The 72089-nt window shown below is 41.5% G+C and overlaps 2 protein-coding genes across 3 annotated transcripts; both read left to right on the forward strand.

Annotated features, from left to right (window-relative positions):
- Positions 1 to 16148: 16148 nt before the first annotated feature.
- LOC128689049 (HSPB1-associated protein 1-like) lies at positions 16149 to 27794 on the forward strand. Its single transcript, XM_053777117.2, has 2 exons — positions 16149 to 16520; positions 25940 to 27794. Exon 2 carries the CDS (start codon positions 25986 to 25988, stop codon positions 27417 to 27419), a length of 1434 nt encoding a protein of 477 aa, XP_053633092.2. The 5' UTR covers positions 16149 to 16520; positions 25940 to 25985; the 3' UTR covers positions 27420 to 27794.
- LOC128689059 (uncharacterized) lies at positions 26463 to 48802 on the forward strand. Of its 2 annotated transcripts, XM_070085493.1 has the most exons (5): positions 26463 to 26583; positions 28567 to 30122; positions 40018 to 40116; positions 45376 to 45572; positions 47812 to 48802. In XM_070085493.1, exons 2-5 carry the CDS (start codon positions 28830 to 28832, stop codon positions 47906 to 47908), a joined length of 1686 nt encoding a protein of 561 aa, XP_069941594.1. In that variant the 5' UTR covers positions 26463 to 26583; positions 28567 to 28829; the 3' UTR covers positions 47909 to 48802. The 2 variants fall into 2 exon arrangements, with proteins under 2 accessions (XP_069941594.1, XP_069941587.1); XM_070085486.1 differs by lacking the exon at positions 26463 to 26583 and having other exon boundaries at positions 27920 to 30122.
- Positions 48803 to 72089: the final 23287 nt, after the last annotated feature.

Below are 72089 nucleotides of genomic sequence, written 5' to 3' on the forward strand. Positions count from 1 at the left end.
ACAGATACTGTGAGGCTCCTGGGCTACAGGTACCTGGAGTTTACCTGGAGAGAGTTCCGGGGGTCAACGCCCCCGCGGCCCGGTCTGAGACCAGGCCTCCTGGTGGATCAGAGCCTGATCAACCAGGCTGTTGCTGCTGGCTGCACGCAAACCAACATACGAGCTACAGCCCGGCTGATCAGGAACTGACTTTAGGTGCTTGTCCAGTGCCAGCTTGAAGACTGCCAGGGGTCTGTTGGTAATCCCCCTTATGTGTGCTGGGAGGCAGTTGAACAGTCTCGGGCCCCTGACACTTATTGTATGGTCTCTTAACGTGCTAGTGACACCCCTGCTTTTCATTGGGGGGATGGTGCATCGTCTGCCAAGTCTTTTGCTTTCGTAATGAGTGATTTTCGTGTGCAAGTTCGGTACTAGTCCCTCTAGGATTTTCCAGGTGTATATAATCATGTATCTCTCCCTCCTGCGTTCCAGGGAATACAGGTTTAGGAACCTCAAGCGCTCCCAATAATTGAGGTGTTTTATCTCCGTTATGCGCGCCGTGAAAGTTCTCTGTACATTTTCTAGGTCGGCAATTTCACCTGCCTTGAAAGGTGCTGTTAGTGTGCAGCAATATTCCAGCCTAGATAGAACAAGTGACCTGAAGAGTGTCATCATGGGCTTGGCCTCCCTAGTTTTGAAGGTTCTCATTATCCATCCTGTCATTTTTCTAGCAGATGCGATTGATACAATGTTATGGTCCTTGAAGGTGAGATCCTCCGACATGATCACTCCCAGGTCTTTGACGTTGGTGTTTCGCTCTATTTTGTGGCCAGAATTTGTTTTGTACTCTGATGACGATTTAATTTCCTCATGTTTACCATATCTGAGTAATTGAAATTTCTCATCGTTGAACTTCATATTGTTTTCTGCAGCCCACTGAAAGATTTGGTTGATGTCTGCCTGGAGCTTTGCAGTGTCTGCAATGGAAGACACTGTCATGCAGATTCGGGTGTCATCTGCAAAGGAAGACACGGTGCTGTGGCTGACATCCTTGTCTATGTCGGATATAAGGATGAGGAACAAGATGGGAGCGAGTACTGTGCCTTGTGGAACAGAGCTTTTCACCGTAGCTGCCTCGGACTTTACTCTGTTGACGACTACTCTCTGTGTTCTGTTAGTGAGGAAATTATAGATCCATCGACCGACTTTTCCTGTTATTCCTTTAGCACGCATTTTGTGCGCTATTACGCCATGGTCACACTTGTCGAAGGCTTTTGCAAAGTCTGTATATATTACATCTGCATTCTTTTTGTCTTCTAGTGCATTTAGGACCTTGTCGTAGTGGTCCAATAGTTGAGACAGACAGGAGCGACCTGTTCTAAACCCATGTTGCCCTGGGTTGTGTAACTGATGGGTTTCTAGATGCGTGGTGATCTTGCTTCTTAGGACCCTTTCAAAGATTTTTATGATATGGGATGTTAGTGCTATTGGTCTGTAGTTCTTTGCTGTTGCTTTACTGCCCCCTTTGTGGAGTGGGGCTATGTCTGTTGTTTTTAGTAACTGTGGGACGACCCCCGTGTCCATGCTCCCTCTCCATAGGATGGAAAAGGCTCGTGATAGGGGCTTCTTGCAGTTCTTGATGAACACAGAGTTCCATGAGTCTGGCCCTGGGGCAGAGTGCATGGGCATGTCATTTATCGCCTGTTCGAAGTCATTTGGCGTCAGGATAACATCGGATAGGCTTGTGTTAATCAAATTTTGTGGCTCTCTCATAAAAAATTCATTTTGATCTTCGACTCTCAGTCTGGTTAGCGGCTTGCTAAAAACTGAGTCATATTGGGACTTGAGTAGCTCACTCATTTCCTTGCTGTCATCTGTGTAGGACCCATCTTGTTTAAGTAGGGGCCCAATACTGGACGTTGTTCTCGATTTTGATTTGGCATAGGAGAAGAAATACTTTGGGTTTCTTTCGATTTCATTTATGGCTTTTAGTTCTTCCCGCGATTCCTGACTCCTAAAGGATTCTTTTAGCTTAAGTTCGATGCTTGCTATTTCTCTGACCAGTGTCTCCCTGCGCATTTCAGATATATTGACCTCTTTTAGCCGCTCTGTTATTCTTTTCCGTCGCCTGTAAAGGGAGCGCCTGTCTCTTTCTATTTTACATCTACTCCTCCTTTTTCTTAGAGGAATAAGCCTTGTGCATACATCGAGTGCCACCGAGTTAATCTGTTCTAGGCATAAGTTTGGGTCTGTGTTGCTTAGTATATCTTCCCAGCTTATATCGGTTAGGACTTGGTTTACTTGGTCCCACTTTATGTTTTTGTTATTGAAGTTGAATTTGGTGAATGCTCCCTCGTGACTAGTCTCATTTTGTCGGTCTGGGGCTCCACGCATACATGTCTGAACCTCAATTATGTTGTGATCTGAGTATATTGTTTTTGATATGGTGACATTTCTTATCAGATCATCATTGTTAGTGAATATGAGGTCTAGTGTATTCTCCAGTCTAGTAGGCTCTATTATTTGCTGGTTTAAATTGAATTTTGTGCAGAGATTTAAAAGCTCGTGTGAGTGTGAGTTTTCATCAGAGCTGCCTCCTGGTGTTATTTCTGCAACAATATTATTTGCTATATTCCTCCATTTTAGGTGCCTTAAGTTGAAATCCCCCAGGAGCAAGATGTTGGGTGCAGGAGCTGGAAGATTTTCCAGACAGTGGTCAATTTTTAACAGCTGTTCCTGGAATTGCTGGGAAGTTGCATCCGGAGGCTTGTAGACTACCACAATGACTAGGTTTTGGTTCTCGACCTTTACTGCTAAAACTTCCACTACATCATTTGAGGCATTAAGCAGTTCTGTGCAAACAAGTGACTCTGCAATGTACAGGCCAACCCCCCCCCTTTTGCCTGTTCACTCTGTCACATCTGTATAGGTTGTAACCTGGGATCCATATTTCGTTGTCCAAGTGATCCTTTATGTGGGTCTCAGTGAAAGCCGCGAACATTGCCTTTGCCTCTGCAAGCAGTCCACGGATGAAAGGTATTTTGTTGTTTGTTGCTGGCTTTAGACCCTGTATATTTGCAAAGAAGAATGTTATCGGACTGGTGGTATTGTTGGTACTGGGGGGGGATTTTTTTTCCGGCATTAGTATCTGTATCTGTTGGTTTGGAGTGGAGGCCATCGACTGTGAGGCTCCTGGGCTACAGGTACTCTGAGGCTCCTGGGCTACAGGTACTGTGAGGCTCCTGGGCTACAGGTACTGTGAGGCTCCTGGGCTACAGGTACTGTGAGGCTCCTGGGCTACAGATACTGTGCGGCTCCTGGGCTACAGGTACTGTGAGGCTCCTGGGCTACAGGTACTGTGAGGCTCCTGGGCTACAGGTACTGTGAGGCTCCTGGGCTACAGATACTCTGCGGCTCCTGGGCTACAGGTACTGTGAGGCTCCTGGGCTACAGGTACTCTGAGGCTCCTGGGCTACAGGTACTGTGAGGCTCCTGGGCTACAGATACTGTGAGGCTCCTGGGCTACAGATACTGTGAGGCTCCTGGGCTACAGGTACTGTGAGGCTCCTGGGCTACAGGTACTCTGAGGCTCCTGGGCTACAGGTACTGTGAGGCTCCTGGGCTACAGGTACTGTGAGGCTCCTGGGCTACAGATACTGTGAGGCCCCTGGGCTACAGGTACTGTGAGGCTCCTGGGCTACAGGTACTCTGAGGCCCCAGTGATATTTTCAAAAGGAAAAAAAAATAATCACAACAGTCAACAATTCATCATATACGTGATGTAAAAACACACTATAATTATAAACTTACAACAGTAACTCGAAACACTTTTCTCTTAATCTCTGGAGACCCTCCAGCTGGTGGAGGCCCCTGGGATGCAACCCACAATTAATGTTTTTAGTATAATCACGGAGAAATGATAAACCCATAGGCACCACATTGAGTCTGGAGAATGAGACAACCAGGTTTGATTCAGGGAAGAAAATACCTCTAATTCCTTGTATTAATGAGTTCTTCATCGGCGTGGTCAGCTATCAAAACTTTGGGGGCCCAGTCCCTGGACCCATTACGTACCTCTGTAATCTGTAAATACCTTCGTAACTTGTCATGATTGTGACCAGACCTACCTGGAGTTCATTACCTTTGTAAATTGTGAGTTCATTACCTTTGTAAATTGTGAGTTCATTACCTCTGTAACTTGCTCACCTATCAAAACTTTGGAGTCCAGTCCCTGGACCAATTATGTACCTCTGTAATCTTTTGACTACCGCCCACAGGATGGGTATAGGGTGCATAATAAACATATTAAACTAACTAAGGCACTTAGAATAAGTCATACAAATATGATCAAGTAGTGGCAGGCAGATATTAGAGAAGCTGAGACATGAGTCCAGTGTTGCTCAAGCCAACATAATTCATGTTAAGTAACTTGAGCCACCAATATATTACATAATACCATAGTTTATGCCATAATACATACATGCACCAACATAATGCATATTGATACATAAGAGCAAGTAAGCTTACTGGCCCTTGCTAGACAAGTCTAACTCACACTCACCCATACTAGGTCATGTGTCCGTCTGACCTACATTTAAAGCTACCCAAAGTTCTCGCCTCATTAACGCTACCAGGAAGTTTGTTCTACTCATCTACAACTCCATTGCCAAACCAGTGCTTCCCAATATCATTTGTAAGTCTAAATTTCTTCATCTTGATCTTTTGCTGCGAATCCTGTCTTGGATATTTTTAACGCCCTGTTTATTTTTTTTTTTTACATCGGTACACTTCAGTCATATCTCCACTAATTCAATATCTTTCCAGAGAGTGCAAATTCGGTGCCTCCAATCTGTCTTCATAAGAAAGTCTTTTATATACATGGAATCATCATCATCATCCTCTGTATATTTTCCCACTCAGAATAACCCAACAAAGTCAGTGCGGGAGATTGCAACTCAATTACTATAGATTTTTTAAATGGTAAAAAGATATAAATTTTTTTATATCGTACTCCATACTGTATTGTGTATATTAACTATATGATGTAATTGAAAAATATAAAATGACCAATATTTCTTTCTAGTGATGTAACAATGCTCATTGGGGTCTGACAGACCCATTGCAATCAATTAGTTATTGCCTTATTAATCTTAAAATAGGCTTAAGTTTGCCCGAAATACTCTGCATGTTAAGGGGCTATTTGCACGCACAACTAAATGTCATTCACCCTTGTACAAACGTTGTATCATGTTGAAATGAAGAATCTCTAGATGACCTCTAGATGAGCTGCGGGCGCACAATATAGTCGCTCAGGCGACGCAACTAACTTGTCATTCCGACACCGGAGACTCTCTATTATATTACCTGGAGTTTAGCTGGAGAGAGTTTCGGGGGTCAACGCCCCCGCGGCCCGGTCTGTGACCAGGCCTCCTGGTGGATCAGCCCCTGATCAACCAGGCTGTTGCTGCTGGCTGCACGCAAACCAACGTATGAGCCACAGCCCGGCTGATCAGGAACTGACTTTAGGTGCTTGTCCAGTGCCAGCTTGAAGACTGCCAGGGGTCTGTTGGTAATCCCCCTTATGTGTGCTGGGAGGCAGTTGAACAGTCTCGGGCCCCTGACACTTATTGTATGGTCTCTTAACGTGCTAGTGACACCCCTGCTTTTCATTGGGGGGATGGTGCATCGTCTGCCAAGTCTTTTGCTTTCGTAGTGAGTGATTTTCGTGTGCAAGTTCGGTACTAGTCCCTCTAGGATTTTCCAGGTGTATATAATCATGTATCTCTCCCGCCTGCGTTCCATGGAATACAGGTTTAGAAACCTCAAGCGCTCCCAGTAATTGAGGTGTTTTATCTCCGTTATGCGCGCCGTGAAAGTTCTCTGTACATTTTCTAGGTCGGCAATTTCACCTGCCTTGAAAGGTGCTGTTAGAGTGCAGCAATATTCCAGCCTAGATAGAACAAGTGACCTGAAGAGTGTCATCATGGGCTTGGCCTCCCTAGTTTTGAAGGTTCTCATTATCCATCCTGTCATTTTTCTAGCAGATGTGATTGATACAATGTTATGGTCCTTGAAGGTGAGATCCTCCGACATAATCACTCCCAGGTCTTTGACGTTGGTGTTTCGCTCTATTTTGTGGCCAGAATTTGTTTTGTACTCTGATGAAGATTTAATTTCCTCATGTTTACCATATCTGAGTAATTGAAATTTCTCATCGTTGAACTTCATATTGTTTTCTGCAGCCCACTGAAAGATTTGGTTGATGTCCGCCTGGAGCCTTGCAGTGTCTGCAATGGAAGACACTGTCATGCAGATTCGGGTGTCATCTGCAAAGGAAGACACGGTGCTGTGGCTGACATCCTTGTCTATGTCGGATATGAGGATGAGGAACAAGATGGGAGCTAGTACTGTGCCTTGTGGAACAGAGCTTTTCACCGTAGCTGCCTCGGACTTTACTCTGTTGACGACTACTCTCTGTGTTCTGTTAGTGAGGAAATTATAGATCCATCGACCGACTTTTCCTGTTATTCCTTTAGCACGCATTTTGTGCGCTATTACGCCATGGTCACACTTGTCGAAGGCTTTTGCAAAGTCTGTATATATTACATCTGCATTCTTTTTGTCTTCTAGTGCATTTAGGACCTTGTCGTAGTGATCCAATAGTTGAGACAGACAGGAGCGACCTGTTCTAAACTCATGTTGCCCTGGGTTGTGTAACTGATGGGTTTCTAGATGGATGGTGATCTTGCTTCTTAGGACCCTTTCAAAGATTTTTATGATATGGGATGTTAGTGCTATTGGTCTGTAGTTCTTTGCTGTTGCTTTACTGCCCCCTTTGTGGAGTGGGGCTATGTCTGTTGTTTTTAGTAACTGAGGGACGACCCCCGTGTCCATGCTCCCTCTCCATAGGATGAAAAAGGCTCGTGATAGGGGCTTCTTGCAGTTCTTGATGAACACAGAGTTCCATGAGTCTGGCCCTGGGGCAGAGTGCATGGGCATGTCATTTATCGCCTGTTCGAAGTCATTTGGCGTCAGGATAACATCGGATAGGCTTGTGTTAATCAAATTTTGTGGCTCTCTCATAAAAAATTCATTTTGATCTTCGACTCTCAGTCTGGTTAGCGGCTTGCTAAAAACTGAGTCATATTGGGACTTGAGTAGCTCACTTATTTCCTTGCTGTCATCTGTGTAGGACCCATCTTGTTTAAGTAGGGGCCCAATACTGGACGTTGTTCTCGCTTTTGATTTGGCATAGGAGAAGAAATACTTTGGGTTTCTTTCGATTTCATTTATGGCTTTTAGTTCTTCCCGCGATTCCTGACTCCTAAAGGATTCTTTTAGCTTAAGTTCGATGCTTGCTATTTAGGTTATGTAAGGTTCGTCAGGAAACAGGACAAGATCTGTCTTACTTCCATTGGGGTTCTTTAATCTTCTCCCCCAGGATGCTTACCTGGAGTTTACCTGGAGAGAGTTCCGGGGGTCAACGCCCCCGCGGCCCGGTCTATGACCAGGTCAATTATTTAATTAGGTTAGTTTACTAACATGCTAGAGTTTGCAGTCTGACTTTTTATATAACAATCTGGTTTATGATTTATTACATTTGGAGCTTTTATGTAACAATATGTTATAACACTGAAGCGGAACATATGTTTAGTTATTACATATGTTGAAATATAGGTCATAACGAGGATGTCATTATAAATGCTAATATCATTCGGCTCATCAGACCTGTTATTGATAAATTGGGCCTTAAAATAAATAATCCTAGCAGGGTTTATGTCAGATTTAAAAAATGCTTTTTATCTTTATTTTTGAAGCAGGTGGCTGATGGGAAACTTTTTGCATCGTTTGGAAGTAAGTTCCAAATTTTAGGGTCCTTTATTTGATTGAGTGTCCATGTAAGTTGAGCCGCACAGATGGTGCTGGCAAGATTGGACCATATAGTTGAGAAGTCACTATATGGTTCAGCTATATGGTTCAGTATAATCTCTCTTGTCTTAGTAATCCTACATGAGCCTAGTATTTGAGAAAGTGTTTTCTAGGTCTTTTTGATATTGCCATCTATTTCTTAGCATAACACAGCTGTTCAGATTTCTTTATAAGCATATTGGGTGTTGATGTATATGTTTTTTGCTAATTCTTTGGGAATTAAACCCAGAGGTAATGTTTTTTGTCAACAGAGCTGATGATAGTGTTGTTTAGCTAAGGGCTACTTAGTTTTCCTGTTGTTACCTGTTTGGTCTTTTAAGGGACGAGGTTTACTGAGAAGCATTGATTTTTTTTTAAGGAAAACTTGAGAACGTTAGTGAATATCTTGATAATTATCGAGTTCTGTTTGCCAGTCACTGATATGTATTGACATGATAAAATTATTCACTGAAATGTCGTCGTGGAGCCTAAAGAGGTATTACAGGTGTCAGTTGGTGATCTGGCTTTGTTGAAAACAAGGAAGGTTGCGTAAAGACTAGTTGTATACTCGTCAGTGATTGTGTCAGCTTATTTTACGATGTTTAAGTCTGCTGGGGTTTAGTCAAGGGAGATCCACCTAACTGGGAATTTATTGTTCCCGTTGCTCTTTCAGGAGGAAACTTTATTTCCTTTATAATTCTCGTCTATATCTGGTTTTACCTGGAGTTTACCTGGAGAGAGTTTCGGGGGTCAACGCCCCCGCGGCCCGGTCTGTGACCAGGCCTCCTGGTGGATCAGCGCCTGATCAACCAGGCTGTTGCTGCTGGCTGCACGCAAACCAACGTACGAGCCACAGCCCGGCTGATCAGGAACTGACTTTAGGTGCTTGTCCAGTGCCAGCTTGAAGACTGCCAGGGGTCTGTTGGTAATCCCCCTTATGTGTGCTGGGAGGCAGTTGAACAGTCTCGGGCCCCTGACACTTATTGTATGGTCTCTTAACGTGCTAGTGACACCCCTGCTTTTCATTGGGGGGATGGTGCATCGTCTGCCAAGTCTTTTGCTTTCGTAGTGAGTGATTTTCGTGTGCAAGTTCGGTACTAGTCCCTCTAGGATTTTCCAGGTGTATATAATCATGTATCTCTCCCTCCTGCATTCCAGGGAATACAGGTTTAGAAACCTCAAGCGCTCCCAGTAATTGAGGTGTTTTATCTCCGTTATGCGCGCCGTGAAAGTTCTCTGTACATTTTCTAGGTCGGCAATTTCACCTGCCTTGAAAGGTGCTGTTAGAGTGCAGCAATATTCCAGCCTAGATAGAACAAGTGACCTGAAGAGTGTCATCATGGGCTTGGCCTCCCTAGTTTTGAAGGTTCTCATTATCCATCCTGTCATTTTTCTAGCAGATGCGATTGATACAATGTTATGGTCCTTGAAGGTGAGATCCTCCGACATAATCACTCCCAGGTCTTTGACGTTGGTGTTTCGCTCTATTTTGTGGCCAGAATTTGTTTTGTACTCTGATGAAGATTTAATTTCCTCATGTTTACCATATCTGAGTAATTGAAATTTCTCATCGTTGAACTTCATATTGTTTTCTGCAGCCAACTGAAAGATTTGGTTGATGTCCGCCTGGAGCCTTGCAGTGTCTGCAATGGAAGACACTGTCATGCAGATTCGGGTGTCATCCGCAAAGGAAGACACGGTGCTGTGGCTGACATCCTTGTCTATGTCGGATATGAGGATGAGGAACAAGATGGGAGCTAGTACTGTGCCTTGTGGAACAGAGCTTTTCACCGTAGCTGCCTCGGACTTTACTCTGTTGACGACTACTCTCTGTGTTCTGTTAGTGAGGAAATTATAGATCCATCGACCGACTTTTCCTGTTATTCCTTTAGCGCGCATTTTGTGCGCTATTACGCCATGGTCACACTTGTCGAAGGCTTTTGCAAAGTCTGTATATATTACATCTGCATTCTTTTTGTCTTCTAGTGCATTTAGGACCTTGTCGTAGTGATCCAGTAGTTGAGACAGACAGGAGCGACCTGTTCTAAACCCATGTTGCCTTGGGTTGTGTAACTGATGGGTTTCTAGATGGGTGGTGATCTTACTTCTTAGGACCCTTTCAAAGATTTTTATGATATGGGATGTTAGTGCTATTGGTCTGTAGTTCTTTGCTATTGCTTTACTGCCCCCTTTGTGGAGTGGGGCTATGTCTGTTGTTTTTAGTAACTGAGGGACGACCCCCGTGTCCATGCTCCCTCTCCATAGGATGGAAAAGGCTCGTGATAGGGGCTTCTTGCAGTTCTTGATGAACACAGAGTTCCATGAGTCTGGCCCTGGGGCAGAGTGCATGGGCATGTCATTTATCGCCTGTTCGAAGTCATTTGGCGTCAGGATAACATCGGATAGGCTTGTGTTAATCAAATTTTGTGGCTCTCTCATAAAAAATTCATTTTGATCTTCGACTCTCAGTCTGGTTAGCGGCTTGCTAAAAACTGAGTCATATTGGGACTTGAGTAGCTCACTCATTTCCTTGCTGTCATCTGTGTAGGACCCATCTTGTTTAAGTAGGGGCCCAATACTGGACGTTGTTCTCGATTTTGATTTGGCATAGGAGAAGAAATACTTTGGGTTTCTTTCGATTTCATTTATAGCTTTTAGTTCTTCCCGCGATTCCTGACTCCTAAAGGATTCTTTTAGCTTAAGTTCGATGCTTGCTATTTCTCTGACCAGTGTCTCCCTGCGCATTTCAGATATATTGACCTCTTTTAGCCGCTCTGTTATTCTTTTCCGTCGCCTGTAAAGGGAGCGCCTGTCTCTTTCTATTTTACATCTACTCCTCCTTTTTCTTAGAGGAATAAACCTTGTGCATACATCGAGTGCCACCGAGTTAATCTGTTCTAGGCATAAGTTTGGGTCTGTGTTGCTTAGTATATCTTCCCAGCTTATATCGGTTAGGACTTGGTTTACTTGGTCCCACTTTATGTTTTTGTTATTGAAGTTGAATTTGGTGAATGCTCCCTCGTGACTAGTCTCATTTTGTCGGTCTGGGGCTCCACGCATACATGTCTGAACCTCAATTATGTTGTGATCTGAGTATATTGTTTTTGATATGGTGACATTTCTTATCAGATCATCATTGTTAGTGAAGATGAGGTCTAGTGTATTCTCCAGTCTAGTAGGCTCTATTATTTGCTGGTTTAAATTGAATTTTGTGCAGAGATTTAAAAGCTCGTGTGAGTGTGAGTTTTCATCAGAGCTGCCTCCTGGTGTTATTACTGCAACAATATTATTTGCTATATTCCTCCATTTTAGGTGCCTTAAGTTGAAATCCCCCAGGAGCAAGATGTTGGGTGCAGGAGCTGGAAGATTTTCCAGACAGTGGTCAATTTTTAACAGCTGTTCCTGGAATTGCTGGGATGTTGCATCCAGAGGCTTGTAGACTACCACAATGACTAGGTTTTGGTTCTCGACCTTTACTGCTAAAACTTCCACTACGTCATTTGAGGCATTAAGCAGTTCTGTGCAAACAAGTGACTCTGCAATGTACAGGCCAACCCCCCCCCCCTTTTGCCTGTTCACTCTGTCACATCTGTATAGGTTGTAACCTGGGATCCATATTTCGTTGTCCAAGTGATCCTTTATGTGGGTCTCAGTGAAAGCCGCGAACATTGCCTTTGCCTCTGCAAGCAGTCCACGGATGAAAGGTATTTTGTTGTTTGTTGCTGGCTTTAGACCCTGTATATTTGCAAAGAAGAATGTTATCGGACTGGTGGTATTGTTGGTACTGGGGGGGGATTTTTTTTCCGGCATTAGTATCTGTATCTGTTGGTTTGGAGTGGAGGCCATCGACTGTGGTTCCACTCCAGGAATGACTGGATTTGGTGTACGATTTCTGCCATTTCCTGCCAGTTTTTTTTCCTTCCTGGCACTAAAAAACCTCTCCCTCTTGAGTGGCTGTGGCTACCCAGGTTTTCCCATGGCCTGGATGTTTTGTATCTTTTTGTCCCCTTTAGATGGTATGCCTGGCAATTTAAGTTATAGCACAGTCTTTCCTGTACTGAAGAGGTACACATTTCAGGGTGAAAAAGCTTACAGGAAGGGAGTTTGCATTTTCCTGTTGTCATATGGGCATGGCATTTTCTAGGGTGGTCATAGTTGCATGTCCCATCTGTTTTTCCAGATTTCCCATGCCTGCAGATACCAAGTGCATAGTATGTGCACAGGCTTGGTTTCCGCTTGCCTTGGGTTTCTGTGACTGTATTCCCTGTTGGTGCATGTTTCCCTGTCTTACTTCTATCCTCCCTAGCACCAACAATGGAGCTCCCACCAGTTGTTTTTGGTAATTTATCCTCACTATTGCTATTGGAGTCCTCTTGTTTGCTATTTCCTGCGGTATTTCTAGTTTGCAATATTGGTTTTATCTTATCTTTGACTACACTTGTTTCCCTACTATGGCTCCTGTCCCCTATGAGGTCATTTATATGTATTCCTTCCTGCGTATAATTCCCGACTACCTGGACAAAATCTCCAGCTTCACCATTACTGTCTCCCAGGACAGTATTTCCAGCTTCACCATTTCTGTCTCCCAGGACAGCACCTCCAGCTTCACCATTACTGTCTCCCAGGACAGCACTATCAGCCCCACATTTACTGACTACCAGGACATCACCTCCAGCCTTACAGTTTGTGACTACATGGCCAGTATCAAGGGCAGTACCATTGAGCCCAGACTTTTTATGTTCCCATCTGTTGTAGAAAGCTTCCAGGTTTTCTATGAAAGCAGCTTTGATGTTATCCTCTTTTAATACTCTTGTGATTTTAGTCCACAGATTTTCCTCATTTGGGCATACCCAGAAACACTTCTCTGTTTTAATACTGCTTGTAGCTAGTTCTGGGATATCTGCACAAGGGGCGTGACACCAATTTCCACAAAAATGACAATTTATCCATGTGGAAGCCCGTTTGTTTGACTGACCACAGACTACACACAGCTTCATAATGATTTGAATGGTTGATTTACTGCAATTCTACTAGCAACCTCTTGAATATTATATTAATAACCTTAAATGAAGCTCTAGCTATTTGTATTTCTGTTTCTAACTCTTTTTGTATATTGGACAGCTTACCGTCACGTTCCTGATTTTTAATGTTTGTGTTTATAAGGGCGCCTACAACCCCATCCGTTTACAGTCTGCTTTATTGTCCAACGAAACTGTTTGAAACCAGTCCCGGGTTTGGACCAGTCAAGGGTTCGGACCAGTCAAGGGTTCGGACCAGTCGATGTGCTCTGATCAGTGGGTCACTTATTTAAAACATACTGGTCGGTGATTTGAGCTAACACATGAAGGATCTATGGAAATTATCTACCCGAGTAATATGTGATTTGACTGATACAAAAGTATAACTTGCGTGTTGAAGAGCCGGTGATATCTGGCAGCTCCTACAATGACGAACGGTCGACCTCCTTGTTTATCAATCGCTGTATCTGGCTTTTCTATTTTTTTTTTCCGTCTCCACCACAATAAATGCTATATTATCACTATAGTTGACTGGTGCAAATTTTGGAGGAAGGACGCTTTTTCTGTAGTAATAATTGCTTCTCGTTGTGTATATTGCGACCGCTGGTAACTACAGGTTATATGAAATTCACAGTAACGTCTCGTATTTCAAGAAAAAGAAACTAATGAAAGTCACTCCACTCCACTAAGTACCATTATAATACTGGTTAGTTGCTACTACAACACTGTATTCTCTATTCACTGGTATCACTAGATTATATGCGAGTACACTAGCAAGCCAGGAAGATTATTAAAAACAGCTGACCTGTGGTAAGTTTCTGGCGACTTTTGGCACCTGCCTCTATAGGCTTATCACTTCATTTACAAATTCACCTGTTTTCAAATGACACTTTAGCCTTCTCAGCCCGGTCCGTGACCAGGCCTCATGGTGGATCAGGGCCTGATCAACCAGGCTGTTACTGCTGGCTGCACGCAATCCAACGTGCGAACCACAGCCCGTCTGGTCAGGTACCGACTTTAGGTGCTTGTCCAGTGCCAGCTTGATGACAGCCAGGGGTCTATTGGTAATCCCCCTTATGTATGCTGGGAGGCAGTTGAACAGTCTTTGGCCCCTGACACTTACTGTGTTGTCTCTTAACGTGCTAGTGACACCCCTGCTTTTCATTGGGGGGATGTTGCATCGTCTGCCGAGTCTTTTGCTTTTGTAAGGAGTGATTTTCGTGTGCAAGTTTGGTACTAGTCCCTCTAGGATTTTACAGGTGTATATAATCATGTATCTCTCCCGCCTGCGTTCCAGGGAGTACAGGTTCAGGTACTTCAGGCGTTCCCAGTAATTAAATTTGTTTTCCAGCCTAGATAGAACAAGCGACCTGAAGAGTGTCATCATGGGCTTGGCATCCCTAGGCATGCTAGAGGCCTTCTTTTTAATTAATGACCTTCTTTTTAATTAATATTTTGTGATGAATGGTTTGAAAAACCGACAAGTTGAAGATTGAGACACTTATGCAGCATATGGAAATCTTTATTCAGGAAACGTTTCGCCACACAGTGGCTTCATCAGTCCAATACAAAGAGGAAGGCGTAAGGAGAGGAGTAGAATGAGGTAATCAGTCCCTCAACCTGGAGTCGATGTGTTCAGTCCATCAATCTTGTAGAATGTACAGCATAGGGCCGTAGACGTGGCTTATATACTGTAGTGAGGTGAGGTGAAGCAGGCGGAGGTGGGGTCATAGTGGTACCATCCACTAGTCGAAGTAGGTCTTGGTCCAAAGGTTGAACAAGTGTTGAAGAATTCTTTGTAACAAAATCCAATGATGCTGCAGTGTCTGACAGTTGTGATGAATGGTTTGAAAAACCGACAAGTTGAAGATTGAGACACTTATGCAGCATATGGACTGAACACATCGACTCCAGGTTGAGGGACTGATTACCTCATTCTACTCCTCTCCTTACGCCTTCCTCTTTGTATTGGACTGATGAAGCCACTGTGTGGCGAAACGTTTCCTGAATAAAGATTTCCATATGCTGCATAAGTGTCTCAATCTTCAACTTGTCGGTTTTTCAAACCATTCATCACAACTGTCAGACACTGCAGCATCATTGGATTTTGTTACAAAGAATTCTTCAACACTTGTTCAACCTTTGGACCAAGACCTACTTCGACTAGTGGATGGTACCACTATGACCCCACCTCCGCCTGCTTCACCTCACCTCACTACAGTATATAAGCCACGTCTACGGCCCTATGCTGTACATTCTACAAGATTGATGGATTGAACACATCGACTCCAGGTTGAGGGACTGATTACTTCATTCTACTCCTCTCCTTACGCCTTCCTCTTTGTATTGGACTGATGAAGCCACTGTGTGGCGAATTATTATTATTATTATAATCAAGGGGGAAGCGCTAAACCCAGAGGATTATACAGCGCCTGGGGGGGATGTGGAAGGCATTCAGGCTTAATTCGGGGAACTGGAGCACAGATCCAATTCCCTAAATCAAGAGCCCCTCACCAACATCAAGGAACCTTCCTTGAGGGGACTGTGTGGCGAAACGTTTAAAGATTTCCATATGCTGCATAAGTGTCTCAATCTTCAACTTGTCGGTTTTTCAAACCATTCATCACAACTGTCAGACACTGCAGCATCATTGGATTTTGTTACAAAGAATTCTTCAACACTTGTTCAACCTTTGGACCAAGACCTACTTCGACTAGTGGATGGTACCACTATGACCCCACCTCCGCCTGCTTCACCTCACCTCACTACAGTATATAAGCCACGTCTACGGCCCTATGCTGTACATTCTACAAGATTGATGGACTGAACACATCGACTCCAGGTTGAGGGACTGATTACCTCATTCTACTCCTCTCCTTACGCCTTCCTCTTTGTATTGGACTGATGAAGCCACTGTGTGGCGAAACGTTTCCTGAATAAAGATTTCCATATGCTGCATAAGTGTCTCAATCTTCAATTAATATTTTATAATACGTAAACCACACATTGTAAGCTTTGCAAGGAAATAAACATTTTCATTTTCATTTCATTTTCAGGATGCGGCCCATGCCAGTCGACTAACTCCCAGGTACCCATTTTACTGATGGGTGAACATAGACAACCGGTGTAAAGAAACACGCCCTAAGTTTCTACGCTTTCCGGGAATCGAACCTGGACACTCGCCGTGTGAAGCGAGAGCTTTAGCCACCAGGCCACGGGGCACAGTGGCCTGGTGGAGGGTGTGGGCTTCTCTCTCTGCTGGAGTTTAGCAAGGAGGTCCACCTTATCTAATTGAGAACTTCTAGTTCCTATTTCTAATTACAAAGGAACTCTTGTTCCTTTTTCTTTCACCGTCCAGCTTTGGGCAACATATCTTCCCCGTACAAGGACCCCAATGGAAATAAGCCACTTGAACTTTTTTATGGGTATTCCTAGAAAATCTACACATGTGTTGCTGTGTATGATAATTTAAGTAAGTGTATTTATGTGTGGGTATACCTGAATAAAAACTTCCATCGGGAAGTCGGGCTGGTCGCTGCTTAAGCTGTCAGTGGCCCTAATAAACCCAACAAATAAACAAAATAGTGTTGTCAGTGGCTCTATTAACCACACAAGGTATTCTCTGCTTCATGTGTTTTATTTATCATGACATCATTTGTATTAAATTAAATCTGTTTTTTTTTATATTTTAATCAGGGGGAAGCGCTGGACCCGTAGGGAATTTACATAATAGTGCTCAACAATACTCTATTATATGTAAACTACAGTTTGCATACCACACAAAGAAAAACAAATTTTATTTTTTATTTTTGATTTTGGAGCTATGCAGTAGTATTAGTGGTCATGTGGGCTTGCTACTGGATATGTAATTTATTGGCCATGGAAATAGCTGTCAGTTTTGACTCGGCGAATTATAGCCATTTTGCAGTTGGTAAGTTTATTCAGGTATACACAAATACAGTTCAATTCAATTCAATTCAATTCAAAGTTTATTCTCTATAAAGATTACAATGTTGAATTTACAGAATTTGGTTGTTGTGTGGTTTACATATTTATTATTATTATCACACCGGCCGATTCCCACCAAGGCAGGGTGGCCCGAAAAAGAAAAACTTTCACCATCATTCACTCCATCACTGTCTTGCCAGAAGGGTGCCTTACACTACAGTTTTTAAACTGCAACATTAACACCCCTCCTTCAGAGTGCAGGCACTGTACTTCCCATCTCCAGGACTCAAGTCCGGCCTGCCGGTTTCCCTGAATCCCTTCATAAATGTTACTTTGCTCACACTCCAACAGCACGTCAAGTATTAAAAACCATTTGTCTCCATTCACTCCTATCAAACACGCTCACGCATGCCTGCTGGAAGTCCAAGCCCCTCGCACACAAAACCTCCTTTACCCCCTCCCTCCAACCCTTCCTAGGCCGACCCCTACCCCGCCTTCCTTCCACTACAGACTGATACACTCTTGAAGTCATTCTGTTTCGCTCCATTCTCTCTACATGTCCGAACCACCTCAACAACCCTTCCTCAGCCCTCTGGACAACAGTTTTGGTAATCCCGCACCTCCTCCTAACTTCCAAACTACGAATTCTCTGCATTATATTCACACCACACATTGCCCTCAGACATGACATCTCCACTGCCTCCAGCCTTCTCCTCGCTGCAACATTCATCACCCACGCTTCACACCCATATAAGAGCGTTGGTAAAACTATACTCTCATACATTCCCCTCTTTGCCTCCAAGGACAAAGTTCTTTGTCTCCACAGACTCCTAAGTGCACCACTCACTCTTTTTCCCTCATCAATTCTATGATTCACCTCATCTTTCATAGACCCATCCGCTGACACGTCCACTCCCAAATATCTGAATACATTCACCTCCTCCATACTCTCTCCCTCCAGTCTGATATTCAATCTTTCATCACCTAATCTTTTTGTTATCCTCATAACCTTACTCTTTCCTGTATTCACCTTTAATTTTCTTCTTTTGCACACCCTACCAAATTCATCCACCAATCTCTGCAACTTCTCTTCAGAATCTCCCAAGAGCACAGTGTCATCAGCAAAGAGCAGCTGTGACAACTCCCACTTTGTGTGTGATTCTTTATCTTTTAACTCCACGCCTCTTGCCAAGACCCTCGCATTTACTTCTCTTACAACCCCATCTATAAATATATTAAACAACCACGGTGACATCACACATCCTTGTCTAAGGCCTACTTTTACTGGGAAAAAATTTCCCTCTTTCCTACATACTCTAACTTGAGCCTCACTATCCTCGTAAAAACTCTTCACTGCTTTCAGTAACCTACCTCCTACACCATACACTTGCAACATCTGCCACATTGCCCCCCTATCCACCCTGTCATACGCCTTTTCCAAATCCATAAATGCCACAAAGACCTCTTTAGCCTTATCCAAATACTGTTCACTTATATGTTTCACTGTAAACACCTGGTCCACACACCCCCTACCTTTCCTAAAGCCTCCTTGTTCATCTGCTATCCTATTCTCCGTCTTACTCTTAATTCTTTCAATTATAACTCTACCATACACTTTACCAGGTACACTCAACAGACTTTTATTTTTTTATTATTATCACACCGGCCGATTCCCACCAAGGCAGGGTGGCCCGAAAAAGAAAAACTTTCACCATCATTCACTCCATCACTGTCTTGCCAGAAGGGTGCTTTACACTACAGTTTTTAAACTGCAACATTAACACCCCTCCTTCAGAGTGCAGACTTATCCCCCTATAATTTTTGCACTCTCTTTTATCCCCTTTGCCTTTATACAAAGGAACTATGCATGCTCTCTGCCAATCCCTAGGTACCTTACCCTCTTCCATACATTTATTAAATAATTGCACCAACCACTCCAAAACTATATCCCCACCTGCTTTTAACATTTCTATCTTTATCCCATCAATCCCGGCTGCCTTACCCCCTTTCATTTTACCTACTGCCTCACGAACTTCCCCCACACTCACAACTGGCTCTTCCTCACTCCTACAAGATGTTATTCCTCCTTGCCCTATACATGTAGTTAAATAATGATTACAGAGTGTACCACTAGAACGCCTAGCATGGCTAGGCATTTCGGGCAGACTTAGTTTAATTCTTTATTTTAAAATATTACAAATTATGAGGTAAGTTGGTATTATGGCTAAGTGACTAAATACTAGTTTGTGAGTTTAGCAATGTGAATGCTTTTGTTTTGGCACAGTACATAGTTTCAGTATTGGAGTATCATAGGATTACATACATTATCACATATAGCAGGATAACCCAGAAAAGTCAGACAAAGTGACTTATTTCCACTGGGGTCCTTTCATTGTTCACTGATGAACAATGATGATGAACACACATACTCACTTATGTACTCCCACATCATAACTTCAACAATCACTTTGAACCTTTTATCCATTGTTAACAGGAATATAATTGATTCATTGTTTTCACAAGAGGCATTTTTGAATATATGAATATATCTTTTGTCTTATACAAATTTTGATTCACTTATAATTAATAATCTGCTGTACAACTATGAAATAATTACTATCCTACTGTACAACTATGATATAAGAACATAAGAACATAAGAACGAAGGAACACTGCAGAAGGCCTACTGGCCCATGCGAGGCAGGTCCAAGTCTCCTACCGGCTTAAGCCAATGCACCCAACCTAGTCAGGTCAGGTCACATTGACTTAAGGGAGGAACACGGCAACCGACCTGGTAGCACAAGCTATCAGGTCTAACTCACACCCACCCACATCCACTCATGTATTTATCCAACCTATTTTTAAAGCTACACAACGTTCTGGCCTCTATAACGGTACTTGGGAGTTTGTTCCACTCATCCACAACTCTATTACCAAACCAGTACTTTCCTATATCCTTCCTGAATCTGAATTTTTCCAACTTAAAACCATTGCTGCGAGTCCTGTCTAGGCTAGATATTTTCAGCACACTATTTACATCCCCTTTATTTATTCCTGTCTTCCATTTATACACCTCAATCATATCCCCCCTAATTCTACGTCTTTCTAGAGAGTGCAGATTCAGGGCCCTTAGTCTATCCTCATAGGGAAGGTTTCTGATACATGGGATCAACTTTGTCATCCTCCTTTGTACATTTTCCAGAGAATTTATATCCATTCTGTAATAAGGTGACCAAAACTGTGCAGCATAATCTAAATGAGGCCTAACCAAGGATGTATAGAGTTGAAGAACAACCTGAGGACTCCTATTATTTATGCTTCTTGATATGAAGCCAAGGATTCTATTAGCTTTATTGCGAACACTTATGCACTGTTGTCTTGGTTTCAGATTACTGCTAACCAGAACTCCTAAATCTTTTTCGCAATCCGTAATATTAAGATCTACATTATTTAGTTTATATGTGGCATGGTTATTGTCCTGTCCAACATTTAGAACTTTGCATTTGTCTATATTAAACTGCATCTGCCACTTCTCCGACCACTGCATCAGTCTATTCAAATCTTCCCGGAGTGCTCGAATGTCCTCGTCAGAATGAATTCGACGGCCTATTTTGGTGTCATCGGCAAACTTGCCGATGTCGCTCTTTATGCCCTCATCTATGTCGTTTATGTAGATTGTGAACAGCAGGGGGCCCAACACTGACCCCTGTGGAACACCGCTCGTGACACTTCCCCACTCTGATTTCTCCCCATTTATGCAAACTCTCTGCTGCCTATTTGTCAACCATGCCTCTATCCAGGAAAAAATTTCTCCTCCTATTCCATGTGTTTTAATTTTCCTCAATAGTCTCTGATGTGGGACCCTGTCAAAAGCCTTACTGAAGTCCATATACACAATATCATATTCATTACCATGATCTACCTCCTCAAATACCTTAGTGAAAAAAGTTAATAAATTCGTAAGGCAGGAACGCCCCTTTGTAAAACCATGCTGAGATTCGTTGATTAATTTATGCTTTTCAAGGTGGCTACGAACTGCCTCGGCAATTATTGATTCCATAAATTTTCCCACTATGGAGGTTAGGCTTATTGGTCTATAGTTCGAAGCTAAGGACCTGTCACCTGTTTTGAAAATAGGTATCACATTTGCCATTTTCCACTTATCTGGCACCATGCCAGTTTGTAGTGATATGTTGAAAAGATTAGCCAAAGGTGTGCTAAGCTCCTCTTTACATTCCTTTAGAACCTTTGCATACAGTTCATCAGGGCCTGGGGATTTGTTAGGTTTTAATTTATCTATTTGCCTAAGGACCATGTCACTTGTGACCCTAATAGTGCACAGTTTATTATCGTCCTGTTCTACATAATTTATCATTACTGGAATATCGCTGGTATCCTCCTGTGTAAAAACTGAGAGGAAGTATGTGTTAAAAATTCTACACATTTCCTTATCACTGTCAGTGAGCTGACCCGAGGAACTTTTGAGTGGGCCTATCTTGTCCCTGATCTTACTTCTGTATACCTGAAAGAATCCTTTTGGGTTAGTCTTCGATTCTCTTGCAACTTTAACCTCATAATCTCTTTTTGCTTTTCTAATTCCCTTTTTTATTTCTCTCTTTAACTGAATATATCGATTTCTCAATTGCCCCTCTCCTCTTTTGATTTGCCTATATATGCCTCTCTTTTGACCAATCAGATATTTTAATCTATTGTTCATCCATTTAGGATCATTTTTGTTTGATCTGATTTCCCTATTTGGAATATAATTTGACTGAGCAGCTAGAACTATGCCCTGGAAAGCATCATATCGGCAACCATCACCACCTACCTGACCCTTAGTCAGGTCATTCCAGTTCAGCCCACCTAAGTAATTTTTCAGTCCTATGAAATCAGCCAAGCGAAAGTCAGGGACGGAGACTTGATTGCCATTATTAGGGGAATTCCATGATATATTAAAACTGAGTGATTTGTGATCACTTTCCCCAAGCTCATCATTAACCTCAAGATTATTAATTAGTGTTTCCCTACTGGCAAGAACCAAGTCAAGGAGGTTATTTCCCCTAGTTGGCTCTGTCACAAACTGTTTTAAAAAACAATCCTGGATCGTATCAAGAAAGTCACCTGACTCTAAATTTCCTGTCAAATTGCTCCAGTCAATCTGCCTATAGTTGAAATCTCCCATTAGCACAACATTTTCGTATGTAGATGCCTTACGAATTTCGTCCCATAGAAGTTTACTGCACTCCCTATCAAGATTTGGGGCCCTGTAAATCACACCCAAAATTAGTTTTTCTCGGCCCTCGAGAAGCTGTAACCAAACAGATTCAGTGGCTGACGCTTCTAATTTAATATCTTGTCTAACACAACAATTTAAATTGTCTCTGACATACATCGCTACTCCACCACCTTTCCTGTTGACCCTGTCAGTGTGGAATAATTTATAGCCTTGTATGTGACATTCAGAGGGCATCTCTCTATCTTTCAGATTGAGCCAGGTCTCTGTTATAGCAATAATATCTATGTTTCCTGCACTTGCAATTAATCTTAGCTCATCTATCTTATTTCTTACACTCCTGCTATTAGTATAGTAAACCTTAAGGGAGCTAGTCCCTTGCTGCCCTCTGCTGTCCCCCTTTGTTTGCTGACCTGATCTATTGTCTTTATTTATAACTTCATGCTGAATGCCTTTTATACATTTACTGTTTCCAACCCAAGTGTTGCAACCTGCTTGTTTCCCATAATGCCTAGGCATAATAGAGGCTCTCTCTGCATTGCAACCCACTATTGTAAATATAAAATCTCTATGTACTGTTTGCAAAAACATAAAATAAATAAAATAAATAAATAAATAAAAATAATTATTCGGTTCAAATTATTAACCCAGAAGCTTAGTAATGCAGGATAAACCAATAAAGTTTGTGTCATCAGGGACTGTTTGCCCTTTTTTTTCCATTGAGGTCCATCAATCCTCTTTCCAGATGTAAGGAAAGGTGCCCAACGTTTTTCCCCCATGCCAGGAATTGATCCTTGATCCCTCAGCATGTGAAATGATGATGTTATCAACTAAGGCACGAGCACCCACTTCCTTGGAACTAACCCAGGCACTGTGTAACCCTTGTAGGTTTAGCTCTTCTCACAAATATAGCAGTTAACCTTCCATATAACAGAGTGATAGGGGAAAGTGGAACAGAATTCTTCCTCCATAAGCCATGCGTGTCGTAAGAGACGACTAAAATGCCGGGAGCAGGGAGCTATTAACCCCTTCACCTGTATATGTTACTAAGCTTAAAAAGAGACACTTTCATTTTTCTTTTTGGGTCACCCTGCCTCGGTGGAATATGGCCAGTTTGTTGAAAGAAGAAAGAAGTAACAATAACTGATAAGTATGTTACTAACAGACTTTAACTATGGTTCCCAAATTGATTGATCAAGTGGATTTTGTTCCCTATTTTCGAGGTTTGATATATGGAGGTCGCTTACATGGAGGGTTTACTAATAGTATGACCAGTAATCCTTGAAATGAAATTATTTTATATTTTTATTTAAATAGTAATAATCCAACTACCGTATTCCCCACCCTTAAATTTTATCACTTAATGAACGTGTATCTAGTACAGTACTTCATTTACTGTATGTCTTTGCTGCACTTCTGACTCGATTATTTTTATGTTATAAAGATTTTTATTGTTTTTTATTCTTTCAGGTGTCATTGTACCTAGTTGTATTAGAACTGATTTCCTCTAGTCTGTTTATTACAATATACAGTACACTACTGTATAAATATTTAAAAGTATACTAGAAATGTTATAAATGGTGCAAAGGTGACATAAAAACAATATCAAAGATGGTTGACACAAACCCACTACCAGTATAATATATTCCTTGCTTAGCGACGAATTCGTTTACTGACGTGGTCTTAGGAATAAAACTCCAATGTTAAGTGAGGAGAGGCTGTATATATATATATATATAAACATCTAGTTCATTCTTCTATATTTAAATACTGTAATTGTGCCCAAAATGCTATGCTTAATATAGGCTTTGTTTTACAGTAATACTGTACACATACTGTTAAGCTTTTCAGACAAATTATCAAAACTGTGCTCAATCTTGCTCTCTATCACTGTTGGCAGAGAGCAAAATATGATGCCCCTCCAAACTACAGCAATCCCCATCCCTCCTTCAGAGTACAGGCACTCTACTTCCCACTTCCAGGACTCAAGTTTGGCTAACTGGTTTCCATAAATCTCTAAATAAATGTAACCTTGTTCACACTTCGATAGAATATCAAGTTATAAAAAACACTTGCCTCCATTCATTCCTATCTAACATGCTTACACATGCCTCCTAGATGTCCAAGCCCCTTACCTACAAAACCTAATGTACCCCCCCCACTTCCTCCAACCTTTCCTAGGGCAACCCCTACCCTGCCTTCTCTCCACTAGAGTTATACACTGCTGTAATTTAACCCTTTGACTGTCGAAGGGCCAAATCCTGAAGTTGCTTCTGGTGTCGCAAAATATTCGAAAAAAAAAAAAATTATTTTTTCTTATGAAATGATAGAGAATCTTTTCCCGATTGTAAAGACACCAAAAAAACGAAATTTGATGGAAAACTGACGGAATTACGCTCTCGCGAAGTTAGCGACTTCGGTGATATTTAAAAATCGGCAATATCGCCCACTTTGAGCCCTATTTTCGGCTAATTCCATTATTCTAGTCAACCAAACTCATAACTATTTCTTCAGAACTCTATTTTTTCTATCGATTGAGTACAAGAAACTGCCCATTTACCGATTTCAACTACCCAATAACATGGTCAGAAATTTGCAATTTGTCCAATTTCACGAAAATTAAAAAATTGGACAATTTCAAAATAAGGTCCAGAATGAACAATGCAGACATTCCTGGCTCTAAAATAACATTTTCTTTGTTCATCAGTCATGTCTCCAGATCCCTGTGATATTACTCTTGCTTTTTATTTTGAAATTTTATTCAAACAAAAAATAGAAGATTTACTGTTATGCAGACTACTGCAATACTGTAATAATTGTAAAAATTACATCAACCCATTCATGACTGCGTATTAGAATGGCTATTTGGACATTTATTGGACAATGACATCATTTGTTCACTTTTGAACATCGGCAAAAATCAAACATTTCCTGTACTTTGTGCTCCATTTCCAGGTTCTTTTTATAGTAAAATTAATCAAAATCACCTCCATTTCTATAATATAGTTTCCATTCTATCAAATGAGACCAAGAAAACGAGAATACAACCACAAATACTATACGAAAAAAGACCACAAAGTCGGCATTTTAATTAAAAAAAACGGTCGGAGTTTTTTTTTTCTCATTATGCACTGCGTGCTCCAGGATTTTTTTTATGTGGTGCACACTGACCACACAGACCCATTCTCTCACATGTGGGCCTACTAGCTTTCTCCTGCCTGATTTGAAGCCGCTAGAATTTATGAGTATATATACGTCAAACACGGTACCTCGCAAACGTATATATACGGCCGCGACAGTCAAAGGGTTAAAAGATATCAGCACATTAAATTTGTGGTTTGTGCAGATCATTAATTTATTGCAGTTTTTAATATTGTAATTCATAAATTTATTTCATGTGGTCTTTTTGATCTAAAAATTGGTTTAAATATGAAGGCTGTAGGTGTCAAACTTTTTGATGCACTAAATGATTCATGACAACCCAATATGCTTATACAGTATGTGGTATAGGCAGTTTGGAGGGGCATCTGAGCTGTAAAGTTGACACTCCTCTGACAAGAAAGTGATTGAGTGATGGTAAAAGTGTTTCTTTTTTGGGTCACCCTACCTTAGTGGGAGATGGCTGGTGTGTTAAAAACATGGTGACTAAATAAATACATAGAATGAAAAAAAGGCCTTGGTCAGGATTACCTATCACAGTAAAGTATTTTGATGTTGTAGTTAGTTTTACATAATTGTAAATACACTACCTGTATTGTTTCTTACATATATGTTTATGAAACTTACATATTACTGCTACACTGTTAAGTATTGCTTTTGTTTGTTTTTAATCTAAGCTCTGTAATTTTTTCAGGTTAATTGGACCTAAAATCAAGCATTCTTATGCAGGTGATGATAAAATGGCTGAGCCACTACTCAAGCGAATATGCCAAGACTCACATCAGTTGTGTGAAGACCAGGCTAAACATATAAATCCACTTGATATAAGAAAAGCAATCCTTCATGATTTAACAGAGCCTTTGGTGTTTCGAGGTTACCTTTCATCTTTTGGATGTGAAGATGAGTATGTCCCTCAATGGAAATGTATGGAGTGGGGTGCTTCAGACTGGCTTAAAATTTTTGAAGAAAAGGTACTTAAGTTTCGTGTTGGCACAAGGGTGAAGGAAAATAGAGTACTTTCAGCTCCACAGTGGGAAACAACTTGTTTAAAGGCAAATATGACCTTTTCAGAGTTTCTCCAATGGTCACAAGGAAAGAGAACAAGCTTAACCTCTTGCAATCAAGAAGTGAATTGTAATGATCACTGGGCTTACTTTGATTATTATTATATGAAGGACTTGGAGCATGTAGACCAGATGAAAGGGGCTGTGGATTGGAGCTTATTTGGGTTCCCTGACAAGGAAATTCGTGACAGTACTTTTTGGATGGGCACAGCTGGAGCAAACACTCCCTGTCATATAGATACATATGGCTGCAATCTTGTGGCACAGATAATTGGTAAGAAAAGATGGATTCTCTTCCCCAAATCTCAGTCTCAGTACTTGTCACCCACACGTATCCCATATGAAGAATCTAGCATATATAGTAAAGTTGGTTTTCCTTGTCCTAGTGTGGCCTCCCATCCCAAATTAAATTTTAGCACTCCATATGTAGTCACACTTGAGCCAGGGGATGTATTGTTTGTGCCAAAACAATGGTGGCATTTTGTAGAGCATATAAACTTTGCAGTGAGTATAAACACCTGGTTAGAACTTCCTTCTGACTGTGAGGAGCAGATTAAGGAGTCACTAGTAATGTATCAGGTTTCCAGCTTGTGTCAAGGTGTTCATTCTGTTGACCTCATTAGTTCTGTGTTTAACCCTAATATGATGGATATTGCTACAATGACATCATCCGAAATTTTAAAACTTTTGTTACAGCGTGTGTTTCAAGCTTCAATCTCTAGAGAAACTAGTGTTAAAAGTTGTGACACTGATGTATTCAGGAAAAAAGCACTTGAACAATCTTTATTAATGAAAGAAGACAAAATCATGGTAGATACAAAAATCACAGATATTAATTGGGAAGATAAAAAGTGGTGTGCAAATCACAAAATTGAAAAAGTTTCCAGCATGTCATTTTCAGACTATATGAATAAAGTTTTGGGGTGCACAGAGACAGAAGTGCCAGTGGAAAAGGCAGAATATTGTACTAAAGCTAAAGATAGTAACTCATGTGAAGATGAGGGTATAATGAAATTTTCCCAAATTAAACTCTTGGTGGATGCCTTTACAGATCAAAGGGTGATAGACATATTGAAAATGGTTATAGATGAGAAATTAGCAGAAACCTGAGTTTTTATTTTATTTTTGTGTGTATTTTTTGTTTGGATGTGTTTTTATTTTTTATAGCAAGGGGGCTAGAGACAGTGGAAATGTCATTTTGAGAGTGTGTAATATGATACTGTATTAGTAAGAAGAGAATTCAAAGTGTAGAATTTAGAAAACATTGTAAGGTCCCCAGTGGTATAATTCAGAGGACTGAAAAGGGGTTATTAATGTGGTTTGGGCATTTAGAGATAATATTGAGGGATAGGATGACAAAAAGGGTGTAAGATAAGATAAGATTTCGTTCGGATTTTTAACCCCGTAGGGTTAGCCACCCAGGATAACCCAAGAAAGTCAGTGCGTCATCGAGGACTGTCTAACTTATTTCCATTGGGGTCCTTAATCTTGGGGGACCCACACCAGTCGACTAACACCCAGGTACCTATTTGCTGCTGTGACCAGGAAATGAATGTTTCCACCCGCCGGGAATCGAACCCGGGCCCTCCGTGTGTGAAGCGGGAGCTTTAGCCACCAGGCTAAAGGGGGGAGGGGTTGTGCCAGGAATGGTTGGAGGGAGGGGATAAATGAGTGAAAGTTAGAGGCTTGAGGATCCAACTTGCTTGTGTGAGCATATTAGACAGGAGTGAATAAAGATGTGTGGTTTTTAATAGATGTATTGTTGGAGTGAGCAAGGTAATACATATTTATGAAAGGATTCAGGGAAACCTGTTAGCCAGACTTGAGTCCTGGAGGTGGGAAGGTTGAAGGTAGGAGGGTAATGTGAATTGTGATGTCAGCACACTTTTAGCAAGGTATTGATTGAATGGAAAATAGTGCATGTGTTTCCTTTTTTTATGTAGGGGATGGGGGGTCCTCTTGCCTTAGTGGGATATGGCGGTCAGTATTCTAGACATGCATACATATAGACTGCACATATGAAACTTTATTTGTTTGCATTATAGTAAAATATAATATTTTTAATTATTGTACTTTACTATCATTCTTCACTAGCACAACCCATTTTTCACACAAAATTGTATGTACTTTCCTGTATATTAATAATCTAATGAGACACTTTTTCACTATTTTTTCAGTATAAGAAATTCTTTGAAAAGTCAGTCGACTATTTGAATAGTTTTCATAATTTTTACTTTTCTCACATATTTCTTTACAGAGTAATGGATCTCATGTGTCTAAGGTCAAGAAACTGCTGTAAGAATATAATCAGTAAAATATGGAATTTTTAAATTAAAAAAAAAAACAGCTATGTTAAATTAAATACTGTACATATATTATATATCAGGAAAAGGAAACTGGAGATTAAGCTAATTTATAACATATAATGGTAAGAGTGCATTTGTTACACTGTGAGCGGCTTGTGACTAAGATTAAGGCTTTATTTACTCTATAACTTGGTGCCTTGCATTAGAAGACACAATGATGGCAGAGTGTGAAAATGGCATTCAGACACTATCATCCCTCTCAGTTAAGAACAGTATCACATTTTTACAAGTGATAGTACATCGTTTTGTCAATATAAAATTCAATGAGCCTTGTGCATCATTCTTACGAGAGTCTTTGCGGTCAATACCTCCAAACTTTCATCCAGAGTTCCTTGATAAATTAGCTCCAGTATTTGATAATGTTACAAACTGTCCTTTAGAGAAAAATATCCTTGATGTGATAGATGAGCTGGCATTAATGTTACTGTCACCATCTATAACGCAGATTGACGTTGATAAGTTTAAATTTCCAACAAGAAATCCTTCAAAATATTTAATGGTCCTGGCACATGCAAAAAACATCAGAATGTTTATCAGCTATAGAGAAAATGTATGGAAATATTCCCTAAGCAAATTTGATCTTCTTTCTTCAGCACTAATTAAAATGCCAATGCTGAGACACTTAACATTACGCCACATAAAAATTGCCAGCTGCAAAATTTATGAGCTGCTACTTGGCTTGGCTTTAAATAGTCCTCATCTTACATATCTAGACATGAAATATGGAGCACTTACAGACTCGGGACTTGATCCCAATTCAGCAGGAAAGTTTGGAAAACTCTCAACCTTTACCGATTGTATTCCTGCTTTACTAAAGATGAAAACTCTGCTGCATCTCAATGTTAGTGAAACATGGCTGACATATGTAGGCATAAAGGCAATAGTTAAGCATTTACCTCTTCAAAAACTAGATGCTGTTATGGATGGTGGATATGACCTTCAGGCTGTTGTGATAAAGGATTTACTGTTGGTATCTGAAGATACCCCATTATCATTACCAAGAAAAGTATATAATGTTGCAGCTGAGGAAATTAATATTCAGGCTATCTGCAAGGCTTGTCCATATCTGGAGCATATCACTCTACAACATTGCAGGGTTGAAAATATAATGTCTCATTTTGAAAAACTTGCATACTTGCAGCATTTAAAGAAAGTGACTCTGTGTGGCCTTGAATGGTTACTGTTCCACTCACACATAGCAATCAATGAAGACCCAATGCCTATTAGCAATCAGGTGACAGAGATAACATTGACAGAACCATCCTGCGTGGATGCAAGTCATTTAGGTGCTCTCTCTATATGCTTCCCTCAAGTAACCCACTTATGGGTACTTAAATCAAGAGAAGACAACAGTGATGAGTTATGGGATGGAGGCAGAGTTTTCACCAAGCTGACCCACCTCTACTTCCAAGGCTCACTCTTCATTGGAGATTTTGGTAGAGTTGAGGTAATTAAAATTGCTAGTACATTAGTAATTTTGTAATAATTTGTAATAATTTTGTAATAATTTGATTTTTTCTCATAAATTTTTGTCTCTTTCAAACATTTAAATTTTTTTAATGATACTGGTACATATATATATATGTGTGTGTGTGTGTGTGTGTGTACTCACTCACCTAATTGTACTCACCTAATTGTGGTTGCAGGGGTCGAGACACAGCTCCTGGCCCCACCTCTTCACTGATCACTACTAGGTCCTCTCTCTCTCTGCTTCCAGAGCTTTGTCATACCTCGTCTTAAAGCTATGTATGGTTCCTGCCTCCACTACATCACTTGTTAGGCTATTCCACTTCCTGACGACTCTATGACTGAAAAAAATACTTCCTAACATCCCTATGACTTGTCTGAGTCTTCAGCTTCCAATTGTGACCCCATGTTTCTGTGTCCCCTCTCTGGAACAACCTGTCTCTGTCTGTGTGTGTATGTGTGTGTACTCACCTAGTTGTACTCACCTAGTTGAGGTTGCAGGGGTCGAGTTCAAGCTCCTGGCCCCGCCTGTTCACTGGTCGTGTGTGTGTGTACTCACCTAGTTGAGGTTGCAGGGGTCGAGTCCGAGCTCCTGGCCCCGCCTCTTCACTGGTCGCTACTAGGTCACTCTCCCTGAACCGTGAACTTTATCATACCTCTGCTTAAAGCTATGTATGCATCCTGCCTCCACTACATCGCTTCCCAAACTATTCCACTTTCTGACTACTCTGTGGCTGAAGAAATACTTCCTAACATCCCTATGATTCATCTGTGTCTTCAACTTCCAACTGTGTCCCCTTGTTGCTGTGTCCCATCTCTGGAACATCCTGTCTTTGTTCACCTTGTCAATTCCTCTCAGTATTTTGTATATCATTATCATGTCCCCCCTATCTCTCCTGTCCTCCAGTGTCGTCAGGTTGATTTCCCTTAACCTCTCCTAGTAGGACATACCTCTTAGCTCTGGCACTAGTCTTGTTGCAAACCTTTGCACTTTCTCTAGTTTCTTTACATGCTTGGCTAGGTGTGGGTTCCAAACTGGTGCCGCATACTCCAATATGGGCCTAACGTACACGGTGTACAGGGTCCTGAACGATTCCTTATTGAGATGTCGGAATGCTGTTCTGAGGTTTGCTAGGCACCCATATGCTGCAGCAGTTATTTGGTTGATGTGCGCTTCAGGAGATGTGCCTGGTGTTATACTCACCCCAAGATCTTTTTCCTTGAGTGAGGTTTGTAGTCTCTGGCCTCCTAGACTGTACTCCGTCTGCAGTCTTCTTTGCCCTTCCCCAATCTTCATGACTTTGCACTTGGTGGGGTTGAACTCCAGGAGCCAATTGCTGGACCAGGTCTGCAGCCTGTCCAGATCCCTTTGTAGTTCTGCCTGGTCTTCGATCGAATGAATTCTTCTCATCATCTGCAAACAGGGACACTTCGGAGTCTATTCGTTCCGTCATGTTGTTCACAAATACCAGAAACAGCACTGGTCCTAGGACTAACCCCTGTGGGACCCCGCTGGTCACAGGTGCCCACTCTGACACCTTGTCACGTACCATGACTCGTTGCTGTCTTCCTGACAATTATTCCCTGATCCATTGTAGTGCCTTCCCCGTTATCCTTGCTTGGTCCTCCAGTTTTTGCACTAATCTCTTGTGTGGAACTGTGTCAAATGCCTTCTTGCAGTCCAAGAAAATGCAATCCACCCACCCCTCTCTCTCTTGTCTTACTGCTGTCACCATGTCATAGAACTCCAGTAGGTTTGTGACACAGGATTTCCCGTCCCTGAAACCATGTTGGCTGCTGTTGATGAGATCATTCCTTTCTAGGTGTTCCACCACTCTTCTCCTGATAATCTTCTCCAAGACTTTGCATACTATACATGTCAGTGACACTGGTCTGTAGTTTAGTGCTTCATGTCTGTCTCCTTTTTTAAAGACTGGGACTGGCAATATAAACACAAATGCAGTATAATGTGATCCTTTATTGACTACGTTTCGCCCACACAGTGGGCTTTTTCAAGTCACAAACAGAACTACCTGGGGTGGAAGGAACGCGAGTATTTATAGTCCGGCTGAGGTCAGGTGAAGAATGCTGCATCTGATGATGTACCGAGTTGGGTTGTAGAGTCTAAAAACTTGGGTAGCTTGGAAAGGAGACTGGACAAGTTTGTGAGCAGACCTTCTACAGTGTTCTTATGTGGGATAGCGATGAAGAAGTTTCTTGGCAAGTGGTTCAGCTATGTTATAGAAGCCACTATTCTGGTTGAAGTTGTCGGATATAGAAATAAGTGATGATTCCAGGATTCTTCGGTATTGGGTGTTGTCTTCTGTGGCGATAAGTCTTGAGTTTCTGTAGTTTATCAAGTGGTTGTGTGAATTACGGTGTTGTACGCATGCATTCCTTGTGTCGTCAGACCTGCTTGCGTATTGGTGTTCTGAAATACGTGTTTGGAGGTCCCTTGATGTTTCGCCCACGTACAGTGGACCCCCGCATAACGATGGCATCACATAGCGATTATTTCGCATACCGCTTACTTTAATCGCAAAATTTTTGCCGCGCATACCGATTAAAAACCCGCTCACCGATTTTCGTCCGAGACGCGTCTAATGTGCGCCCTCACCCAGCCTCACATGTGCCGCCCGTGCCATTGTTTACCAGGCAGCCTCCGCGCTAACATCCAAGCATACACTCGGAATATTTCGTATTATTACAGTGTTTTCGATGGTGTTTCTGGAAAATAAGTGACCATGGGCCCCAAGAAAGCTTCTAGTGCCAACCGTACACCAATAAGGGTAAGGATACCCATTGAAATGAAGAAAGAGATCATTGATAAGTATGAAAGTGGAGTGCGTATTGCCGACCTAGTCAAGTTGTACAAGAAACCCCAATCAACCATCGCTACTATTGTGGGCACCAAAAAGACAATCAAGGAAGCTGTTCTTGCCAAAGGTTTAACTGTGTTTTCGAAACAAAGATCGCAAGTGATGGAAGATGTTGAGAGACTCTTATTGGTGTGGATAAATGAAAAACAGATAGCAGGAGATAGCGTCTCTCAAGCGATCATATGTGAAAAGGCTAGGAAGTTGCATGACGATTTAATTAAAAAAAGGCCTGCAACTAGTGATGATGTGAGTGAATTTAAGGCCAGCAAAGGTTGGTTTGAGAGATTTAAGAAGCGTAGTGGCATCCATAGTGTGATAAGGCATGGTGAGGCTGCCAGTTCGGACCACAAAGCAGCTGAAAAATATGTGCAGGAATTCAAGGAGTATATAGAAACTGAAGGACTGAAACCTGAACAAGTGTTTAATTGTGATGAAACAGGCCTGTTCTGGAAGAAAATGCCAAGCAGGACCTACATTACTCAGGAGGAAAAGGCACTCCCAGGACATAAGCCTATGAAAGACAGGCTTACTCTTCTCATGTGTGCCAATGCTACTGGTGATTGCAAAGTGAAGCCTTTATTAGTGTATCACTCTGAAACTCCCAGAGCATTCAGGCAAAAGAATGTCCTCAAGGATAATTTGTGTGTGCTGTGGAGGGCAAACAGTAAGGCATGGGTCACTAGGGAATTTTTCTATAACTGGTTACACCATGCATTTGCCCCCAATGTGAAAGATTACCTAACTGAAAAGAAATTAGAACTTAAGTGCCTCCTGGTGTTAGACAATGCCCCTGCTCATCCTACAGACGTGGCAGAGCGACTTTATGGGGACATGAAATTCATTAACATCAAGTTTTTGCCTCCTAATACCACTCCTCTCCTGCAGCCCATGGACCAGCAGGTTATTTCCAACTTCAAGAAACTGTACACAAAAGCTCTGTTTGAAAGGTGCTTTGTAATGACCTCAGAAACTCAACTGACTCTAAGAGAGTTTTGGAGAGATCACTTTAATATCCTCAATTGTGTAAACCTTATAGGTAAGGCTTGGGAGGGAGTGACTAAGAGGACCTTGAACTCTGCTTGGAAGAAACTGTGGCCAGAATGTGTAGACCAAAGGGATTTTGAAGGGTTTGAGGCTAACCCTGAGAGGAGTATGCCAGTTGAGGAATCCATTGTGGCATTGGGAAAGTCCTTGGGGTTGGAGGTTAGTGGGGAGGATGTGGAAGAGTTGGTGGAGGAGGACAATGAAGAACTAACCACTGATGAGCTGATAGATCAACTTCAAGAGCAAGAGGCCAGACCTGGGGAAACTGGTTCAGAGGAGGGGAGAGAGAAATTGAAGAAGTTGCCTACTACAAAGATAAAGGAAATCTGTGCAAAGTGGCTTGAAGTGCAAACCTTCATGGATGAAAATCACCCTCACACAGCTATTGCAAGCCGTGCTGGTGACTATTACACTGACAATGTTGTGAAACACTTTAGGGAAGTGATAAAGGAACGAGAGGTACAGGCCACTATGGACAGATATCTTGTGCGAAAGAAGTCCAGTGACTCTGAAGCTGGCCCTAGTGGCATTAAAAAAAGAAGGGAAGTAACCCCAGAAAAGGACTTACTACCTCAAGTCCTAATGGAAGGGGATTCCCCTTCTAAACAGTAAAAAGATAATGCTCTCCCCTCCTCCCATCCCATCAATCATCACCAGATCTTCAATAAAAGTAAGTGTCATGTAAGTGTGCATGCCTTTTTCAGTTTGTGTGTATTAAAATTAATATTTCATGTGGTAAAAAAAAATTTTTTTTCATACTTTTGGGTGTCTTGCACGGATTAATTTTATTTCCATTATTTCTTATGGGGAAAATTCATTCACATAACGATTATTTCGCATAACAATTACCCCTCTTGCACGGATTAAAATCGTTAACCGGGGGTCCACTGTATAACTTGTTGCAGTCATTACAAGGGATTATGTATACCCCTGCAGAGGATGGAGGCTTGTCCTGCCTACTACTGGTGATGTCCTTGATGGTCGTGGTTGTGGAGGTAGATACTTGGAATGATGTTTTGGCAAAGATGTTGGAAACATGTTTGGCAATGGAGTTGGTGGGAAGGACTATGTATCTCTTCTCGGCAGTGTCTTCTCTGGGTGTGTTGAAGATGTTTAGTGCTCGCCGTCTGCAGTCTCTGATGAAGTGACGAGGATAGTGGAGTTTGGAAAATACCTGTTCAATTATAGTGGTCGACAATTATAAGAGGTCGACAACACTCTTCCTTTCCTTGATGTTCTACTTTGCAAAGCTGACCACGAACTTCGTTTTAAAGTCTATCGAAAACCCACCAACCAAAACGATCTTCTCCACTTCTACTCTCACCACGACACCAAAACCAACGTGGTGTAATTATAGGCTTCTTCCTGCGTGCACTCAGAATCTGCAGCAACGAGTTCCTTGAGGAAGAATGCACTATAATTGAACAGGTATTTTCCAAACTCCACTATCCTCGTCACTTCATCAGAGACTGCAGACGGCGAGCACTAAACATCTTCAACACACCCAGAGAAGACACTGCCGAGAAGAGATACATAGTCCTTCCCACCAACTCCATTGCCAAACATGTTTCCAACATCTTTGCCAAAACATCATTCCAAGTATCTACCCCCACAACCACGACCATCAAGGACATCACCAGTAGTAGGCAGGACAAGCCTCCATCCTCTGCAGGGGTATACATAATCCCTTGTAATGACTGCAACAAGTTATACGTGGGCGAAACATCAAGGGACCTCCAAACACGTATTTCAGAACACCAATACGCAAGCAGGTCTGACGACACAAGGAATGCATGCGTACAACACCGTAATTCACACAACCACTTGATAAACTACAGAAACTCAAGACTTATCGTCACAGAAGACAACACCCAATACCGAAGAATCCTGGAATCATCACTTATTTCTATATCCGACAACTTCAACCAGAATAGTGGCTTCTATAACATAGCTGAACCACTTGCCAAGAAACTTCTTCATCGCTATCCCACATAAGAACACTGTAGAAGGTCTGCTCACAAACTTGTCCAGTCTCCTTTCCAAGCTACCCAAGTTTTTAGACTCTACAACCCAACTCGGTACATCATCAGATGCAGCATTCTTCACCTGACCTCAGCCGGACTATAAATACTCGCGTTCCTTCCACCCCAGGTAGTTCTGTTTGTGACTTGAAAAAGTAGTTTTACCAACGCTCTCATATGGGTGTGAAGCATGGGTGATGAATGTTGCAGCGAGGAGAAGGCTGGAGGCAGTGGAGATGTCATGTCTGAGGGCAATGTGTGGTGTGAATATAATGCAGAGAATTCGTAGTTTGGAAGTTAGGAGGAGGTGCGGGATTACCAAAACTGTTGTCCAGAGGGCTGAGGAAGGGTTGTTGAGGTGGTTCGGACATGTAGAGAGAATGGAGCGAAACAGAATAACTTCAAGAGTGTATCAGTCTGTAGTGGAAGGAAGGCGGGGTAGGGGGCGGCCTAGGAAGGGTTGGAGGGAGGGGGTAAAGGAGGTTTTGTGTGCGAGGGGCTTGGACTTCCAGCAGGCATGCGTGAGCGTGTTTGATAGGAGTGAATGGAGACAAATGGTTTTTAATACTTGACGTGCTGTTGGAGTGTGAGCAAAGTAACATTTATGAAGGGATGCCGGACTTGAGTCCTGGAGATGGGAAGTACAGTGCCTGCACTCTGAAGGAGGGGTGTTAATGTTGCAGTTTAAAAACTGTAGTGTAAAGCACCCTTCTGGCAAGACAGTGATGGAGTGAATGATGGTGAAAGTTTTTCTTTTTCGGGCCACCCTGCCTTGGTGGGAATCGGCCAGTGTGATAATAAAAAATAAATAAAAAAAAAAAGCCCACTGTGTGGGCGAAACGTAGTCAATAAAGGATCACATTATACTGCATTTGTGTTTATATTGCCATTGTGTCGGTATTTTATACCATTTATTTCCATCGTGTCAAACACTGCAGTAGAAATGGATCCTTCACACAGAGAATACCTGGACCTTCTCCTAAAAGCTTACTCACTTCGCAACAGACACAATTTTCTTCGTGACTGCATCCAAGAAATGGTCTTACCAAGATCTACTCCTCCTCAAATTGCCAACATCAAACCACCTTTCTCCGCTACAGCTCGGACCTACCTTGAAGAGTGTGCAGATGACTTAAACAGTGCTACAAAGGAAGCTTTTCTCCAAGCCAGAACACTAGGCACAACACTCCGGGGCAACATGAACAGACGCACCGCCGAAATCATTCGCAGCAGAGTTACCACAGCGAATGTTCAACAGAAGATCAGACTTACTAGGAAACTACAAACACTCTGCGATAATAGTAATTGGAAAAGTTTAGGAAGACCTGAAATTATTCAAAATCTTTCATCTCGTCCACTGTCAACCACAGAAACTGAAGCCCTCAGCTTAGGCCTCAAATTCGCAACAGGAATTACGAAACCAAAACAAGACCTCAATTTCATCGCCAAAAACTACAGACACAATGACTCCGACTTCCAAAAAGGCTATCTTCAAGGCATCATCTCAGCAGCCATCTCAACACGCAGCTCCCCAGTCATACCCCGACGTTACATCAATGCACTCAAAGGTTTAGCAGAAGACACGACCATCAGGGTCACCACCGCTGATAAAGGAGGTGGTGTTGTCATCATGAACACTGACGATTACAGGAACAAAATGCTCAATCTACTTAATGACCCAGATACCTACAAACCTCTCACAACTAACCAAGTGGACAACCTTACTAAAACTTTTCTTCAAAGGACTCGCCGCATTCTGAGGAGCTCAGAACAAGGGAAGAAACTTCTGCACACCATGCCCAGCAACCCCAGACCTGCCAGAATGTACGGCCTGCCAAAGACTCACAAGCCTGGTATCCCACTGAGGCCCATATCCTCGGGAATAGGCAGTGCTCCCCACAAGCTCTCAGGAATTCTCGCCAAACACCTCTCGAAACTCTTGGGCACTATCAGTCCAGCACATCTCAAACACTCAGGTGATCTTCTCAATCGCATTCGCAACATCAACATCAGGAACAAGAAACTTTCCAGCCTTGACGTGACTTCCCTATTCACTAAAGTACCTACTAAACAAGCCATCGATCTCTTGCGCAAGAAAATTGACGATTCACTTGATCTTCCCATTCCAGCCAGCGACTTCATCGACCTGGTTGAACTATGTGTTGGCTTTACGTGTTTCTCTTTTGAAAATCACCTCTTTCAGCAGACTTTTGGACTACCCATGGGTTCGCCACTCAGTGCAGTCCTAGCGAACCTATACATGGAACATCTAGAAGCCGAACGTTTCTCCACCATTATTCCTTCGTCTGTCACCTGGCTCCGTTATGTTGACGACATTCTCCTCATAACTCCTAAACGCTTCAACGTTCAAGCTCTCCAAGACAAGCTCAACCAGGTCGAGCCTTCAATCCAGTTCACACTTGAAGAAGAGGTCGACAACACTCTTCCTTTCCTTGATGTTCTACTCTGCAAAGCTGACCACGAACTTCGTTTTAAAGTCTATCGAAAACCCACCAACCAAAACGATCTTCTCCACTTCTACTCTCACCACGACACCAAAACCAAACGTGGTGTAATTATAGGCTTCTTCCTGCGTGCACTCAGAATCTGCAGCAACGAGTTCCTTGAGGAAGAATGCACTATAATTGAACAGGTATTTTCCAAACTCCACTATCCTCATCACTTCATCAGAGACTGCAGACGGCGAGCACTAAACATCTTCAACACACCCAGAGAAGACACTGCCGAGAAGAGATACATAGTCCTTCCCACCAACTCCATTGCCAAACATGTTTCCAACATCTTTGCCAAAACATCATTCCAAGTATCTACCTCCACAACCACGACCATCAAGGACATCACCAGTAGTAGGCAGGACAAGCCTCCATCCTCTGCAGGGGTATACATAATCCCTTGTAATGACTGCAACAAGTTATACGTGGGCGAAACATCAAGGGACCTCCAAACACGTATTTCAGAACACCAATACGCAAGCAGGTCTGACGACACAAGGAATGCATGCGTACAACACCGTAATTCACACAACCACTTGATAAACTACAGAAACTCAAGACTTATCGCCACAGAAGACAACACCCAATACCGAAGAATCCTGGAATCATCACTTATTTCTATATCCGACAACTTCAACCAGAATAGTGGCTTCAATAACATAGCTGAACCACTTGCCAAGAAACTTCTTCATCGCTATCCCACATAAGAACACTGTAGAAGGTCTGCTCACAAACTTGTCCAGTCTCCTTTCCAAGCTACCCAAGTTTTTAGACTCTACAACCCAACTCGGTACATCATCAGATGCAGCATTCTTCACCTGACCTCAGCCGGACTATAAATACTCGCGTTCCTTCCACCCCAGGTAGTTCTGTTTGTGACTTGAAAAAGCCCACTGTGTGGGCGAAACGTAGTCAATAAAGGATCACATTATACTGCATTTGTGTTTATATTGCCATTGTGTCGGTATTTTATACCATTTATTTCCAAAGACTGGGACTACATTTGCTGTCTTCCATGCCTCAGGCAATCTCCCTGTTTTGATAGATGTATTGAATATTGTTGTTAGAGGTACACATAGTGCCTCTGCTCCCTCTCTCAGGACCCACGTATGTATGTAGGGATATGCACAGATTTTGGAGTTGTGATCCTACACATAGTATAGTACGTTAAATTTTCTTGTTTGAGTACTCTCTGTACTGAGTACTCTCCTATTTCACAGAGAAACATATGCTGGTAACACTGACACTGGTTTGCTTTATTAACTATGACTCCTGTCTTTAACCTGAAGCTCTTCCTTCAGCTCTTCTGCCTCAGCTTTCCCCTCCATTTTTTTCCTTTGTGCTATGCACTGCTCATGAGTACAATAATAATAATCTAATGTTCATCAGCTGATACATAATGTTTTTTCTTTTTCCAGAGAGAACAAGGGCTACAGAATGTGTTCGATGTATTACTTGCTTGGTGTAAACACCTACGGAGTCTTACTCTTTACACGACCTACATTGAGAGAGTTATGGTATGGCTACATTGAGGTGTTCTGCTTGAAGGACAGGAGTAGGAGACAGAGAGTTTGCTTTCCTAGGGCTGGGATGGAGGATATTGTTAGCCGTCTGGATGACATCATGAGAGGTAATGGGAGCAATCCTATTATCTGTCTCAGTGCTGGAGGCAACGATGTTGGCAGACGTAGGAGTGAAGACCTGATTAGCAGGTATAGGTCAGCAATAGAAATAATTCGGAGTAAGGGTGGGAACCCTGTCATATGTGGTATTTTGCCAAGGAGAGGAGTTGGAAATGAATGGTTGTCCAGGGCAATTGGTGTCAATTGTTGGCTGGACAAATACTGTAAGGAAAATGCGGTAACATTCATTGACAACTGGGACCTCTTCTATGGCAGAAGTGATATGCATGCCAGGGATGGGGTTCACTTATCTAGGTCTGGGGTGGTAGCACTGGCAACTGCAGTGGAGGGAGCAGTTAGGACTTTAAACTAGGAATAGTTAGTGGTATGGGTTTTGGCAGGAAAACAGTGAAGTCCCAGTGTAGTAATATTACGAGTTCTAGGGGAACTAGTAATAAGCAGAACGAGGTAGATGTTGAAAAGCCAGGGACATTGGGTGATAAGGACAGTAATAGGTTTAGTAGAAAAACAGAAATGAGCAGGAAGGGTAAAGAGAAAGGAGAGTCTTTCAATGTTTATTATGCTAATTGCCGTAGTGCTAGGAATAAGATGGACGAGTTGAGATTAGTTGCTAGTGCAGGTAACATTGATGTATTTGCCTTAACTGAGACGTGGTTTAATTCAAAAAGTCGGGACATGCCTGCGGAATGTCATATTCAGGGTTTTAAATTGTTCCAAGTGGATAGAAGTATCGGGAAGGGGGGTGGGGTGGCATTGTATGTCCGAGATCGCTTGAACTGTTGCATGAAAACGGGTATTAAGTCTGAAGTAACACATACAGAGTCTGTTTGGATAGAATTTTCAGAGGGGCATGAAAAACTGATTTTAGGAGTGATATACCGTCCCCCAAACTTAGATAGGGACCAAGGGAGACTACTATGGGAGGAAATTGTTAAGGCCACAAGGCACGATAATGTAGTAATTCTAGGAGACTTTAACTTTAGTCATATTGATTGGAATTTCTTGACTGGGAATTTAGAATCATACGACTTCTTAGAAGTAGTTCAGGATTGTTTTTTGAAGCAAGTTTGTGACAGAACCTACAAGGGGAAATAACCTGCTTGACTTAGTTATGGCAAACAATGAATCCCTTGTTAATAATTTAGAAATTTCAGAGGAACTGGGTGCTAGCGACCACAAATCAATTACATTTAGCATTGAATGGAAGTATGATAGTAGCGATAACTCAGTAACAGTCCCAGATTTTCGCTTAGCAGATTACGATGGGCTTAGAGAACACTTATCATCTGTTGACTGGGGTAACGAAGAGAGCTATCAATATGACAGTTTTCTGAACACTATACATGCTGCTCAAAGAACGTTTATCCCATATAAAGAAATTAGATCAAATAGAAATGACCCAAAATGGATGAATAATAGGCTGAAATATCTACTAGGGCATAAGAAAGGAATTTATAGGCATATCAAAAGAGGTGAGGGTCATCTTATGAATCAGTATATTGACATTAAGAGGGACATTAAAAAGGGGATAAGAAAAGCTAAAAGGGACTATGAAATTAAAGTTGCTAGGGATTCTAAAACTAACCCAAAAAGTTTTTTCCAGGTCCATAGAACAAAAGTTAGAGATAAGATAGGTCCCCTTAAAAATAACTATGGGCACCTTACTGACAAAGAGAATGAAATGTGCTCAATTTTAAATAATTATTTTCTCTCAGTTTTTACACAGGAAGACACTAACAATATTCCAGTAATTAATTTTTATAGTGGGCTAGAAGAAGATAAATTATGTAACATCACAGTCACTAGTGAAATGGTTGTGAAGCAGATAGACAGACTGAAGCAAAATAAGTCGCCGGGTCCTGATGAGGTTTTTTCAAGAGTTCTTAAGGAATGCAAAATGGAACTCTGTGAACCATTAATTAATATTTTTAATTTATCTCTTCAAACAGGTATAGTGTCTGATATGTGGAAGATGGCTAATGTAATTCCTATTTTTAAAACAGGGGACAAGTCGTTACCGTCAAATTACCGCCCAATAAGCCTGACCTCAATTGTAGGCAAATTACTAGAGTCAATTATAGCTGAGATTATAAGAAGCCATCTCGATAAGCATAGCTTGATTAATGATACTCAGCATGGATTCACAAGAGGCCGGTCTTGTCTAACTAATTTATTAACTTTCTTCAGTAAAGCTTTTGAGGCTGTTGACCACGATAAAGAATTTGATATTATTTACTTAGATTTTAGTAAGGCTTTTGATAGAGTTCCGCACCATAGACTGTTAAAGAAAGTGGCAGCTCATGGCATTGGGGGAAAAGTGCTCTCGTGGATCGAGTCATGGCTCACTGACAGGAAGCAGAGAGTGTCCATAAATGGGGTTAAATCCGAGTGGGGATCTGTAACAAGTGGCGTTCCACAGGGATCAGTCTTGGGCCCGTTGTTGTTTATAATATATATATCAATGATCTTGATGAGGGAATTACAAGTGATATGAGGAAATTCGCCGATGACACAAAGATAGGTAGGATAATTGATTCAAACGTAGATGTTATGGAACTTCAGGAGGATTTAAACAAACTATTCTTGGTCAGAAAAGTGGCAGATGCAGTTCAATGTACATAAATGCAAGGTTCTGAAGCTTGGGAGTGCCCATAACCCTAGTACTTATAAGTTAAATGATGTAGAACTTAGCCATACAGATTGCAAAAAGGACTTGGGGGTTATGGTGAGCAGCAACCTTAAACCAAGACAGCAATGCCTAAGCGTACGTAATAAGGCAAATAGATTACTGGGATTTATATCAAGAAGTGTAAGCAACAGAAGTCCAGAGGTCATACTGCAGCTTTATACATCATTAGTAAGGCCTCACCTAGATTATGCAGCTCAGTTCTGGTCTCCATATTACAGAATGGACATGAATTCGTTAGAAAACATTCAGCGTAGGATGACTAAATTAATACATAGCATTAGAAATCTTCCTTATGAAGAAAGATTGAAGACTCTTAAGTTACATTCACTTGCTAGACGAAGAATGAGGGGAGACCTGATCGAAGTGTATAAGTGGAAGATAGGTATTAATAAAGGGGATATTAATAAGGTCTTGAGGATGTCTCTCCAAGAGAGAACCCGCAGTAATGGATTTAAATTAGATAAGTTTAGATTTAGAAAGGACATAGGAAAATATTGGTTTGGAAATAGGGTAGTTGATGAGTGGAACAGTCTACCTAGTTGGGTTATTGAGGCTGGGACTTTGGGTAGTTTCAAATTTAGGTTGGATAAGTACATGAGTGGGAGGGGTTGGATTTGAGTGGGACTTTCACATCAGAGCTTATTTCTTGGGTGGCATTGAAAATTGGGTTGGGCAAATGTTTTGTTAGTGGGATGAATTGTAAAGGACCTGCCTAGTATGGGCCAACAGGTCTCCTGCAGTGTTCCTCCTTTCTTATGTTCTTATGTAACATTCACAAATAAGGATTCTGTAATATGTAAATATGAGACTAAATTAAATAATTCAAGCACAAGGTTTTGAGGTGACTGAGAATTAAGAACATCATTGCACCTTATCCCATGCATTATACTGTAGCTGATAATAGAATTATTTTTCCATTTATTGCAAAAAATCTAATTTACTGAGAATTCTCCAGTCTATGACTTTTACAGTGTGTTTGTGGAAAGTATGTAAAACATTGATATTCTTCATCTATACATATAATGCATATTTCCTGTACTTGACAAAGCCTTTTGTAGGTGAAATGTCATTATCAGCAGCATATCACAAGGTCTCCCCTTGACTATATACTGTACATATATGACTTTTTTTTTTCAGCAGGGTGACTCGAAAAAGAAGAAACAAAAGTTTCTCTTCTTTACATGGAAAAGGGGTTATTAGCCCTTTGCTTCCGGCTGTTTCATTGCCTTTTACGAGACACATGGCTTAGGGAAGAAGGACTTTTTTTTTTTTTTCTCCACTTGACCATGGAGTTGAAGGGAAATAAAAAAGAAGAAATGTTAAGAAAATAGAAGAAAATTCAGATGGGTGTGTATACATATAAGTGTGCATGCATGTGTAGTGTGACCTAAGTGTAAGTAGAAGTAGCAAGATGTACCTGTTTTCTTGCTCAACTAGATATCTCCATCCTTATTTAGTCTAGTATATGTACCATACCATCTCTTACTCCTCCAACACATTTTCCTTTGACTTGAAAAGATCTCTGGCAAGAAAATCCAAAATAAAGACCAATATTCTTAATGAGCATACTGTGCAAAACACAGCACTGTAATGAAGAGTCTTATAAGAAAGAGTGAATGAGATCTAGAAAGAACAAAATTTTTTATTGAGTACCAAAATTATTTTATTAATGGAAAGTTGTTGTTTTCAAAAACCTTTTGGAGACCTACAGTTAGACTGAAAGTTGTCGGATAGGAAAGAGAAGGATGAGTGAACTGCATATTCCTAGACTAGGTTGTATAACAGAAGAAACAACATAAGTAAGGTAATAACATAATTTAAAAAATATTTTACTGTACCTAAAAGATAAGAAACATAGTCATGCTAAGTTAGGGATGAAAGTATCAGAATGGGTTAGTGTAACTAAGGAAGCTCTTCCCTCCCCCATGGTCTGTCCTAGGTCATTATCAAGCCATGAGTGATGATAGTCCAACATTAATGATGAGAGTCCTGCATAGCTCAAAGATTTGTCTCCAGGTGGTAGGGTAAATGGGAATTGTTCCAGCCATGTTATTATATGTAGTTACTGTACTTTATTCAGATATAAATATGTACAGTAATTTTTAAGCCTGTACAGAAAATTTATATTGGATGTGATTTTAATTATTATAAACTTGTTCAGTAAACTGAACTCAAATTTGATTAGGAAGTGTCATATATACTCCATGGAGAAGAGGAGAAGAATCCTTTCTCTGTAAGCCATAAGTGTCATAAGAGGCTACTAAAATGCTGGGAACAAGGGGCTAATAACCTCTTCTTCTGTATAAATTACTAAATGTAAAATGGAGAAAAATTTTCATTTCTTCTTTTTTAGGTCACCCTGTCTCATTGGGAAATGGCCAGTGTGTTAAAAAAGTCATAGTATATGTACAGTATATAATTTCAATTATATTATATAATTTCAGTTACATTTTGCTGTGAAAAGAAATGGCTTAAGGAGACTGGAGGAACTAAGACTTGGATTGCAACGGGATCTTGATGAGGATGTAATCTTTGGTATACTCCGCAATGTTAGTGATCTTAGAATTCTTGGTCGGACAGATTGGTGGACCTCAATGAGTACAGAAAATAAAAATGATACCGTTGATATATTTAGAAGGAGGTAATTTGCATTATATTCATTAAATATTAAGATACTGTAATAAAAATTTTATTTTCCAGATACATGTATTGTACAGTAATTGATAATTTTTGTAGGCACTGTACATCCCTCTTCCAGAATTCAAGTGTGACTAACCAGTTTCCCCTGAATCCCTTCATAAATGTTACCTTGCTCACACTCCAACATGTCAAGTCATAAAATCATTGTCACCACTCACTCCAATATAATGCACTCACACAAGCCCCTATCACTCAAAACCTTTTTTATCCCTCCCTCAAACAACCCTTTCTGGGATGACATTTAACCCCACCTTCCAACCCCTTTCTGGGATAACCCTTACCTCTCCTTCCAACCCTTTCTGGAATGAACCTTACTCCTCCTAACCCTTTCTGGAATTACCCTTACCCCTCCTTCCAACCCTTTCTGGAATGACCCTTACCTCTCCTTCCAACCCTTTCTGGGATGACCCATACCCCCTCCTTCCAACCCTTTCTGAGATGAACCTTACCCATCCTTCCAGCTCTTTCTGAGATGACCTTCTGTTTTGTATGTTCTGTCTCGTATTTGTTTTTGTTATGCTTTAAATCTTTAGGCACTGTAAATTTGTACCTTTACTGTTGTAATTCAAGCAGTGAGAAATTCATGAGGCAAATCTCACTGTTTTGTAGAACTGTTTAGAATATGTATCGGTAATTCCTCATGTCCTTTGTAATGTTGAACACAAAAAATACAGCCTCTCCTCACTTAACAACAGAGTTCCGTTCCTAAGACCACGTCAGTAAATGAATTCATTGCTAAGCAAGGAGCATACTATAATGGTAGTGGGTTTGTGTCATCCATCTTTGATGTTGTTTTAATGTCACCTTTGCACTATTTATAACATTTTCACTTTACACTATTTTAAATGTTTATACAGTAGTGGTCTGTATATTGTAATAAATAGAATAAAGGAAATCAGGTTTAATATACATTATTTAGGTATGCATACTGGTCAGAGAGCCCATTGTAAGTTCGAGTCATTGGTAAACGAATATGTCACTAAGGAGAGACTGTATACATTATCTAGTTAAGTTATTTTTAAATTTATCCACTGTGCATCATACATTTATGAAGTAAACACTCACTCAGCATGATAATTATATTTTAAATAAACCACTGCTCAGCCTAAATTCATGCAGTATTTTTTTTTTTAACATTGGCCGTTTCCCACCAAGGCAGAGTGACCCAAAAAAGAAAAAACTTTCATCATCATTCAACACTTTCACCATCATTCATACATAATCACTGTCTTTGCCAAGGGACTCAGAAACAACAGTTTAGATGTCACTCCAAACAGCCAATATCCCAAACCCCTCCTTTAAAGTGCAGGCATTGTACTTCCCATCTCCAGGACTCATGTCTAGCTAGCTGGTTTCCCTGAATCCCTTCACAGTATTATTAAGCTTATGTACTTCATACAGTAGTTCTGAGAATATAGCATGAAGAGATCTTGAATAAAAGAATGCTGGATGAGTAGAGGCAAGTGGTTTTTATGACTTGATGTGCTGTTGGAATGTTAGCAAGGTAATGTTTATGAAGAGAGTTATGAAAACCAGTTAGCCCAACTTGAATCCTGGAGGTGGGAAATGCAGTGCCTACATTCTGAAGGAGGATGGAGATACTGTAAGATAAGATAAGATAAGATTTCATTTGGATTTTTAACCCCGGAGGGTTAGCCACCCAGGATAACCCAAGAAAGTCAGTGTGTCATCGAGGACTGTCTTAACTTACTTCCATTGGGGTCCTCAATCTTGTCCCCCAGGATGCGACCCACACCAGTCGACTAACATCCAGGTACCTATTTGCTGCTAGGTGAACAGGACAACAGGTGTAAGGAAACTCGCCGAAATGTTTCCACCCACCGGGAATCGAACTCGGGCCCTTCATGTGTGAAGCGAGAGTTTTAGCCACCAGGCCACCGGTGAACTGTAGCATTGGTATGCCTCTGGCAAGACAGTGATGGAGTGATAGTGAAAATGCTTAATATTTTTGGGTCAGCCTACCTCGGTGGAGATGGTCAGTGTTAAAATAAAAACAGAGACTAGTTCAAATAAAAAAATTATTTAGAAACTGTCCCCATACAATAACTAATTTAACTTTGCTTTTTATTTCTTAATACTAAGAAGTAAAAGGCAGTAGTTTACCTTAATCAGCCATTTATAAAATAATTCAATACTAAATATGTCTACAATAATTTCAGATTTAGGAATCTTGAGGTGTTTGGACTAGATGAGTGCAGTGATCTGGACCATGACCCACGACCTCCAAAACATAATTCCAGTAATGTTCTGTGGTAATCACCCATATGTTGCCTGTGGCTAAGAAATGTAAACAGTGTATCATGCAGAACTCATATTATTTACTTGTATTTCCATATTAGTTTTGTACAGTAACATATCCTTGTTGAAATTGGAATGATCTTTAAAATTAGGCATTTAAAAAAAAATAAAAACTCAAAATTTCGGTTTGGAAAAGTTCATTTGGATTATTTTCTCAGAATAAGAGAGATGTTCAATTTGTATTATTCAGAATTTTCTTAAATTGTTACATCCTTGTGCATGTATTATTCACAAGAATATTACTGTATATTTTTATTGTTGTCTTTTGAGGATATATCATAAGCTTCATGTCTGTATTTCACAAGAATTATTGTGTAAGATAATTTCTTGTGTTCTATGCACTTTTCTTGACGGCAGTAAATATTTTCATATCTTTGACAATAATTTTTTATCTAAAAAAATAATATTGTTTGGCAGTGTTTTGTCAACTAATCTGTCAAATTAAAGCATTATGCATTAATTTATTATTGCTATGAATAATTTTTATGGACTGTAAAATTTAGGCTTCCATTATATGTATAGTTATAGGTATAATACTGTACTTAAATATTACCACAAATGTTCTTTAATTAAACCTATTAATTAGTTGATATTGTAATATGATAAAGTTTGTGGTACTAAATGCCACTGTTAATGTATTAGTCGGCTGAAAGTATTGATGTGTGTTTGCTTTAGAAAACAGTTATTTTCATTTTCCAAGAATTTACATTTATTATAAGTATGGATTAACAGTCTGTATCCTACATGGAAAACCCATGATTATGTTCTTGCCTGAAGTTAAGCTTCAGACAAAAATTAATGTATGCAGGTGAAAATAAACAAAAAAAATTCACTGGTCTCCATATTACAGAATGGATATAAATTTATTAGAAAGCATTCAGCTTAGAATGACTAAATTAATACATAGCATTAGAAATCTTCCGTATGAAGAAAGATTGAAAACCCTTAAAGTACATACATTCACTTGTAAGACGAAGAATGAGGGGAGACATGATCGAAATGAATAAGTGGAAGATGGGTATTAACGGGGGATATAAATAAGGTTTTGAGGATATCCCTCCAAGAGAGAACCCGCAATAATGGATTCAAATTAGATAAGTTTAGATTTTGAAAGGCTGTAGGAAAGTACTGGTTTGGTAATAGGGTAGTTGATGAGTGGAAAGGTCTGCCCAGTAGGGTTATCAAAGCTAAAACCATGGGTAGTTTTAAATTTAGGTTGGATAAATACATGAGTAAAGGTAGTAGATTGGTAGACAGCAACCACCCAGGGAGGTACTACCGTCCCACCAAGTGAGTGTAAAACGAAAGCCTGTAATTGTTTTACATGATGGTAGGATTGCTGGTGTCTTTTGTCTGTTTCATAAATATGCAAGATTACAGGTATGTCTTGCTACTTCTACTTACACTTAGGTCACACTACACGTACGTGTACAAGCATATACTATATATACACACCCCTCTGGGTTTTCTGCTATTTTCTTTCTAGTTCTTGTTCTTGTTTATTTCCTCTTATCTCCATGGGGAAGTGGAACAGAATTCTTCCTCCGTAAGCCATGCGTGTTGTAAGAGGTGACTAAAATGCTGGGAGCAAGGGGCTAATAACCCCTTCTCCTGTATATATTACTAAATGTACAAGGAGAAACTTTCATTTCTTCTTTTGGGCCACCCTGCCTCAGTGGGATACGGGTGGTGTGTTGAAAGTGTTGAAAGAAGAAATATATGAGTGAGAGGGGTTGGATTTGAGTGGGACTTTCATGTGAGTAAATAGAATTATCAAAGCTTATTGCTTGGGTAGCATTTATTCTGTTAGTGGGTTGGATTTGTGAAGAACCTGCCTAGTATGGGCCAACAGGCCTATTGCAGTGTTCCTCCTTTTTTAAGTTCTTATGTTTTCTTGATTTTTAGAGCAAAATCTTCCAACTTTCTTTGTTGACCATTTCTATAATTTCACTGATTGATGATTTCAAATTATGTAATTACAACAGAACCAATATCTGTAAAATTGTTTTGTATTGGAAAATAAAGATTTTTTATTTTATTAAATGAAAATATGTAGAAAGTGGTTGGAGGGAAGGGGTAAAGGAGGTTTTGTGGGCAAGGGGCTTGGACTTCCAGCAAGTGTGTGTGAGCATGTTAGATAGGAGTAAAAGGAGACGAATGGGACTTGGTGAGCTGTTGGAGTGTGAGCAGGGTAATATTTAGTGAAGGGATTCAGGGAAACCAGTTATTATAGATTTAGCCAGACTTGAGTCCTGGAAATGGGAAGTACAATGCCTGCACTTTAAAAGGAGGGGTCTGGGATATTGACAGTTTGGAGGGACTTCTAAACTGTCGTATCTGAGCGCCTCTGCAAAGACAGTGATTATGTATGAGTGAGGTGAAAGTGTTGAATGATGATGAAAGTATTTTCTTTTTGAAGATTTTCTTTCTTTTTGGGTTACCCTGCCTCAGTGGGAGACGGCTAACTTGTTGAAAAATAAATGTAGAAAGTGTTAGCAAATAGTGTTAGCTTCAGAAAGTTTTCAGCAGAAAGAAAGTACTGTACAAGAAAGGAAAATACAAAGTAGGATGTAGGGGAAACATTGATGATCAACCAATTTTTCAGGTAATTTTACTGAAGAATATTTTGAAATGTAATGCTGTGGAGTGATTGAATATACATGGAATAATAAGACAGCAGTCAGTAAGAGAAAGCTGATGCCTTGCCCCCTGTATAGAGGCAAGGGATCAGCCAATGTTTCTTCATCACCCCAACACACTTACTCGAACTGACCTCTTTGCTGAAAGATCTGTCTTTGGTGCAGACGCTCTCTCTTTGATTCTTTTTAACAGAAACTAACTTATTGCACCAATTTTGATTTTAATTCGTCTCTTGCCCTCTACCATACCCCCATTAACCTTTACTTTTGTAGACTCCTGTACTTCACTCCCTCCTATCTCCACATATTCTTCCTTTGGCACATCCCTCCCTATAGTGCTTTATGACCCTTTCAAGTTTAGCACTTAATTTATTATTATTGTTATTATTATTATTATTATTACTATTATTATAATTATTGTTACTATCATTATCATCATCCCTGCAGTGCTGTATGACCCTTTTGTATTTAGTGCTTAATTTGATAATGTATATTATTATTGTATAGAAGAAAGGAATTTCATAAGTCAACTAACACAAATGTTTGTTATAAAACAAAACTGCCATTTTCCTTGCCAAAGAGCTAATCTCCTATCGTGTTTTTGATATGTGGGTGGTTTTTATAAATACTGAATTATGTTAGCTTTAAATGTTAATTTTATATAGAAGAATAAAATGTATTGCTGTAATTTGTATTCAGTTGTTAAATGGTAAATAATTCTGCTGGTATTATTTCACTTAGTACAGAAACTAGTACATCAACCAGTAGTCAAAATGGTATTTTTATCTAATCAACTTTCTTTCTTATTAAAAGAGGTTAATTTTACATACATTCAAATTTCTTTATACATAATCATTTTGTACTTAATACAAATATATTATATGACAGCTAAGAGACTGAGTTTTAATTATTCATTGGTAACATTCTTTGCTCAGTGTATCTTCTCAGTAGTGTATGGGATTTCAGTGAAAGCTGCAGGATTATTCTCCTTTCCGTAATTGTTAATTTAGTGTGGGATAAACATTCTTCAGCAGCTACCACTGTACATGTCCATGCCCCAAGTAAAGTAAAAATAGTCATAGCTATTTTTTTCCTAGCACATTTGATGTTTCATAAAACCTAGCATAGAAATTAATTTTTTTTTTTTTTTTTTTTTTCAACAATTCCCAAAGGTGAGTTGCATTATAGCTGCATCATGCTTAGCTCACTTTACTATGTATTTTATGTTAATATACTGTGGTCCCTTTAAAGTGGGAGTGCCTTGAAGCTGGCAAGGGCTCTTGATCCATATAATTAGAGCTCTACACTTCCTTGGATCAACTGATTACTGCTCCTCCCTCTCCACCTCATTTTCAAGAAACTGCACGACTTACGTAATAATACAGTAGTAAAGCAGTCTATAATAATGGTGGTATTATATTGTTTTCTTATGTTTTAAAAACAAGTAATGTTAATTACACAACAATACACTGGTTGGTGGGAAAGCCTGTGATATATGTATACATATGTAGAAGCATACATGTATCTCTTACTGTTTAAAAATTTACTTGAAATTTAAGCAGTAAATAACATTCAGAATTTTTTTTTTAACACATCGGCTGTCTCCCACTAAGGCAAGCTGACCCTAAAAAGAAAAATACTTTCACCATCTTTCAACACTTTCACCATGATTCACACAAACTCTGTCTTGGAAGAGAGGCTCAGATACGACAGCTTAGATGTCACTCCAAATAGCCAATACCCCAAGCCCCTATGAGATAAACAATGATTTGTGATCTTGCTTTACAAATTTGATATTGGAATTTATGATTTATAGATTGTACAATACATTATTTATTATTTATTTAATTTTAATCATTGACAATTATTTATAAATATAGTTATCCAAATATTGTGCTTATTACCCTCAAGTACCTTAGTTTAAAATGAACTCAACTATAATTTATTCAATTTCACATCTAGTAATATGTCACTATATCGGTACAGGTATTTTATTTATGTACCTTAATAACTGATTTCACTATATCTAGCTGAGTACTTAAAATTTTTATGCTACTCGGTTTCATCACATAAGAGCATGCTTCATTACATGTGTTTCCTTGTGAGCAGACTCATAATGTGGTGTGGTGAGTTGCAGTCTTAGTCATTACCTCAGGCCACACTGGCTGGGGCTTCCCATACCAGGATGACTATGGTCACAGACACTAAACACTGCCCCTGTGTGTTTGCGTGTGTAGACACATACATAGGAGTACACCTACCATCCAACTTACGACCGAGTTCGGTTCCGAGAAACCGGTCGTAAGTCGAAATGGTCATAAGTCGAACTTTACTACTGAATATCAACAAAACATTTTTGTAATGACTTTATTTTATTGTTTTATTTTGATATTTCATGTTTTACTTTACTTTTTATGCTGTTAGTACTGTATTTTATACTGTAAGGTTTAGGATAAACACTGTGTACAACACAAATAGTTGTTATTTCCCAGAAATTTGGCATAAAAAACACGGTCGTAAGTCGAGTGGTCGTAAGTCAAGCAGGTCGTAAGTCGGATGGTAGGTGTATATGGGAAAGCTAAATACCACAGAACCTAAAGTCCACACCAAGGCTGACCTAATTTCATACAGGGGTATTCCTTTCCTGGACTATTTTGCAGTAATCACTAGGCAAATTTGCAATCATTATCAATAACAGTGGTCTGAGATGATCCACAATAAATTGCATTCTGTCAAAACCATGTTTGGGCTTCTGGCCATCTTCTTGTCATCACTGTAGTGTCTGTCTAATACATACATTTATGTATGTATCTGATACATACATTTATGTATCAGACACACGTCTCACGGTTATCTTGTGGAAAAATACAGTTGGCACTGCTGTATGAGGATTGCTAAGTAATGTTGCCGGTATACCATCTCTTAATAGATTGTCCTGTTTATCAGCAGGCATGCAGAATTCACTTCTGACACTCACCACCCTTACCTCGCTAAAAGTCCCACCTTCGATGCAGACTCGCTCTGCCTTTTTTAACAAACTAACTTACTGCACCAACTTTTGACTATAATATTTGACTTTTAGCACTCTTCCACTACCCCCACTAAACCTTCCTCTTGAACACCCCTACCCAACGTTGGTCTCTCACTTTTACATATTCCTTCTTTAACACATCCCACCTTCAGCACTGTATGACCCTATTGGGTTTAGCTCCTAGTTTGATTATATTATTATGAGAGCCTTTACGCAGAAGTGAACATTCCATCTTTGCAAGATCAGCAACAGCGTTGTATGACCCTAATGGGTTTATCACTTAATTATGATTATAATAATAATAGTAATAGGTAGTAGGTTGGAAGACAGCAACCGCCCAGGGAGGTACTACCGTCCTGCCAAGTGAGTGTAAAACGAAAGCCTGTAATTGTTTTACATGATGGTAGGATTGCTGGTGTCCTTTTTTCTGTCTCATGAACATGCAAGATTTCAGGTACGTCTTGCTACTTCTACTTACACTTAGGTCACACTACACATACATGTACAAGCACATATATACACACCCCTCTGGGTTTTCTTCTATTTTCTTTCTAGTTCTTATTCTTGTTTATTTCCTCTTATCTCCATGGGGAAGTGGAACAGAATTCTTCCTCCGTAAGCCATGCGTGTTGTAAGAGGCGACTAAAATGCCGGGAGCAAGGGGCTAGTAACCCCTTCTCCTGTATATATTACTAAATGTAAAAGGAGAAACTTTCGTTTTTCCTTTTGGGCCACCCCGCCTCGGTGGGATACGGCCGGTGTGTTGAAAGAAGAAGAAAGAATAATAATAGTAATAATACTGCAAGATCAGCATGATGCCCATTGTCTCCATTATTTTGTCCATTTTCATGACCATGATTTTTCTACATACAGGATGGTAACAGTTGCAAGCTGACAGTTATGATGTCACTTAGTTGTGGCATTAGATGTAAGCTGACACCTGGGGCATCAGTTGCAAGCTGACAGTTGGGGTATCAGTTGCAAACGACAGCTGGAGTATCATTTGTGAGCTGAAATTTGCTCAGTTGCAATTTGACAGCTAGGACATCAGTTGCAACCTGACATCTTGTGCATCTGCAAATTGACAGCTTGGGCATCAGTTGCAAAGCCGACAGCTGTGGGATCATTTGCAAAGCTAACAGCTGGGGTATGATTTACTAGTTGACAGCTGGGGCATAATTTTTGTAAAGCTAGGGGGCATCAGTTGCAAGCTGGGACATCAGATGTGAGCTGATAGCTGGGGTCACCAGTTGCAAGCTGGGGCATCAGTTGCAAAGCCGACAGCTGGACATCAGTTGCAAACTGACAGCTGGGGTTATCAGTTGCAAGCTGACAGCTTGATGCATCAGTTACAAAAAACTGACAGCTGGGGTGCATCAGTTACAAAACTGACAGCTAGGGCATCAGTTTGCAAAACTGACAGCTGCAGAATCAGTTGCAATGTGACAATTGGGACATCAGTTGCAAGCTGACAGCTGTGGAATGAGTTGCAAACTGACAGTTGGGGCATCAGTAGCAAGCTGACAACTGGGACATCAGTTGCAAGCTGACAGCTGGGACATCAGTTGCAAAGCTGACAGCTGGGACATCAGTTGCAAGCTGACAGATGGGATCATCAGTTGCTAGCTGACAGCTGGGATAGCAGTAAAAATATGTCTCAACTCTCCTTTATTTGGTTAGATCCCCATCACAGCAGTTTTTATGTGTTCTCAGGAAACTTTACACGTGATTATTGACATTCCATATGTGTTCCTCTGTGATGGTTGCTTAGTATCAAGTTTATTTAGGTACAGATACACATAAGTATAGCTATCATACATAGCGTAAATTACCTAGGATAACCCCAAGAAAAGTCAAAGTGTATTTCCATTGGGGTCATGTGTTAAATCTATAGTTAAGTGGAATAATATTGACCTTAATACAGCGCTTTCATCAGGGAAGAATAATACTGGTGTTTAATTATGTGTCATCTGGTAGACGATACAAGTCATTAATAGGTAAGTGTAATAATGTTAAATTTCTACTGACAACTCCAAGATCTTTCTCGCCTCTCGGGCTGTATTCTCTCTGGTCATCTCTCTACTCATTTCCCTCACCTTGCACTTGCTAGGCTTAAACTCGCAATTTATTCCTAGGCTCTCCCTCATTTCTCACTCCCTACAACTCACATTAACTACCTTACATATCGCTCCTACTTCCCTACAGTTCACTCCCACATCACAACACCTCACTCCCACACCCAACAAATCACTCCCACACCTCTACAACTCACTCCCATACCTCTACAACTCACTCCCACACCCCAGCACCTCACTCCCACACCTCAACTCACTCCCACACCCCTAGAACTGACTCCCACACCCCAAGAACTCACTCCCACACCCCAACAAATCACTCCCACACCTCTACAACTCACTCCCATACCTCTACAACTCACTCCCACACCTCTACAACTCACTCTCACCCCAACAAATCACTCCCACACCCTAACAATTCACTCCCACAACTCAACAACTCACTCCCACACTTCTACAACTCACACACCTCTACAACTCACTCCCGCACCTCTACAACTCACTCCCACACCTCTACAACTCACTCCCACACCTCTACAACTCACTCCCACACCTCTACAACTTACTCTCACCCCAACAACTCACTCCCACACCCTAACAATTCACTCCCACAACTCAACAACTCACTCCCACACCTCTACAACTCACACACCTCTACAACTCACTCCCACACCTCTACAACTCACTCCCACACCTCTACAACTCACTCCCACACCTCTATAACTCACTCCCACACCTCTATAACTCACTCCCACACCTCTACAACTCACTCCCACACCTCTACAACTCACTCCCACACCTCTACAACTCACTCCCACACCTCTACAACTCACTCCCACACCTCTACAACTCACTCCCACACCTCTACAACTCACTCCCACACCTCTACAACTCACTCCCACACCTCTACAACTCACTCCCACACTCCTACAACTCACTCCCACACCTCTACAACTCACTCTCACACCTCTACAACTCACCCCCACACCTCTACAACTCACTCTCACACCTCAACAACTCACTCCCACACCTCTACAACTCACTCCCACAACTCAACAACTCACTCCCACACCTCTACAACTCACTCTCACAACTCAACAACTCACTCCCACACCTCTACAACTCACTCCCACACCTCTACAACTCACTCCCACACCTCTACAACTCACTCCCACACCTCTACAACTCACTCCCACACCTCTACAACTCACTTCACCTCTACAACTCACTCCCACACCTCTACAACTCACTTCACCTCTACAACTCACTCCCACACCTCTACAACTCACTCCCACACCTCTACAACTCACTCCCACACCTCTACAACTCACTCCCACATCTCTATAACTCACTCCCACACCTCTACAACTCACTCCCACACCTCTACAACTCATACACCTCTACCTGGAGTTTACCTGGAGAGAGTTCCGGGGGTCAACGCCCCCGCGGCCCGGTCTGTGACCAGGCCTCCTGGTGGATCAGAGCCTGATCAACCAGGCTGTTACTGCTGGCTGCACGCAAACCATCGTACGAGCCACAGCCCGGCTGGTCAGGAACCGACTTTAGGTGCTTGTCCAGTGCCAGCTTGAAGACTGCCAGGGGTCTGTTGGTAATCCCACTTATGTGTGCTGGGAGGCAGTTGAACACCTCTACAACTCACTCCCACACCTCTACAACTCACTCCCACACCTCTACAACCTACTCCCACACCTCTACAACTCCCACACCTCTACAACTGACTCCCACACCTCTACAACTCACTCCCACACCTCTACAACTCACTCCCACACCTCTACAACCTACTCCCACACCTCTACAACCTACTCCCACACCTCTACAACTCCCACACCTCTACAACTCACTCCCACGCCTCTACAACTCACACACCTCTACAACTCACTCCCACACCTCTACAACCTACTCCCACACCTCTACAACCTACTCCCACACCTCTACAACTCCCACACCTCTACAACTCACTCCCACACCTCTACAACTCACTCCCACACCTCTACAACTCACTCCCACACCTCTACAACTCACTCCCATACCTCTACAACTCACTCCCACACCTCTACAACTCACTCCCATACCTCTACAACTCACTCCCACACCTCTACAACCTACTCCCACACCTCAACAACTCACTCCCACACCTCTGTAACTCCCACACCTCTACAACTCACTCCCACACCTCTACAACTCACTCCCACACCTCTACAACTCACTCCCACAACTCTACAACTCACTCCCACAACTCTACAACTCACTCCCACAACTCTACAACTCACTCCCACAACTCTACAACTCACTCCCACACCTCTACAACTCACTCCCACAACTCTACAACTCACTCCCACAACTCTACAACTCACTCCACAACTCTACAACTCACTCCCACACCTCTACAACTCACTCCCACATCTCTACAACTCCCACACCTCTACAACCTACTCCCACACCTCTACATCTCACTCCCACACCTCTACAACTCACTCCCACACCTCTACAACTCACTCCCACACCTCTACAACTCACTCCCACACCTCTACAACTCACTTCACCTCTACAACTCACTCCCACACCTCTACAACTCACTCCCACACCTCTACAACTCACTCTCACCCCAACAACTCACTCCCACACCTCTACAACTCACTCCCACACCTCTTCAACTCACTCCCACACCTCTACAACTCACTCCCACACCTCTATAACTCACTCCTACACCTCTACAACCTACTCCCACACCTCAACAACTCACTCCCACACCTCTGTAACTCCTACACCTCTACAACTCACTCCCACACCTTTACAACTCACTCCCACACCTCTACAACTCACTCCCACACCTCTACAACTCACTCCCACAACTCTACAACTCACTCCCCACAACTCTACAACTCACTCCCACAACTCTACAAATCACTCCCACACCTCTACAACTCACTCCCACAACTCTACAACTCACTCCCACAACTCTACAACTCACTCCCACAACTCTACAACTCACTCCCACACCTCCACAACTCACCCCCACATCTCTACAACTCCCACACCTCTACAACCTACTCCCACACCTCTACAACTCACTCCCACACCTCTACAACTCACTCCCACACCTCTACAACTCACTCCCACACCTCTACAACTCACTCCCACACCTCTACAACTCACTCCCACACCTCTACAACTCCCACACCTCTACAACTCCCACACCTCTACAACTCACTCCCACACCTCTACAACTTACTCCCACAACTCTACAACTCCCACACCTCTACAACTCACTCCCACAACTCTACAACTCACTCCCACAACTCTACAACTCACTCCCACAACTCTACAACTCACTCCCACACCTCTACAACTCACTCCCACACCTCTACAACTCACTCTCACACCTCTACAACTCACTCCCACACCTCTACAACTCCCACACGTCTACAACTCACTCCCACACCTCTACAACTCACTCCCACACCTCTATAACTCACTCCCACACCTCTACAACTCACTCCCACACCTCTACAACTCACTCCCACACCTCTACAACCTACTCCCACACCTCTACAACTCCCACACCTCTACAACTCACTCCCACAACTCTACAACTCACTCCCACACCTCTACAACTCACTCCCACACCTCTACAACTCACTCCCACACCTCTACAACTCACTCCCACACCTCTACAACTCCCACACCTCTACAACTCCCACACCTCTACAACTCACTCCCACACCTCTACAACTTACTCCCACAACTCTACAACTCCCACACCTCTACAACTCACTCCCACAACTCTACAACTCACTCCCACAACTCTACAACTCACTCCCACAACTCTACAACTCACTCCCACACCTCTACAACTCACTCCCACACCTCTACAACTCACTCTCACACCTCTACAACTCACTCCCACACCTCTACAACTCCCACACGTCTACGACTCACTCCCACACCTCTACAACTCACTCCCACACCTCTACAACTCACTCTCACACCTCTACAACTCATTCCCACACCTCTACAACTCCCACACGTCTACAACTCACTCCCACACCTCTACAACTCACTCCCACACCTCTATAACTCACTCCCACACCTCTACAACTCACTCCCACACCTCTACAACTCACTCCCACACCTCTACAACCTTACTCCCACACCTCTACAACTCCCACACCTCTACAACTCACTCCCACACCTCTACAACTCACTCCCACACCTCTACAACTCACTCCCACACCTCTACAACTCACTCCCACACCTCTACAACTCACTCCCACACCTCTACAACTCACTCCCACACCTCTACAACTCACTCCCACACCTCTACAACCTACTCCCACACCTCTACAACTCCCACACCTTATTGTTACAACGCTTCTTAAAATTTTCCAGCATGACGCCACATTCTTTAATGCTGATTTGTTATTTATTGAGGAATAGATGGCATGTCATGTTCATACACAGCATGAGTATGTCATGTTCATACACAGCATGAGTATGTCATGTTCATACACAGCGTGAGTACGTCATGTTCATACACAGCGTACGTCATGTTCATACACAGCGTGAGTATGTCATGTTCATACACAGCGTGAGTATGTCATGTTCATACACAGCATGAGTTTACCTGGAATTTACCTGGAGAGAGTTCCGGGGGTCAACGCCCCCGCGGCCCGGTCTGTGACCAGGCCTCCTGGTGGATCAGCGCCTGATCAACCAGGCTGTTGCTGCTGGCTGCACGCAAACCATCGTACGAGCCACAGCCCGGCTGATCAGGAACTGACTTTAGGTGCTTGTCCAGTGCCAGCTTGAAGACTGCCAGGGGTCTGTTGGTAATCCCCCTTATGTGTGCTGGGAGGCAGTTGAACAGTCTCGGGCCCCTGACACTTATTGTATGGTCTCTTAACGTGCTAGTGACACCCCTGCTTTTCATTGGGGGGATGGTGCATCGTCTGCCAAGTCTTTTGCTTTCGTAGTGAGTGATTTTCGTGTGCAAGTTCGGTACTAGTCCCTCTAGGATTTTCCAGGTGTATATAATCATGTATCTCTCCCTCCTGCGTTCCAGGGAATACAGGTTTAGGAACCTCAAGCGCTCCCAGTAATTGAGGTGTTTTATCTCCGTTATGCGCGCCGTGAAAGTTCTCTGTACATTTTCTAGGTCGGCAATTTCACCTGCCTTGAAAGGTGCTGTTAGTGTGCAGCAATATTCCAGCCTAGATAGAACAAGTGACCTGAAGAGTGTCATCATGGGCTTGGCCTCCCTAGTTTTGAAGGTTCTCATTATCCATCCTGTCATTTTTCTAGCAGATGCGATTGATACAATGTTATGGTCCTTGAAGGTGAGATCCTCCGACATAATCACTCCCAGGTCTTTGACGTTGGTGTTTCGCTCTATTTTGTGGCCAGAATTTGTTTTGTACTCTGATGAAGATTTAATTTCCTCATGTTTACCATATCTGAGTAATTGAAATTTCTCATCGTTGAACTTCATATTGTTTTCTGCAGCCCACTGAAAGATTTGGTTGATGTCCGCCTGGAGCCTTGCAGTGTCTGCAATGGAAGACACTGTCATGCAGATTCGGGTGTCATCTGCAAAGGAAGACACGGTGCTGTGGCTGACATCCTTGTCTATGTCGGATATGAGGATGAGGAACAAGATGGGAGCGAGTACTGTGCCTTGTGGAACAGAGCTTTTTACCGTAGCTGCCTCGGACTTTACTCTGTTGACGACTACTCTCTGTGTTCTGTTAGTGAGGAAATTATAGATCCATCGACCGACTTTTCCTGTTATTCCTGTAGCACGCATTTTGTGCGCTATTACGCCATGGTCACACTTGTCGAAGGCTTTTGCAAAGTCTGTATATATTACATCTACATTCTTTTTGTCTTCTAGTGCATTTAGGACCTTGTCGTAGTGATCCAATAGTTGAGACAGACAGGAGCGACCTGTTCTAAACCCATGTTGCCCTGGGTTGTGTAACTGATGGGTTTCTAGATGGGTGGTGATCTTGCTTCTTAGGACCCTTTCAAAGATTTTTATGATATGGGATGTTAGTGCTATTGGTCTGTAGTTCTTTGCTGTTGCTTTACTGCCCCCTTTGTGGAGTGGGGCTATGTCTGTTGTTTTTAGTAACTGTGGGACGACCCCCGTGTCCATGCTCCCTCTCCATAGGATGGAAAAGGCTCGTGATAGGGGCTTCTTGCAGTTCTTGATGAACACAGAATTCCATGAGTCTGGCCCTGGGGCAGAGTGCATGGGCATGTCATTTATCGCCTGTTCGAAGTCATTTGGCGTCAGGATAACATCGGATAGGCTTGTGTTAATCAAATTTTGTGGCTCTCTCATAAAAAATTAATTTTGATCTTCGACTCTCAGTCTGGTTAGCGGCTTGCTAAAAACTGAGTCATATTGGGACTTGAGTAGCTCACTCATTTCTTTGCTGTCATCTGTGTAGGACCCATCTTGTTTAAGTAGGGGCCCAATACTGGACGTTGTTCTCGATTTTGATTTGGCATAGGAGAAGAAATACTTTGGGTTTCTTTCGATTTCATTTATGGCTTTTAGTTCTTCCCGCGATTCCTGACTCCTAAAGGATTATTTTAGCTTAAGATCGATGCTTGCTATTTCTCTGACCAGTGTCTCCCTACGCATTTCAGATATATTGACCTCTTTTAGCCGCTCTGTTATTCTTTTCCGTCGCCTGTAAAGGGAGCGCCTATCTCTTTCTATTTTACATCTACTCCTCCTTTTTCTTAGAGGAATAAGCCTTGTGCATACATCGAGTGCCACCGAGTTAATCTGTTCTAGGCATAAGTTGGGGTCTGTGTTGCTTAGTATATCTTCCCAGCTTATATCGGTTAGGACTTGGTTTACTTGGTCCCACTTTATGTTTTTGTTATTGAAGTTGAATTTGGTGAATGCTCCCTCGTGACTAGTCTCATTTTGTCGGTCTGGGGCTCCACGCATACATGTCTGAACCTCAATTATGTTGTGATCTGAGTATATTGTTTTTGATATGGTGACATTTCTTATCAGATCATCATTGTTAGTGAAGATGAGGTCTAGTGTATTCTCCAGTCTAGTAGGCTCTATTATTTGCTGGTTTAAATTGAATTTTGTGCAGAGATTTAAAAGCTCGTGTGAGTGTGAGTTTTCATCAGAGCTGCCTCCTGGTGTTATTACTGCAACAATATTATTTGCTATATTCCTCCATTTTAGGTGCCTTAAGTTGAAATCCCCCAGGAGCAAGATGTTGGGTGCAGGAGCTGGAAGATTTTCCAGACAGTGGTCAATTTTTAACAGCTGTTCCTGGAATTGCTGGGATGTTGCATCCGGAGGCTTGTAGACTACCACAATGACTAGGTTTTGGTTCTCGACCTTTACTGCTAAAACTTCCACTACATCATTTGAGGCATTAAGCAGTTCTGTGCAAACAAGTGACTCTGCAATGTACAGGCCAACCATCCCCTTTTGCCTGTTCACTCTGTCACATCTGTATAGGTTGTAACCTGGGATCCATATTTCGTATGTCATGTTCATACACAGCATGAGTATGTCATGTTCATACACAGCGTGAGTATGTCATGTTCATACACAGCATGAGTATGTCATGTTCATACACAGCGTGAGTATGTCATGTTCATACACAGCATGAGTATGTCATGTTCATACACAGCATGAGTATGTCATGTTCATACACAGCATGAGTATGTCATGTTCATACACAACATGAGTATGTCATGTTCATACACAGCATGAGTATGTCATGTTCATACACAGCATGACTATGTCATGTTCATACACAACATGAGTATGTCATGTTCATACACAGCATGAATATGTCATGTTCATACACAGCATGAGTATGTCATGTTCATACACAACATGAGTAAGTCATGTTCATACACATCATGAGTATGTCATGTTCATACACAGCATGAGTATGTCATGTTCATACACAACATGAGTATGTCATGTTCATACACAACATGAGTATGTCATGTTCATACACAACATGAGTATGTCATGTTCATACACAGCATGAGTATGTCATGTTCATACACAACATGAGTATGTCATGTTCATACACAACATGAGTTTACCTGGAGTTTACCTGGAGAGAGTTCCGGGGGTCAACGCCCCCGCGGCCCGGTCTGAGACCAGGCCTCCTGGTGGATCAGAGCCTGATCAACCAGGCTGTTGCTGCTGGCTGCACGCAAACCAACATACGAGCCACAGCCCGGCTGATCCGGAACTGACTTTAGGTGCTTGTCCAGTGCCAGCTTGAAGACTGCCAGGGGTCTGTTGGTAATCCCCCTTATGTGTGCTGGGAGGCAGTTGAACAGTCTCGGGCCCCTGACACTTATTGTATGGTCTCTTAACGTGCTAGTGACACCCCTGCTTTTCATTGGGGGGATGGTGCATCGTCTGCCAAGTCTTTTGCTTTCGTAGTGGGTGATTTTCGTGTGCAAGTTCGGTACTAGTCCCTCTAGGATTTTCCAGGTGTATATAATCATGTATCTCTCCCTCCTGCGTTCCAGGGAATACAGGTTTAGGAACCTCAAGCGCTCCCAATAATTGAGGTGTTTTATCTCCGTTATGCGCGCTGTGAAAGTTCTCTGTACATTTTCTAGGTCGGCAATTTCACCTGCCTTGAAAGGTGCTGTTAGTGTGCAGCAATATTCCAGCCTAGATAGAACAAGTGACCTGAAGAGTGTCATCATGGGCTTGGCCTCCCTAGTTTTGAAGGTTCTCATTATCCATCCTGTCATTTTTCTAGCAGATGCGATTGATACAATGTTATGGTCCTTGAAGGTGAGATCCTCCGACATGATCACTCCCAGGTCTTTGACGTTGGTGTTTCGCTCTATTTTGTGGCCAGAATTTGTTTTGTACTCTGATGAAGATTTAATTTCCTCATGTTTACCATATCTGAGTAATTGAAATTTCTCATCGTTGAACTTCATATTGTTTTCTGCAGCCCACTGAAAGATTTGGTTGATGTCTGCCTGGAGCTTTGCAGTGTCTGCAATGGAAGACACTGTCATGCAGATTCGGGTGTCATCTGCAAAGGAAGACACGGTGCTGTGGCTGACATCCTTGTCTATGTCGGATATAAGGATGAGGAACAAGATGGGAGCGAGTACTGTGCCTTGTGGAACAGAGCTTTTCACCGTAGCTGCCTCGGACTTTACTCTGTTGACGACTACTCTCTGTGTTCTGTTAGTGAGGAAATTATAGATCCATCGACCGACTTTTCCTGTTATTCCTTTAGCACGCATTTTGTGCGCTATTACGCCATGGTCACACTTGTCGAAGGCTTTTGCAAAGTCTGTATATATTACATCTGCATTCTTTTTGTCTTCTAGTGCATTTAGGACCTTGTCGTAGTGGTCCAATAGTTGAGACAGACAGGAGCGACCTGTTCTAAACCCATGTTGCCCTGGGTTGTGTAACTGATGGGTTTCTAGATGCGTGGTGATCTTGCTTCTTAGGACCCTTTCAAAGATTTTTATGATATGGGATGTTAGTGCTATTGGTCTGTAGTTCTTTGCTGTTGCTTTACTGCCCCCTTTGTGGAGTGGGGCTATGTCTGTTGTTTTTAGTAACTGTGGGACGACCCCCGTGTCCATGCTCCCTCTCCATAGGATGGAAAAGGCTCGTGATAGGGGCTTCTTGCAGTTCTTGATGAACACAGAGTTCCATGAGTCTGGCCCTGGGGCAGAGTGCATGGGCATGTCATTTATCGCCTGTTCGAAGTCATTTGGCGTCAGGATAACATCGGATAGGCTTGTGTTAATCAAATTTTGTGGCTCCCTCATAAAAAATTCATTTTGATCTTCGACTCTCAGTCTGGTTAGCGGCTTGCTAAAAACTGAGTCATATTGGGACTTGAGTAGCTCACTCATTTCCTTGTTGTCATCTGTGTAGGACCCATCTTGTTTAAGTAGGGGCCCAATACTGGACGTTGTTCTCGATTTTGATTTGGCATAGGAGAAGAAATACTTTGGGTTTCTTTCGATTTCATTTATGGCTTTTAGTTCTTCCCGCGATTCCTGACTCCTAAAGGATTCTTTTAGCTTAAGTTCGATGCTTGCTATTTCTCTGACCAGTGTCTCCCTACGCATTTCAGATACATTGACCTCATACACAACATGAGTATGTCATGTTCATACACAGCATGAGTATGTCATGTTCATACACAGCATGAGTATGTCATGTTCATACACAACATGAGTATGTCATGTTCATACACAGCATGAGTATGTCATGTTCATATACAACATGAGTATGTCATGTTCATACAGCATGAGTATGTCATGTTCATACACAACATGAGTAGGTCATGTTCATACACAACATGAGTATGTCATGTTCATACACAACATGAGTATGTCATGTTCATGCACAGCATGAGGATGACATGTTCATACACAACATGAGTATGTCATGTTCATACACAACATGAGTATGTCATGTTCATACACAACATGAGTATGTCATGTTCATACACAACATGAGTATGTCATGTTCATACACAACATGAGTATGTCATGTTCATACACAACATGAGTATGTCATGTTCATACACAGCATGAGTATGTCATGTTCATACACAACATGAGTATGTCATGTTCATACACAACATGAGTATGTCATGTTCATACACAACATGAGTATGTCATGTTCATACACAGCATGAGCATGTCATGTTCATACACAACATGAGTATGTCATGTTCATACACAACATGAGTATGTCATGTTCATACACAACATGAGTATGTCATGTTCATACACAGCATGAGTATGTCATGTTCATACACAACATGAGTATGTCATGTTCATACACAGCATGATGCATTCTCCAGTAGCGTACCCAAGCGGTCAGGCACTGGTAACTCTGTCACTCCCATCTGTGTTCCACCTGCAAGATAGTGTATTGCCTCAAGTGTCCGAGGACGCTCAGACCACTTTGAGCGCTCTGCCTATCCCTGCAATGTCTGCTAGTCCAAGTAGTAGTTTCTCCAAAGGGGACGCCTTGTCGGAAAACGATTACTTGAAACTAGTAATGCCATCTCTTGTTGATGTCACATGCCGTTTGCAGAAAGACGTTTCTGTTGCGGCTAGTGCTCTCACTAGAGTGTCTGTTGTTGTTCCTAATGTTCCAGATGGTGATAACGTCCTAGTTGACAGTGATTCCTGCAAGGTCAAAGGTTTATTTGTTGAACCTTCCTTACATATTGTAAGAGACAGTAAGATCCATTTACTCCTTGCTAACACTTTGGGTCACAGTGTTCGTCTCAGAGCAAATACCAACCTCGTTGACCTAGTTCACTATCCTTACCCTGTTCAAGTACAGGATGACGTGTCACCTGACCAGTGGGTCGGTGCTATTTCTACCGGGGAGACCTCATCCTCTTCACCGGATCAATCTGTTTCACCAGTTGAGGAGAAAGACTTAGCTCCCACTGACTTCCCAGACGAAGTCAAGCGTTTGTTGACTCTGTTGAACAAACGTCGTAAAGCCATTGCTTTACCAGGTGAGAAGATGGGTATAACGAACTTATTGTCCCATCGTATTCCACTTGAACCTGGTACTAGACCTATTTACATACCTGCATACAGAATGCCTCATTCACAAGTTGCTGTCGCAGAGGAACTGATCAATCAAATGCTCAATGATGGAGTTATTGCACATAGCAATTCACCCTGGAATGCGCCCTTGATCCTAGTACCTAAGAAGGATGGCACTTGGCGCCCGGTGATTGACTTTAGGAAGTTAAACGCGAAAACCATTCCAGATCGTTTCCCACTTCCTGTACTAGGTGACCTTTTACGCAATATCGGAGATAACAAAGTCTTCTCGACCCTGGACTTGTTACAAGGGTTTTGGCAAGTCCCTCTTCACGAGGATAGCCAAGAGTTAACAGCATTCTCCACTCCCACAGGTCATTATCACTTCCTACGTATGGCGTTTGGATTACGATCGTCTCCTATCACGTTCTCTAGACTCATGACCAATATCTTTAGAGGTCTGATAGGTAAAGCACTTATGGTGTACTTAGACGACGTAATCGTCATGTCCGAAGACGTGGACACACATCTGAAAAGACTTGATACAGTACTTGGAAAACTTGAAGAAGCAAATTTAAAGATCAAACTGTCTAAACGTCAATTTTTCAGATCAGAAATCAAGTTTCTTGGTCACGTAGTCACTCCTAGAGGGGTTACGACTGACCAAAGTAAAGTAACTGCAGTACTAAATTTTCCAACTCCCAAAACTGCTGATGCCGTAAGATCCTTTGTGGGCTTAGCAGGTTTTTATAGATCTTTCATTGCTAATTTTTCTTCCATAGCTGCTCCTCTAACTGAGTTGCTTAAGAAAGATGCTCCTTTTGTTTGGACCTTCCGTCAAGAAACAGCATTCCAAACTCTAAAAGAAAAGCTAACATCTGCTCCAATTTTGAAATTCCCAGATTTTTCTAAGCCCTTCTATCTGACAACTGATGCTAGTTCAATTGGCATAGGTGCCGTACTAGCTCAGAAGACTGATAGCAAGTACAACGCAGTTGCATTTGCTAGCCGAGTCCTTACAAAGGCTGAACGTAACTATACAGTAACGGAGCAAGAAGCTTTAGCAATAGTATGGTCTTTAAAGCACTTCCGAGACATCATTTACCAGTACCCTGTTCATGTCTTGACAGACCATGCGCCACTGATACCTTTATTCCAGAACAAACAGCCTACTGGAAGGTTAGCCAGATGGACCTTGACTATCCAAGAGTTCAATCCCACTTTTGAACATTTACCTGGCAAGTCAAATGTAGTCGCAGATGCTTTATCGTGACACGTTAGTGTAGTTACTGCAGATCCTCCATTTACTGTAGAGGATGTCAAAACTGCACAAAGAACAGATCCCATGTGGTCTGGTGTGATTCGATTCCTGCTCCAGGAAGATCTCATTCTTACTGTAAAGCCACCAGCACCCATTAGTGACTTTGTAATGAGCCAAGAATTACTGTATCGAACAGCCGAGTTGGGTACTCCAAGCAGAAGAGTTTACCAGTTAGTAATTCCACAGTCACTAGTAAACGTAGCTCTACAGCTAGTTCATGATGCACCAGGTGTTGCACACCCTGGTATGGATCGTTCTGTGAAACAAGCCAGAATGAAATACTTTTGGCCACGTATGGCAACTGACATTTCCGAGTATGTTAAGAAATGTAGTGTCTGTATACAGCATAAAGGAAATGTCAATGGTCCTAACCCAATCCAAGTGTACCCAACCACTAGTGAACCGTGGGAAAGAGGTGCCCTTGATTTGTTAACCAATTTTAAATGTTCCCTCCAAGGCAATAAACATCTGTGTGTTATGGTAGACCATTTCACCAGATATTGTGAGTTAGTTCCTATTGCAGATAAGACTGCAGAGACAGTAGCTAGAGCGTTTAAAGAATGCATCATCTGCAGGCATACCACTCCAAAGTCCTTAGTAACAGATAATGGAGGTGAATTCTGTAATGAGATTCTTGAAAATTTGTGTACTTTATACAAGATCTCTAAATCCACCATTGTTCCTCATCATCCTGCCAGCAATGGGTTAGCCGAAAGAACAAATAAGAAAGTACTTGATGTCCTGCGAGCCACTATCAACCCCAATAGTGAAACTTGGGATGAAGTTATACCAGATGTCCAGTGTGCCATAAATTCTGCTTACAATGCTTCCATAGGTGATACTCCACATTATGCATTGTATGGTGTAGACAAGCGTTTACCCTATGAGTTGTTATATTCTACTCCGAAACCTAATTACAACCCTGATGATTTCGTAGCAACTCGTACCAGCTTAGCTCAAAGTGTTTTTAGAAGAATCCGTGAAACACTTCATAAATCAACAGCAGAATTTACAAGAGTCGCAAACACTCGAGCAAAGCCATCCAAAATCAAAGTAGGTTCGAGAGTTATGCTGATTAACTTTAACAAAACGTCTGCAATGCCAAAGCTTGATCAAAAGTTTGTTGGTCCTTATCGAGTAGTTGAACATATCACTGGAAATAAGTATAAGGTTAGAGAAATTAGTACTGGCAAATACAAAGAATCGCATTTAGATCATATGAAATTAGTATGCGATGTTGAGGATATTGCTACCCAGACTAATGTGACAGATTCTGACAATCCTCCTGATCCTGTACTCTCTACCTCAGATACTCAGTCAGATACTCATCCTGAATGTCGTTACTCCTTGCGTACTCGACAAGTAATGAGAAACCCGCAAGTATCTTTTGTAGATACTCCTTCAGATCTCTCTCAGTCAAGGCATGTGTTAGCCATTGCAGAGGAATTCGGTCCTCCCAGAGATGATAACCATTCTGCATATGTAAACCTTACCCTCGCAGAATTGGGTTTAAATGTACATTGTCTGTATAATTAGATGTCCGAGATGAATGAAATTAATAACTGTGTGTTTTGTTATTAGCTGATCAGTTTGTCAGAAATTTTCGTGTTCACGTTCCCTCCGTATTCTGAGAATTAACAGTCTAGATTTGAGTGCACCGAATCTGCCTTTCTGTTAAACACTTCTTTGTATATAATTATTCTTCCTCAGAATCCGTAGAGTGCATGAATACAGATCGATCGATCAATTCCATCCATATTGTATAATTTGTTCTTATAGTTTGTAATGATTACGTTAACACCCATTACGTCAAAATCATGTTGAATCATCCATTAGTTCTAAGTTATATATGAATTTGTTATTGTATAGAATCAGCCCAGATCCGCCTGCCTGTTCAGCCTATAGATAGTAGTGTATGTCGGGACGACATACGTAACATGACCGAGCTGTCAGCATAGTTGCTGATCCCTGTATTCCCAGTATTATATAGCATAGCAGTAGCATCATCCATATGCTTTAGATACGAGACCCCTTGTAGGCCTGTGCTTTGTGTGACGTCACGGGATGCACACGAGGAGGCTCATCCCTCTGTCCCGCTCTCACTCGGCGGCAGACCATCCACTCGTAGACAGGCAAGGCACTGGGCTCCATCCCTCATCATCTCAGTCTGACAATATAGCTACCATCCTACAAGTGTGTCTACTTTCAACCTGCGATATCTCCATTTAAGAACCCTTACGATACATACACAGCATGAGTATGTCATGTTCATACACAACATGAGTATGTCATGTTCATACACAGCATGAGTATGTCAATTTCATACACAACATGAGTATGTCATGTTCATACACAGCATGAGTATGTCATGTTCATACACAACATGAGTATGTCATGTTCATACACAACATGAGTATGTCATGTTCATACACAACATGAGTATGTCATGTTCATACACAGCATGAGTATGTCATGTTCATCCACAACATGAGTATGTCATGTTCATACACAACATGAGTATGTCATGTTCATACACAACATGAGTATGTCATGTTCATACACAACATGAGTATGTCATGTTCATACACAGCATGAGTATGTCATGTTCATACACAGCATGAGTATGTCATGTTCATACACAACATGAGTATGTCATGTTCATACACAACATGAGTATGTCATGTTCATACACAACATGGGTATGTCATGTTCATACACAGCATGAGTATGTCATGTTCATACACAACATGAGTATGTCATGTTCATACACAGCATGAGTATGTCATGTTCATACACAACATGAGTATGTCATGTTCATACACAACATGAGTATGTCATGTTCATACACAACATGAGTATGTCATGTTCATACACAACATGAGTATGTAATGTTCATACACAGCATGAGTATGTCATGTTCATACACAGCATGAGTATGTCATGTTCATACACAACATGAGTATGTCATGTTCATACACAACATGAGTATGTCATGCTCATACACAACATGGGTATGTCATGTTCATACACAGCATGAGTATGTCATGTTCATACACAACATGAGTATGTAATGTTCATACACAGCATGAGTATGTCATGTTCATACACAACATGAGTATGTCATGTTCATACACAACATGAGTATGTCATGTTCATACACAACATGAGTATGTCATGTTCATACACAACATGAGTATGTCATGTTCATACACAACATGAGTATGTCATGTTCATACACAACATGAGTATGTCATGTTCATACACAACATGAGTATGTCTTGTTCATACACAACATGAGTATGTTATGTTCATACACAACATGAGTATGTCATGTTCATACACAACATGAGTATGTCATGTTCATACACAACATGAGTATGTCATGTTCATACACAACATGAGTATGTCATGTTCATACACAACATGAGTATGTCATGTTCATACACAGCATGAGTATGTCATGTTCATACACAAATGA

This window comes from Cherax quadricarinatus, chromosome 1, assembly GCF_038502225.1.
Source record: "Cherax quadricarinatus isolate ZL_2023a chromosome 1, ASM3850222v1, whole genome shotgun sequence".
NCBI classification, from domain to species: Eukaryota; Metazoa; Arthropoda; class Malacostraca; order Decapoda; family Parastacidae; genus Cherax; species Cherax quadricarinatus.

Bases quoted from the DNA above. Each gene is read 5' to 3' on its own strand.
- LOC128689049 (XM_053777117.2), top strand. From the start codon at position 25,986: ATGGCTGAGCCACTACTCAAGCGAATATGCCAAGACTCACATCAGTTG.
- LOC128689059 (XM_070085493.1), top strand. From the start codon at position 28,830: ATGATGGCAGAGTGTGAAAATGGCATTCAGACACTATCATCCCTCTCA. The intron at 40,117-45,375 runs GTATGGCTACAT...ATATAATTTCAG, and splicing joins CCTACATTGAGAGAGTTATG to TTACATTTTGCTGTGAAAAG. The intron at 45,573-47,811 runs GTAATTTGCATT...CAATAATTTCAG, and splicing joins GTTGATATATTTAGAAGGAG to ATTTAGGAATCTTGAGGTGT.